General features: G+C 37.9%; 3 protein-coding genes across 4 annotated transcripts; 1 reads left to right on the top strand and 2 right to left on the bottom strand.

Annotated features, from left to right (window-relative positions):
• Nucleotides 1-4,927: 4,927 nt before the first annotated feature.
• LOC136212335 (transcription factor CSA) lies at nucleotides 4,928-7,914 on the top strand. Of its 2 annotated transcripts, none has more exons than XM_066002766.1 (3): nucleotides 4,928-5,251; nucleotides 5,326-5,637; nucleotides 7,552-7,914. In XM_066002766.1, the coding sequence occupies exons 1-3, from the start codon at nucleotides 5,098-5,100 to the stop codon at nucleotides 7,716-7,718; spliced, it is 633 nt and encodes a 210-aa protein (XP_065858838.1). In that variant the 5' UTR covers nucleotides 4,928-5,097; the 3' UTR covers nucleotides 7,719-7,914. The 2 variants fall into 2 exon arrangements, with proteins under 2 accessions (XP_065858838.1, XP_065858837.1); XM_066002765.1 differs by having other exon boundaries at nucleotides 7,543-7,914.
• Nucleotides 7,915-29,323: 21,409 nt separating this feature from the next.
• LOC136208882 (uncharacterized) lies at nucleotides 29,324-34,792 on the bottom strand. Its single transcript, XM_066000169.1, has 6 exons — nucleotides 34,586-34,792; nucleotides 32,479-32,685; nucleotides 31,605-31,833; nucleotides 30,985-31,223; nucleotides 30,333-30,481; nucleotides 29,324-29,827 (listed from the first exon to the last, which is right to left on the bottom strand). The coding sequence occupies exons 3-6, from the start codon at nucleotides 31,805-31,807 to the stop codon at nucleotides 29,615-29,617; spliced, it is 804 nt and encodes a 267-aa protein (XP_065856241.1). The 5' UTR covers nucleotides 31,808-31,833; nucleotides 32,479-32,685; nucleotides 34,586-34,792; the 3' UTR covers nucleotides 29,324-29,614.
• A 4,544-nt stretch (nucleotides 34,793-39,336) lies between these two features.
• Nucleotides 39,337-40,189, bottom strand: LOC136208876 (probable calcium-binding protein CML46). The gene has a single exon (XM_066000158.1). It carries the CDS (start codon nucleotides 40,077-40,079, stop codon nucleotides 39,537-39,539), a length of 543 nt encoding a protein of 180 aa, XP_065856230.1. The 5' UTR covers nucleotides 40,080-40,189; the 3' UTR covers nucleotides 39,337-39,536.
• Between the last annotated feature and the right edge of the window lie 31,900 nt (nucleotides 40,190-72,089).

Here is a 72,089-nt window from a genome sequence, read left to right as displayed (position 1 = left end):
GGACCGAGTAGAGATGGATTATACATCATGCCTACGGCACTGAAATAGGCTTTGGTTGGAGAAAAAGTTTCGTTTATGCAGTGGCATGCTCGATTGGGTCACTGTCAGCCTCACACCGTATCTAACATCATTCATCGTAATCATCTTCCTGCTTCCAAGTCTTCTTCAACGTGTGTATCTTTTCCTTTAGGAAAGTCTTCTCGTTTACATTTAAAATCTGTTGTTCGCAAAATTACTTGTATGTTTGAATCTTTACATTCAGATGTATGGGGTCCTGCACCTATCATATCTAGTTCCGGTCAACGTTATTTTTTGGTGATCGTTGATGAATTTACCAGATTCAGTTGGATTTTTTTGTCTAAAGAACAAGAGTGATGTGCATACTATGTTTCTTAATTTCTATGCAATGATAACACGTCAGTTTAATGCACATGTTAAAAACTTTTACTCTGACTTTGGGGGTGAATTTCAAAACATACGATCTTTTTTAGATAGCCATGGAATTCATCATAAACTTGATTGTCCTCACACCCATGAACAAAATGGAATTGCTGAGAGAAAAATACGACATATAGTTGACACTGCTCTCACTCTATTGGCCCATGCCTCTCTTTCCTTGAAATATTGGAATTATGAAGTCATGCATAGTGTCAAACTTATCAATTTTTTACCCTCAATTTTTTCCTTGTTTCGCAAAAATCCAGACTTTACTAAATTGCGAATCTTTGGTTGTGGTATCTTTCCATTTCTCTGAGCATACAATAAACATAAATTCTCTTTTTGTTCAAAACTGTGTGTTTACTTAGGCGATTCACCGAATCACAATGGTCATTTTTGTCTCGATATTGCTTCTGATCATCTATATATATGTAAACATGTTGAGTTTTTTGAAGACGTTTTCCCCAGTCGAAATTCACCTTCAGTGCCATCTAGTGCCTCTCCCCCGCCAAATGCTGTTTCAGTTGAACTACCCTCTCTATTTGGTCCATACAAAGGTAATTCCCCAAATTCATCTTTTCATATTGACACTAGCAATATAAAATCTGCACATGATGTTCTTCCTCACCCACTGCATTCATGTAAATCACCTTCGCTCCATACAAATAATTCTCATCATCCATCTAAGGTTCCTGGACCAATTCATTTGATAAAAGACAAAGCACCAAATCACAATTATCCCACTTTCTCGGAGCCACTAACTCTCTCTCCTAATGATTCAATCATTCAAAAAGATCATTCATCTGTCACTACATTATCCACTCATGTCCCAACAACTTTTTCACCACAAATTAATACACAGGAACAAGACCAACATTTACATTCAACTCCCACTACTACCACTACATCCCAACGACAATCACTACATGTTCCTCTCACAAATCTACTCTCTCAACCATTGGACATACAACAACTCCACCAAACATCTGCCAAGACACCAGCATTAAATGTTACGCCTCACACAAAATAAATTGACATTGAATTACACACAACACCAATTACTTCCCCAACCTTGGACACTACCATCGAATCAATTGAACCCATAACCTATCCACAGATTCCCAAATTACCTTCTACATCAGAAACACGATTGCACCCTGTGAACCTTCGCCAATCCTCATTAAATTCTCTGGGACGTTTTGAAGGACTCATGACAACAAAAGCACCACCTATAGATTATCCTTCTTGTTTTACTAAGGAAAACAAAATTCTGGAATGGCGTACAGCAATGTCGTGTGAAATCAAGGCGTTACTTGACAATGGCACTTGGCAATTAGTTCCACGTCCCTTGGGACGCCATGTTATTGGTTGTCGATGGTTATTTCGTACAAAACGAAATGCAGATGGCAGTATTGAAAGACACAAAGTTCGTTTAGTGGCTCGAGGATTTACTCAGTAATCAGGCATTGAAAATAAAGAAACCTTTAGTCTAGTAGTCAAAGCCACCACAATTCGTATTGTTCTTGCTCTTGCTGCAGCTTATAATTGGTTTGTCAATCAATTAGATGTATCAAATGCTTTCCTTCATGGTTATCTCAATGAAACCATTTATATGGAACAACCACCGGGCTTCAAAGATCAAAATAAACCAGATCATGTGTGCTTACTACAAAAATCATTATATGGACTGAAGCAGGCACCAAGGGAATGGTTCACTCGCCTCAAACAATACCTAATTACTCTAGGTTTTTCCATGTCTCTTGCCGACAACTCACTCTTTGTCAAGCATACTTTAGTGGATAAATTATTCATTCTATGTTATGTGGATGACATCCTCATCACTGGCACTAACGCTAATCTTATCTCCCAAACAATTAAAGCCATTGAAAATGAATTTCCAATCTGAAATCTTGGTCGAGCATCCTATTTTCTCGGAATAGAAATTCATTACTCTCCACAAGGGATTCATCTTTCACAACATAAGTATGCTGGAGATATCATTGATCGAGTCAACATGTCAGATTGCAAACCATGTCTTACTCCAATGGCTACTACACCAAATCTCTCCAAAGAGACATGAACACAACTTGCTAATGGTGATGAGTATTGAAGCATTCTTGGAGCATTGCAGTATCTTACATTTACAAGACCTGACATTGCATTCTCTGTTAACAAGCTATGTCAATTCTTGCATCAACCGACTGATGCCCATTGGAAGGGGGTTAAACGTATTTTACGTTATGTCCGTGGAACACAGGATATGGGTATTTTACTATCTTCAACACCAATTCGAGACATGCACTGTTACTCGGACATCGATTGGGGTGGCTGTTCGGATGACAGACGTTCAACTGGGGCATATTTCATTTTTCTTGGCAATAGCTTGATCTCGTGGAATACAAAGAAACAACCTACTATTGCTCGATCATCTATTGAAAGTGAATATAAGGCAGTGGCCAATGCAACTGCTGAACTCTTATGGATTCAGTCTCTTCTAACTGAATTTCGGTTTAACATTCCACGACCCATTCAACTATGGTGTGACAATGTAGGGGATATTTATCTCACGGTCAATCCAGTTTTTCATGCTCCTACCAAACACATTGAACTTGATTTCCACTTTGTTCGTGAGCAGGTTGCACGAGGATTTCTTTCGGTCCGCTTTATCCCTACTGAAGATCAGGTTGCTGATATTTTAACCAAGCCGCTATTAAGACTCGTTTTTCAGTACTATATCCTCGACTTCATTTATGCTCTTGGCATCGGCTTGCGGGGGCGTATTGGTGTGATAAATATGGACGCTAGCAAGTGCACTAGGTCGGATGTAGTATTTAGTAAGACCAAGTGTCGTATTCCACAGGGATTGTACTCTAGTAAGAAGAACAAGTTACCTTAAGTGTTAGATATGATCTTTGAATGGATGAATAATGTGTGAGATCTTAACATAAACAAAAACAAGCGAATAGTGAAATAAATGAATCCAATGTGAACAAGCACAGATCTAGCCATACGCCTAACGAACAACTGTGCCTAACTTTTATTGCTAAACAAAGTAGATCTATATTCCTGAGTTGGGTCTCTCCCTCATTGGTCACTAAGGTCCGGTGTCCCATTTCCAAAGATACTAAGTAAGTAACATTAACCAAGTGTCCTTGTGCTAACATACAAACAAGCATTAAGTAACAGAGAGCATTCATAAAGAAACCCCAATATGTGGTAGTTTTCGTGTCCGTCCACTACAACATATGTCGATTAGCTGTTTCCATTACGTCGGAGCACCATCGTGTCATCCTCGGTAACCATAAAATAGACTCGATCTTAATCTATTCTTTAAGTATGCTAATAACACTCAATCATGGATAAAAATACTTCATTCATTGATAAAAGATACTTACAGTCGCCGTCTAAATGGCTGGCTAGGCCTGCAAAAGAACTACTCACTCATTGTCATGGGTGAACAACTTATTCTTCCCAAAAACATTCTTCTAACGGAAAATAAAAACAGAAAATAAAATCTCGTGGTGGCGGTAATGCCGAGGTACCTATTACAATAATATTCCTTCTATTTATACCCCCTTACATCAACCCTAATTACAAGGGTAAAAAGTCACAAAAAGGTAAAAACAAGGACAAGTAAACAATCCTCCTACACTTGGCACAAGATGGAAAGCTGTCTTGCTTTCCACGTTTTTCTCTCTTTCTCTCTCCTGTAGCTTGCTCGACCCGCGTATTTATCCGTTTTCCTTCCAATTGACCCGTTAATGTCGTTGTTTAAGCTGTTCTGTTCTACTGAGAGGCTGTTCGTGAGAATTACTGCTTGAACTGTAATTTCTACATGTTTCTTCCATTTCTGGTTGAAAACTAAAACTTTGAAACTCTTTTCTATGAGTGATCATCCTCATAAATTTGCTCTTTTTACTCGCATCACGTATTAAGTAATAACCACCCACTAATCTATTTACCCTCAAAAGCCCACTACTCATACTTACTCGGTTACAATGAATTCCTTGTATTTAGGATAGTGGTGTGCAGTTATCTAGCACTACATGAGTTGGATCTAATTTGACAGCTTCTTCCTTATATGCATCATTGATTAGTAAAATCATTTCAGTTCTTCAGAGTTATTCTCTTGTATTTCAATAGGAGTATCTCAAAAATGTTAATCATGAATTTGTCACGGGAAGTCCCCGTTAGTAACATTTCAGTGAGAAATTTTAATATACTCTCGCAATATCACACTCGACTAATTAAAATAGTATAACATATCATTATTGATTTTTCCGGATGTACCCAAAGTATTCTACAAAAATAATTCATTTAGTAGGGATGCTGGAATTGCAGAAATTCAGCATCCATGATAAGGTATTAAACTATATAGAACAAGTAGGTGATAGTCAAAATGTTAATAATGAAAGGGTATTAAGGTAACTATATACCAATGACAAGATATAATTTGAAAATAAATGAGAAGAAGGAAGGGTGACAAGGAAAGGGAAAGAGTCAAAATAGAGGTCAGGGAGTAGTCAGAAAAAAAGTACTGAAACTGCTACCAGAAGAGGATGAGTAATCGTGTGGATTTCTGTTACAACTAATATTTGTCTCTGTCTCTCCCTTAATTTCCTTCTTCATCTTCACTTCTCTCAGACTTCACAGAAAGATATGATCATGGAACCCCCTGGAGGAGGAGTAGAGCCAAAGTTCTGCACTAGAGGACATTGGAAACCAGCTGAGGATGCTAAACTCAAAGAACTTGTTGCTCTTTATGGCCCTCAAAACTGGAATCTTATAGCAGAGAAATTACAAGGAAGATCAGGTTCAATTCTTGTTTCTTTTTCTGTTTGTGTTTGTGTTTCTTGAAATTTGATTTGTTTTTGTGGTTTTTTGAAGGTAAGAGTTGCAGATTGAGATGGTTTAATCAGTTAGATCCGAAGATCAACAAGAATGCTTTCAGTGAACAGGAGGAAGAAAGATTGATGGCAGCTCATAGAATATATGGAAACAAATGGGCTTTAATTGCAAGACTTTTTCCAGGGAGGACTGATAATGCAGTTAAAAATCATTGGCATGTGATAATGGCTAGAAAATACAGACAGCAATGCTTTGCTTACAAGAGGAAGAAGATGGTAATGGTAAATCAAACAAGTGGATTTGTTAAAGAATCAATAAGTACTTCAGAGACACCTTTCAATTTCTTTCCTGGTATGTCTTTTTGTCCCTCCATTTTCCTACATTCTTGTTTCTGGTTTTCTGTGCATGCACTGCTCTCTTCTCTTTCTTTATATACATTATTACATTTCTTTGACAGTTCTCATCAACTCTTTTTTATTTCTAAGATCACATCTTCTCCAAAATACTCATGTGAAATGTAAAATATTATTGGGATTGAACTTAAGTCTCATTATTTAGGACTCGTGGCTTTAAAACACATACGTCTACATATATGAAATACACCTTACTTGGGTGCCAAATGTCGGGTTAATATCGTGTTCGTGTTGTTTCAATTATTAGTATCAAACAGGGGCAGAGACAGAGAGGGGCCTAGAGGGAGCCAAGCTCTTTCGGGCGCCGGAACCATCCATACCATGGATGGTTCCACTCCGAACCGTTGGAACTACCCCTACTATGGATAGTTTCGGTCTCATGTTTCCTACAAATTAAAGTTCAAGGTGGTTAATTAATTCATTGAGTTTGTATTTAATTAAAAAATGGAACTTGATTAATATATGATAGACGATAGGTTTCTCTAAGCTTGTTCAAAACGACTCAATACTTTTGTGGTCCAAATCTAGCTTAATTTTCAAAAAATTTATAGTGGTACATAAAAATTGGTTATGAACCACTCAGATTATAACATGCATATATATATACACGCACAAAATATTGAAAGAATGATTTAACAAATTTTTTTTACGCACACACCTATAAAATTGGTCTCAACTTACCAATCATGTATTCGCCACTAGAATCAAATGAGTCAAATCTAACCAAACACACATAACAACAAAAAATATTGTGTTATAATCACCTCAACCTAATCGGGTTAATGTCGATTTTGTGTTGTGTTTTTAGTCACATATAATTTTAATATGTATTTATATTTATAGTGACATTTTAACATATAAAATGATATAATAATATTTCTAAATATTTTATGTAATTTTTTAGATTAATATGCTAATCTTAACCATTCAAACATGTTATGATAATATTTCTAAATACTTTATGTAATTTTTTTTAGATTAATATACTAATCTTAACCATTCAAACATGTTGGATATATGTTTATAACTCACGTGTAATTTTACTATTTTTGTAAATGAGGACAATGTAGACATACTTGAGGCTCGAGTTGCGTTTGTTGATAATAATTATAATTATAATTATAATTATTACTTTTATTTATTAAGGTCATATGTAAAAATATGAAAGAATACCATACAAAAAAATAAAAAATATTTAGTCTTTTTGGAATTAGCAAGTCAATCATAATCTAACCCTAAAATTTAGATATTAGTGTCATGTCATCACGAAAATGATCCATTACCTATTAATTAAGTTAAACCCAACACTACAACTTCATGTTGTATAACCAGTTAGGGTGTAATTTTGCTACCCCTTTACTAATATAGCAGCAGTGCCACTACACTTCAGGTGTTTGGTTGCTCAGTTATATGCTTTTGTTTGTCTTTTAATTTAAAAACAGGAGTTTTAGTTGTTTGGTTAGTTACCTGTTGTTTGCCTTTTACAAAAGCAGTAAATCTTTGCTTTTTGGAAAAGAAAGTTTGCCAAACAAGAACCAGTGGTTAAAACAAACGGACGCTTTGGCGAGTGGTTTAGTTGATTCTTATCCAATATCTTCTTTTATTACCTGAGCTTGCTTAGTGTTTTTACTCCAATGTTACTCTAAAGACTGGATGGTTACATTATAATTTATCCGGTTGTATTTGGTGTTATAATTATGCATGGGTGTGAGGTTTAATGATGTTTGAGAAAGGGGATGATGAGGGTGAGTGAGTCAGAAAAATGAGTGCAATATGCCAAAAGACGGTACAATAGTTACAGTGTTGGTCATAAAATAAGTGAGAATGATATTGATGCATGCAGGATCTTCAGAATCAATTGCATCAGCAGATGCAGCAGGAGGAGCTTCTCAAGTCTCGAGCAGTGAACCATCATCATCATCATCACTTACATATGCATATGCAGATAACGAAGGAAGTAGCCATTTCCATACAACCATTTCACCTCCATTTATAGACTTTTTTGGTATTGGAGCTTAATAACTACCTTAGCTTAGCTTAGCTTAGCTAGCTTTATTAATTACAATTAGAGCTTAATTAATTAGCCCCTTTTGAGCATCATCATCATCATCGTAATCTTTGTTGTTGCAGTGCAGAGAAACAGTTGTAATTTTCATCAAATTAACTTACTTTGTGTTTAATTTGAAAAGGAAAAAAGGTGTTACTTTTGAATGTATGAATGAGAGATGTGGTAGTGGCAGTGGTACTATCATTTTGTGAATAGATAGCATATAATTGAAGAAAGACTGAAGTGTGAAGTTAACCATTAACAAAACGAGGAAAAGGGGGCAAGTGTGGGGCTACCAGATAACATTACAAAACCAAACAACAACCCTTTTCAACCATTAATTAACCATTAATTAGCCAGTGACATCCACAACTAATTTATGCCAACTTATTTTCTTTTTGTTGTTTTATTAACCTTGTTTGGGAAAACCCGATTAGAATGTCTCATTAACTTTCTAAATTCACGTGGAAGAACAAAAAGAGATTTAGAGACCATTTGGTTCATCTCTAAGCTAATAATTATTGTGGTTGCTGTTAGCTGGCCGTTGTTGTTGCTATTAGCTGTTTGTTGTTAACTATTTAATTATTAGTGTTTAGTAAAACTATATTGAATTGTTGTTATTATATTTAAAATGTCTAATATAGACATGAAACAAATAAATAAAAAAATATATTACACAAATTAATAAAAATAATTTAAAAATAAAATAAAAAAATTATTGAACATATATAACAAAACTTGTTCTTTCGGTAATTATATTATAGAAATAGAAATAATGTTAAAGAATAAACATATTTTGTGGTAATAAGAAGGATAATTTTTTCAATAATTAATAACTACAAACAATTGTTCACGAAAAATTTCAAAAGGCTGCAGTTTCCAGAGAAAATATTAAACGATGCGGTTATATAAACCTAACCAAATACTATATTTGCTGCGGTTTGAAGTGAAACTCTAAACTCTCATTCGGAAAACTGAAACAAACACCCCCCCTTATAGAAGTTAAAACATGTGCAATTTTTAAGAAAACTCTACGGGCTAAATATATCATTGTAACCACCGGATAGCCAAAATATAAAACAAGTCTTTGTAAATAAGTTTAGAAGGCTAACGAGACACTTTTAATTTTAAGGGAGAAAATCAATTTTTTTTTATAAAATTTAAAGAACTCATAACACAATCAACCTTGTTTTTATCTTAAACACCTACATTAGGTGTTTGGTTAAATTTTCAAAGTAAATAGTTGTTAGTTTATATATAATAATAATAATAAGCTTATAGTAAAGTAAAACAACAACATCATTACAAACTAAATCTCAAAACAGTAGAAAGGACAATCTTCCATTGATTAAATCTTATAATTATTTCCCTTTCTATGAATAAAATTGAAGCAACATGAAGTAAAAAGAGAAGACATGGTAATAACACCTACATATATGAAGTATAGAGAAGATTGAGGTCTGTGACCTCAATAACCCTTTTTTTTTTTTTTTTTGGCATCAGACTCAATGCTTGTTGAAGTGATAATCTCAAGCTAGGATAACTTTCCCGAATTGCATAGAGTTATGTTGCTTCCACTGACAACAAATGGAGATAGTAGGAAGGCCTATTGAGGCAAAACATTACCATTAGAATCTTGACCAAGTATTCATACCCTACATCCATGGCCATTGTCTCCTAAGGATGACCACAATTAATCTTTATGACGCTACTCGAGAGTGGATACCATATTTTCGTAAGGCCAAAAAAGGAGCTACTCGTAATGGTGTAAATGGAGTCAATAACTTTTTAATTTGAGTATTCTGACGTGAGGAGAGGATTTGGATCTACTTAAGATCGGATTTTAAATATTCATTTATGTTATCAGAAACACTCTTATAAGTTGAATCTAGGATTTTAAGGCTAGATGACCATTTTGAATAATATTCACGTGCAATGGATCTGATATAATCTCCGTAATTGATCTTCCCTTTTGGGTCGTTCTCTTTTTTAGAATTCAAAGCGTCTCAATTAACTCTATGGAGGAAGTTAAGGCAGACATTGATTGGAGATGAGCTTTCGATCTGATTGTGAATAAACATGTGTACTTACTTTTAGGAGAGAGAATATCTGTCAATTGCTATTTACATGATAACTTTGAAACGAGTTTCATTATTTTGTAATTTGTTCTTTAGATGTTTTCTTGGTAAGCTTTTCTTGTCTTCTTCATTTTCCCTGAGTTCATAATTTTTTCCTTCTATGTAATTTTCTCAATTATCTCATAAAGACATCATCAAGGGGCATGAATGAACTGAATGTCACATCAAAAATGGAGAGGAAGTGACTGAGGCTTATTAGTAAGATGAGAATCTAATACATGCATACGCATTTTAAAGCCGTAAGGCCCAAAGTGTTGGAATTGGGTCAAAGCGGACAATATCTATATGGTATTGGGTCAGGGTGTTAGATCAAATATCATCTGTCTTTCCATAAGAAGGAAAATTTCTACATTTTTCAATATCTGTCCACACCCTTGAGGGGTTGGGTAACTAATTTTAGATTTGGGAGGATGACCAAAAAACTTTCCATACCTAATGGATCCCTCAGCGGATCTTTAGCAATTGTAGAAGGAACATCCAAATGAGTTGGAACACAAGTCCTTACAAAATGCTACTAGTTTCCATCTCTCGATAGGTCTAGATTTTGCTATCGAATCGTATCTTTGTCATTTCCCTTAGCAGAATAGTGATGCGAGTAAAATGAGCAAGTTTTAGAGGCTAAACATTCATGGAAAAGAGCTTCAAAGTCTTAGTTTTCAACCAGAATTGGAAGAAACAGGCAGAAATAACAGTTCGAGTAAGAATCCTCACGAATAGGCTCTCAGTGGAATAGAACAGCTTAAACAACAGCATTAACGGGTCATTTGGAAGGAAATGGATAAACGCGCGGGTCGAGCAAGCTACAGGAGAGAGAAAAAGAGAAAAACGTGGAAAGCAAGACAGCTTCCATCTTGCGCCAAGTGTAGGAGGATTGTTCATTTGTCCTTGTGTATTTACTTTTTGTTACTCTTTACCCTTGTAATTAGGGTTTATATTAGAAGGGGTATAAATAGGTCAGTAGTCTCATTGTAAGGGTGCCTCGTTTTCCGCCACCATTAGTTTTATTCTATGTTTTATGTTTATTGTTAGAGGAATGATTTTGGAAAGAACAAGTTATTCGCTCATGTTAATGAGTGAGTAATTCCTTCTACAGGCCCAGCCAGCCATTAAACGGCGACTGTAAGTAACTTTTATTGATTAATTAAGTATTTCTATCCATGAATGAGTGTCATTAGTATGCTTTAAAGAATAGATTAGGATCAAATCTATATTCTAGTTACCGAAGATGGCATGACGGTGCTCCAACGTAGCAGAAATAGCTATTTGGCATATGTCGTAGTGGACTGACACGAAAACTACCACATATTGGGGTTTCATTATGAATGCTTCCTGTTACTTAATGCTTGTTTGTATGTTAACGCAAGGGCACTTGGTTAATCTTACCTACTTAGAATCTTTAGAAATGGGACACCGGACCTTAGTGATAAATGAGGAAGAGACCCAACTCAAGACTATGGATTTACTTCACTAAAAGATAATCATTAAGCACAGTTGTTCGTAGGCGTAAGGCTAGGTCTGTGCCTGTTCATCTTGAGTTCATTACATTTGTTACTGTTTTTAGTTGTTTGTTCATGCTAAATTTGTTATTATCAACCCACTCAATATCTGAACTCTAACACTTAAGGTAACTGTTCTTCCTACTAAGTGCAATCCCTGTGGAATACGACACTTGGTCTTACCAACACTACATCCGACCTAGTACACTTGCTAGCGTCCGTATTTAACACACCAAATAGGATTCAGCCAGGCAGAGATTTAATTTTTATACAAGTTTAAATGTGAGTTAGATATCTCTTTGTCCTTTCGTAGATATCTTACGTTTGATTTCCTTCCTCGTGAATCTAAATTAAGGAGGATATTTGTAGATATGATGAGGAAGGTTATGGATGATGAAACTAAGTTAATTCGATAACCACGGTGATTTTGATTTGATAAAATTATTAAATCTCATTGGTAAAATATTCCAACACATTAAATTTAAATGCTTTGATTTATTTGTTACTGATGTGTTTGTTCAAGTGTTGAGTATTTAATTCACAAGTATTGATAGACATTAATACCAAGGCCCAAAGCCCATGAAGACAAGTCAAAGCCCAAGCAAACAGATCCAAGCTTATGGATCAACTCAGCCCAGCAAGAAGAAGGATCCAGAAGGCTTGCTAATTTCTTCACAATGAAGCTGCTGAGTTGAACGGACAAAAGACAAAGGCAAAAGTTGACTCAAACAATTTGGAGACAAAGCTAATCCAATTAAGGAAAAGTTCAGACGTAACAGAAAGCTGTCGAGGAGACTTTGCCATAAATGGAAAGACAACCTGACACTTACTGACCAAAAGCATCTGAGCACTGATCAACGCAGAAAAGGCAACGTTCTTATTGGCCGAAGACACTAAGCACTGAGGTGCGAAAGGGACAGCAGAGCCGTTTCCCTCCAACGGTTATTTCGAAATTCGAAATCAGTGAAGGCTCAAGTGTCACTATAAATAGGCCCTTCATTTGCTTCATTCCATACAGATCTTCACCAAGTCAATTCCTACTTGAAGTTTTTGTGCAAAAAGCAAAGCAAATCTTACACCAATTCCAATCTTTGTGTAAACGTTTAAACTAGATCTTATTAGTGTTCTTTGTTAATAGAAACAATATTATCAATTCTTAAATTGTGAGGAGACTCTGAGTTGCTTGGTAGTCAGCAATCAGAGTTAGCTAGTGCTGAGTGTAGGTAGATATAGAGGAAGGTACTCTGTAACTACTCTTGGTACTGAGTGTAGATTTGTAGAGGAAGGTACTTTGTAACTTTATTGTAAGGGGTTTGTGCTCTACCCAAAAGAGCTCAGTAGTGGATTAAAGCTCGGAAGGATTCCGGGGACTGGATGTAGACAGGAGGCCGAACCAGGATAAATCTGTTGAGTAACATTCTCTAACCCTTAACTCCTTATATGCTTTCTTTACATTGTGCCTAGCAAAACGCTAAACTGAATTAACGTTGAGTTGTGATTATTGGTGTTGAGCTCATGAATAGACTCCTTAGTGTTATCTCCTGACTCAACGATAGAAGCAGCCTTAGTCTTTGATTTACTAAAGCTGCCTCTGACCTCACTCAATATCAAGGTGCTAAGTATTAAAAGGAAAATCTTAAGTGATATAAAAACTAAGTGAGCCTTTAAAGGATAAATTTTTAAATAGTTCCTTATCCCCCCCCCCCTTTAGGAACTAATCCTTATATCACAAGGGACCAACAATATATGGAATGGATGATCCTTCACCTCACCCTTCTACTCCAAATTCAGTCCCTTATTTTCGTGAGAGGTCTCTTGATTTGGAAGCTGGAACTTTTAAGGCTTAAGGGAGAAGAAGTTTCACAAGGTAACTTTCCATTAGCCTTTGTATGATGCAGATTCAGTCGTCCTTTAACCTTTGCTTAATTTTTTTTGCATAACGCCATACCTACCTGATATCAGATATGGGATATGAAAAGATTTATTGACCCAAATGTCAATCTAAAGGATCCTTGGGTTCTCCGAGCTCTTCAGTTGCTGGCCATTTTCCCTGATGTGGAAAGAAAGTTGGAACAATTTTTTTTTGCTCAAGAGAACTTGATTCGGCTTGTGGGTCACTTGGTCAAAGTAATTTTTATGTTCTTGTGCACTTAGTTTGTAATTCTCTTTCTTTAATTTTTAGATTATTTTAGATACTTCCTCACGCTACTATTATCGGAAAGAAAATGTAATATATGGAGAAATAGTTGAGGCTTGTGCCCGACTCGGATCCCTACCTTTCATTTTCGATTTTAATATTTTCATGCAATGTGAATCGAGTTGGTTCCTTTTGAAACTCTGTATGGAAACTCCATATCCTATGAAATATGGAACTTGGTTGGCTCCTTTGAGCTCTTTCTTGAAACTCCCTATAAAATCTGAATCCTTTTTATGCATACATTTAAAGTGGGTTCTAGATCGACTCATCCATTCCACTTTAGGCCATGTTCTTTTTCTATCAAGTTTTGGAGAAACATCTACCTCTTTAAAAAATTAGAGTACACTTGGTGCCATATCTTAAATAATGGATGCATTGCAAGTATCTGAAAAAATATATGTATTTTGTTTTTATCAATTCAAATTACATCAAAGAAGATTTAGTACGTAGTTATATTATATCTTCTCATAGTATTTGTGAAGGATCAAGGAGTTCCAAGTTCGCGTTCTTCCATGTCTTAGAGTTTGAACCCGAACATACAACCTTAGTAACTCAGTAGGTTTCTTCCTAGTTAGTATCTAGTTTACCCTTACTTTCTTGGGACTGTGAATCTTCAGTGTTTTACAAAACGAGGTCTCCTTCTAGAATGGTAAGAGTAATGGTTGTTCATCTTATGTCCGTCTTTTCCATCTCGCTGTCAATAAGGTTACACGATATATTATTATAATTCAAATAATCAATAGAAGCATCAATAAATATAAATGACATTATATGTACCTCAACATCGTCCCATCCCGAACCTTGTAAGGTGCTCCTATTATCATCTAATATCTCAGCATGAGGCCTATAATGGAATCCTCTAATATCTCAACACATCCTAGATTGTAATACTCTAGTTTATCTGTAACGACCCGGTCCGGAGTGGGTGGCGCCGGGGTAAGAAGGCCTGAGCAAGGAGCGGCCCTAAGGGATGGCGATGGGGGCAGGAATGAACCGAATCCCACATCGGAAATGGAGAGGGAGTGATTGGGGCTTATTAGTGAGATGAGAATCCAATACATGCAGACGCGTTTTAAAGCCGTGAGGCCCAATGTGTTGGAATTGGGCCAGAGCAGACAATATCTACATGGTATTGGATCAGGGTGTTACAATTGGTATCAGAGCCGACTCTCCATGTACGATGTGTGGTTCGGGGACGAACCAGGCGGAAGCTGGTGGGCCTGTAACGACCCGGTCCGGAGTGGGTGGCGTCGGGGTAAGAAGGCCTGAGCAAGGAGCGGCCCTAAGGGATGGCGATGGGGACAGGAATGAACTGAATCCCACATCGGAAATGGAGAGAGAGTGACTGGGGCTTATTAGTGAGATGAGAATCCAATACATGCAGACGCGTTTTAAAGCCGTGAGGCCCAATGTGTTGGATTTGGGCCAGAGCGGACAATATCTACATGGTATTGGACCAGGGTGTTACATTATCCACACGAGAAGACAGATTGGAATCATGTAAGGTACGCACATCTCTCACCAACTCCGACACTTTGTTGTCCAACTTCGACACTTTGGTATCCATCATCACAAATTTCCCTTTGCACCATTTTTGGTGCTCGAGTAACAACTTCTAGATCTCAGAAATTGGATCAGGGGATTCTCAAGGAGTATCGAGTAGATTATCCCTACCAACATGATCCTTTATCTCATCATCTCCTCTCTCTTTCTCCTTAGCACCATCATTCCTATCATCTTGCTCATGTCTCTCATAATCCCTGATATCTTGCTCTTTATCCTCATCTTGGACAACAACAAATCCCTTAAACAACTTGTCATAATCAACCTCACAACCCTCAATGTGGTCAGTAAGAAACTTATACCAAGTTGTATTCTTCTAGGAATCTTCCACAACAAGTTTAAGTCGTGGAGGAGTAGCATCTTACAAATCATAAATCAGTAGATGATAATTAGTATGATTCCAAAAATTGATTATGAAAAATTAAACTTGCTCACTTTAATCATATCATGCACTTGAGTAAATGTCGGGACTTTTACCGATTTCCACCCATGGCAGGAGGCAATTTGGTTTCGTCACATAGTATGACTTTGTCGCCTTCCAAATCTCAAATAGACAAACCTGTAGTATAAATATACTTTATTGTAAAAATATACTTTAGTTACTTGTTTGTATCCTTTGTACAGGTTTGTCTATTTGAGATTTGGAAGGCGACAAAGTCATACTACGTGACGAAACCAAATGGGTGGAAATCGGTAAAAGTCCCGACATTCACTCAAGTGCATGATATGATTAAAGTGAGCAAGTTTAATTTTTCATAATCAATTTTTGGAATCATACTAATTATCATCTACTGATTTATTATTTTTAAGATGCTACTCCTCCACGACTTAAACTTGTTGTGGAAGATTCCTAGAAGAATACAACTTGGTATAAGTTTCTTACTGACCACATCGAGGGTTGTGAGGTTGATTATGACAAGTTGTTTGAGGGATTTGTTGTTGTCCAAGATGAGGATAAAGAGCAAGATATCAGGGATTATGAGAGACATGAGCAAGATGATAGGAATGATGGTGCTAAGGAGAAAGAGAGAGGAGATGATGAGATAAAGGATCATGTTGGTAGGATAATCTACTCGATACTACTTGAGAATCCCCTTATCCAATTTCTGAGATCTAGAAGTTATTACTCGAGCACCAAAAGTGGTGCAAAGGGAAATTTGTGATGATGGATACCAAAGTGTCGAAGTTGGACAACAAAGTGTCGGAGTTGGTGAAGATGTGCGTACCTTACATTATTCCAATCTGTCTTCTCATGTGGATGAATTAGAGTATTACAATCTAGGATGTGTTGAGATATTAGAGGATTCCATTATAGGCCTCATGTTTATATTAGATGATAATAGGAGCACCTTACATAACCAAGATTTCTCGGTGGTGATCAAACAACGATTTATGAAAAATAACATCGCTATACTAACGGCTTCACTGTCATCCTTTTTGCTCCAATCTATTTCTCTAAACACTTCAAATAAGGCATGGTGAGTTATCAATTCTACCCCTTTGAAGTACTTCTTGATTATTTCCCTTATATTTAGCTTTTTTTTATCCTCATTGTCACCTCTTCTAAACCACTAAATCATAAACCAAATACAAGCCCGAACTCCCAATCACCAAATCTCAATTCGACTCCTCTAATAGAAAACCACATCTTTCTAAGGAGAGATACAACATGCTCAATTTTCCTAGTTAACAATGTATGGATAATGGCACCAGAGCATGCTACATTATCCAAATCAATAAGATGTCTAAAACATCTACTTTTGAAACCCTTATCTGTTATGGCGTCAATTTACTTTGCACTTCAATATCGCCTCTCACTATTATTATGCCTTTTGAACCCAGGCTCCAAGGATACTTGAATTTTACACCACTATTCACTTTTACCTTGGAAAATAGACTATATAAAAAGGAAAACAATTTTGCATTTCAGACAATATCATTCCATTTCAGATAATATAAGTGCATTTTAGACAATATAAGTGCATTTCAGAATATATTCGCATTTCACCTTATGGCGTCGCATTTAGCTAAATAAGAAGGAAAACTGTTCGCATTTACCTTAAAATACGATACCGAAAAAAAATGTGAATCGCATTCTATGCTTTGGGTTTCACATTTGGCTATATGTGAAGCCCTTTTTTGTTGAAAAGGGCATCGTATACCATCATAGTTTTTGCATTTGGATATATGCGAATCTCATTTTGCTGAAAAGGGATTCGCATTTCATTATATGGCTTCTCATTTACCAAAATGCAAAGTCCTAGCTTAGGGTTTATGAGTTTGTCGTTTCACATTTTTTGAAATACGACACTAAATCATAATATGCGAACTATCGAAGAACAATGTTGTACCCAAAATGGGAAGTTCTAAACCTCAAATCACACATGTACAATGTAAATGAGTTCGAAAATCACCATTAAACCCATTAACACTAACCCTAACCAAACATAAGACATTCAATCGATGCTAAACCCTATCCAAAATAAATAATGCAAAACCCAAGAGAGATGGAGGAAACTTACCTTTGATTTGGTTTTATTCACCTGTAGATTCTTTCCAGATTTCTCCATCTTCGTTGTTCGTTTTATGTCTTCGCAAATCACTGGAAAGGTAGTCGCTCTTCGCTTTTGGTTTTAGAAATGTGTAATAGGAATGAGAATGAGAAAGATTTGGACAGAAATGAGGGTGTTATGGGTATTCCAAAAGTCGAATAGTTTAGTTTGATAACATATATCTAAATGTTTTATAAACTAAGCCAGATTTGTAAATTTACCAGTTTTATCTATGTTCCATGAATATTATAAAAACTCTTATATATATATATATATATATATATATATATATATATATATATATATATATATATATTATTGTAATAAAAAGTTGGTGGTTATTTTTGAAGTAAAGAGTGGGTTCAATGAACCCACTTCCAATAATGTATATCCATCTATATATATATATAAAATTGAGGACCTTCTCTTCCACATAATGGAAACCCTAACAAAATTTGAAGGTTTGAGAATAAAGACCGGAGGTTTTCCTTCTTCCTCAATAGTCATTCCCACTACTGCTTTTCTCAATATTCTCTGCTCATGCTTTCTATTATTTTTTTTATAAAAATTTTACACAATGCGCTTACATTAAAGAAGAAAAAAAAATCCCCACCAGACCCGGATGTGATTCGAACCCATGACCTCTCAAGGCATAGGTAAGCTCTCAACCACTAGGCTAAGCTCTCAACCACTAGACTAAGCTCTCAATATTCTCTGCTCATGCTTTCTATTATTATTAATTAGTATATCTTATCTTTTAGACTTGGGTAGATTTACATTTTTATTTCTCTATCTTTAACTTTTTAGTTATACTCTTTCAAACTTAAAATCAATGAAAACTGTTTCTTCTAAATATATTGCAATTTTTGTTATGATTCTAAAGGTTACACACCAAAAACCTTTTTTTTTATGATCAATACATAACTGCTGAAAGATTATTTTATGCAAAATATGTAACATCCTGGTCTAAGAGTATGTCCAAATCTAATGTCTTGGGTTTTACCGGCTTTAAAACGGGTCTACATGTATTGGGTTTCTACTTTATTAATAAACCTTCAATCTCTCCCCATTTCCGATGAAGTCACTCCTTGATAAGGTGTTCTACCCGACGTCACTCATTCCGGACCGGATCGTTATAGCTTGACCGGATCGTTATAGCTTTATGCTCTTTAATGAAAAATAATTATTAGAAATATTATAAATTTTGGATTACTGTTGATGGTATTTATGAATCCAAACTTGATGGTCTAGATTCAACGATGATATTTATATATTGTGTGATTTTAGTTGGTGTTGATAACTAATAATATTAGAATATTTAAGTTGATGATGGATGGTTTGAATGGACCCATCGAAAAGAGTAGCTAAATGAATGCATGATGATGCAAACCACAGTTGAGGTAATAACTTGGTACGAATACTTTATTCAATGAAGAACATGTCGGATATATACTTATTCAGCTTCACATTAACTTTTACAAAAATCAACACTTTTTTGGGAAGCAGATCAGATATATGATTGAACATCATGACTGAGTACATCAACAATAGAAAAAGGGAAATAGTCTCCCAATCTTGATGCTACTTCAGTAGATACTAAGTTCATTGATTTTGTTAGGAATTAAGAATTGGATCCGGTATTGATTAGACATGTTTGATTTGCGGAACTGAAATTATAGTCTAACTCAAAACACAATATTTACTTGATTCGGTTAATTTTACCTACTTGCACGAAGGAGTATTAGAGTTAGTTCGGTTTATTCTTTAGATAAAGGTATTTTAGTAATTTAGGTTTGTTAATCAACGTTACCGTTATGCAGTTAGTTGTTGTATATATAAAGGGATTTAGTTCTCTGTTCTGTAACTATTGAATTAGCTATAATAATTCTTCCTTCTTCTTTATAATTGATATAGTATGAGATAATAATATTTCCGAACTTAGTTTTTTCCTTCAATTTCTCGTTATTCTCAATTCTTTTAATCTTTTCTTTTACGAAAAGAAATATATTGACATGCAGTATTATTTTTTCGGGAAGTTGTGAGTGAGAAGAACATTTTGATAAAGGACATCCATATTTTTTAAAATATGACTGACATGTTCACTAAACTTGTACCACCTACAAAATTTGAATTGTATAAAGACTTGGTTGGATTTGGAGCATGATGTCCCAAAGGACACAAGGAAAGGAGGAGTAATTTGGATTAATAGTTAAGGAGAAGCATGTTAATATATTAAGTGGGCGACTATATACCGCCCCTAAATTCCGGTTCACCGCATCCTATTGACCCTTTTGCCCTTCTCATTATTTCAAACAAAACTTTTAAAAATTTCAAATCCTCTCTACTTCTTTTCCGTTCTCAAAAAACCGACCTAAAACGAGATGGCACGAAAAGTAGGCATCGGCAAAGGATACATGGGTATTACGGTAAGTTTTTCCGTTCAAACATTTAACGAATTCGTGATTTTAAGGGCTGAAAATCGGGCCAGATTTTCAGTCAGGCGGGTGCGACGCACATGCTCCACCGTAGGTGGAGCATGTGCGCGACGAGCGATCCACCGTATGGTGGATCGCACGGCGCACGCGCTCCACCGTAAGGTGGATCGCGCGGCGCATAGTGGAACGCGTACGATGAGCGATCCACCGTATGGTGGAGCGCACGTCGCGCCCGTTTGGCCTAAGGGCCAAACGTTTGCGGCGCACTAGTCGGCCCTAAGGCCGACTGGTGCGCCGCACCCGTTTGGGCCTTAGGGCAGGTGGTGTAAGCCACCCGCCCAGGCCAAAAAGGGCCGAATTTTGATTTTTTTTTTAAATTTGTACGGACCGGGCGTAGGCAGACCCGAACATATATAAAAAAAATTATGGTAAATTTAATATACTAAATAAATAATATTACAGGATCAGGAGGGATCTGACCCTAGACACATGTCTTCACGTCCTCTTACTGCATCTGCTCGGCGGGAGCGGGCGGAGCAGCAGCGGTTCATGGCGGACGCCCGGAGGGCACATGCAGCACAGGCGGAGCGTGCTGAGGGACAGGATGAGGCGGTTGATATAGACATGGACGGGGATGCCTCTATGCATCGTCCTAGTTCTGATACTATCCCCATACATCGTGGCGTCATGACGAGGGGTCGAGACGGACGATTTTCTTCTACCGCAACATCTTCTTCTGGTAAGAGAAATTTAAAAATGTGTTTATTTGTATTTGTTTTAATCGTGATTATTGAAAAATATACCAAAAATTTAATGTAAACCGTTTGCTGTAATTTCAGGTAGCAGCAAGCGATCGAGGAGTGTAGAGGATGACTGGGTTGTGAAGGACCCCGTCCCCGGGGGTCCATTTGATGGTGCTGTGATCCCGAGCTTTCTGGGACATATTGCATGTGCTATCTAGGCCGGTCAGGATAAGGGCGTCCTTAGGTGTCATACCAGATCAGGGTATTGCTCGAAGCTGAGATCATGGTACAGTGGTTCTTCCAGGACGATTCAGTCGCGTATCGAGTCATCTGGCATGTTCCATTTACCTGGTATGATGCACAGTCACATAGATGCTGCTCTGATCATGGCATTTGTAGAGCGGTGGTAGCCAGACATGTCATCATTTCACATGCCATTTGGCTAGATGACCATTTTGATGCATGATGTGTGGGAGATATTGCGCATCCCCGTAGATGGTGCCATGGTGACTGCTGATGCGACTATTGATGAGCTTAAGGAGTGCGTGATGGATTTGTTTGGGATGACTCGGGTTCAGTTAGATGCCCGTCATTATTCTTCTGGTGTTATACGAGCCGCTTCCGTCATGGAGCACTATGGAGGTGATCGGATTCCTGAGACCCAGGCTATAGCTTGGACGTGGCTGATGCTCGGTTCCACCTTGTTCGTAGACAAGAGTGGTGACCGCATCTGACCTTCCAGATCACAAGCTCGTTTCAGCTCACATGCACATGGTATCTGATGCGATGTTCTCAATACACAACCGCAACGCACGTACACTTCATGGCTCAACCCTCTCATGCGCTCTAACTCTTGATTCAACAACTGCAGACAGTAATGAGAGACTTTGAATACAAGTTGGCTTAATGGGCGTCCGGCGAAAGTGACTGCTTGACGAAGCCGGGACTGCTCAAGCATGTACCTGATACGAAGACAAAATTATTATTAGTTAGTGAAATGATACAACCATAAATGCAAATTCCAAAATCGCAGTAGAAGAAATTGCAAATACCTTATATTGGTTGCTTGTGATTCAATCTGCTTGTGAACCTTCTGTCATACCGTGTCAAGGGACCCAGTTGCCGTATTGAGCCATTGCTTTAGACTAGCATGTTCGCTCTCCACTCGACAAGTAGTTGTGTTGCCAAAATGTAGGAACTCCTTTGTCCAAGCAACAACAAACTTCTCCTTATGCACCAACCACGTCTCCTCAACATACGAGATAACTCCTTTGAACCTGCTCATCTTTTCCTTTATCATCATAAGATTGGTCTCGTACTCCTCAATGGTTAATGATTCTAATATTGTTCTCCATTTGCCATTCTTGAATTTAGAGGCAAGGCCTTTATCTCCAATGATTCTATACACACGATCTTCCACATCCTTATTTATATACCAAGTGCATAGCAAGTGCGCTGCTTGTGGAAAAACTTCTTGTATCGGCTTTAATAACCCAAGCTCCCTGTCACTAACAACAACGGTCGGGTTAAGATCATCCCCAAGCAAAATCTTCAGCCTTTGCAAAATCCAACGATAGCTCCCTTCGGTCTCGTCTTTAACAATAGCATACGCTATCTTGAAGTTATTATTGCATGGCGTCATCCCAACAATCTCAACAAACGGCATTTTGTACTTGTTTGTTTTGTACGTTGAATCAATGTCGATGTACCAGTGGTAAGTCCTGAACATATCAACTGACTCTGGATGTGCCATGAACACATGCGTTATCACACCTGAATCAGCCTGTGTGTGATTGACATATTTGTTCTCCACAGCAATATGGTAGAATTGACTAGCCAGGTCTCTACCTTCAAACGCGTCCCTCCTCATTTTGTCCCTGTAATTATATATGTGTTTAATTACTGAGTTGTCCTCTAGGTGTTTTTCTTTAACTGCTGCTAAAATAGCACAAGGTTTTGCTTGAGCTGAAGTCATATCACGCACAATTTGTTTAGATGCGATACTGAGTCCGCTCATTTGCCGACTTCCCTCTGGATACATACGCATTGTATGGTTATGCATTCCAGTTAACCCAGCCTTAGCCTTTATCCCCCATCCCGAAAGGTCTGCATGTTGATAGGCTTTAATCTGAAATTTACAGCGGCACGCTTTAGTTTTACTTTTCCTAATTGCAGGATCTTCATCAATTTTCACAACACCTCTATATCGTTCACCCCGTGAATAGCGCAACAACTTCTGTTTTCCCCCATGTTTGTGCGAAGATATTACAATCTCAAACCCATTCTGAATAGCTATCTTTTTTGCCCAATCAATAGCATCCTAACTTGAGGGGAAAACGGTATCCGTTATGAAACGCGAACTATAATCAATGTTATCGGGGTTCCAATCTTCTATCGGTACCTGAATATACGAAAAATTGTCATTAAAATTACAAAAAAAAAATACTTTGGGGCTATTTCTCCCGTTCAAAATTAATTCGGGGCAATTTATGCCCATTTTGGCCTGAACGGGCAGCGCGTACTGCCCGTTCCAAAGGTGGAGCGGGTGGCGCGTACCACCCGTTCCATGGGTGGAGCGGGTGGCGATTACCACCCGTTCCTTAGGCCGAACGGGTAGTTCATCCGTTCGGCCTAAGGAAAAGGTGGTAATCGCCACCCGCCCAGGCAAAAACCGAAATAAAAAAAAAAAAAAAAAAAACCTAAATAACGTTTTTAATAATCGTAATATTACCTCGTGTTCGAACTCATTGTCTTCGGGAATGCTTTGATCCATTTTTGTCAAATCCGGGACTTGTGCTCGGGAGAGAAAAGTAGAGAGAGTTTTGAAGGTTTTGGGCAAAAAAATGACAAGGGTAAAATGTTCAAAATGGTGCGGTGAACCGGAATTTAGGGGCGGTATTTAGCAATATCCTATAGTAACTATTGATTGATGATTAACTAGTCATACGAAACAAAGTTTACTTTTTGAATAGTGTGGAAAAATGTACTATTTTGGTAAAGAATGCTCTTAGTATAGTTGAGAATACAAATGGGTTTTGTGTTTCCATTAATCTTTTAAGACTTATAAAAAAAAAGCATGTAATCTTTGATTTAAATCACAATTGAAAACAAAGAAAATTAAAGAGTTTGAGAAATACTTGGACGCAGAAATCTATAAAAAAAATTCTTGGGTTTATAAGATTCCATAAATTTCTCTTGTAAGACTTAGTTGCTTCAATAATAAAAGTTTCTCATCTCTCATTGAAATAGACACAAATTCATCAATTCAGGTAAATTTCTTGTACTGTCTATTTCTTTTTCTTTTCAATTATTTGATTGATTTACATAAATCAATCCTAATCTCCTAACACATAGAGATTACCCAACATGAGATCAAACTCCAGCAGCTTAATCAATCTTTTTCCGCATGTTCAATAAATATCAGCTATGTTTGTAAAGTTGATTCGTGGACCAATATATATACACTAACATTTCGTATAACATATATACTTCCTATCTCCTCAATTGGCTGGAGTAGCTTTATTGAAAGAATTGAAAGTAAAATGGAAGAGAATGATTTTATTGAACAAAAATAATCTTTTGGAAACATGTTTCAAATTTCAATGGGACAGAAGATAAGAAATGTATTTTAGAAGGATAAAGACCAAATCTTCCTAATGTTTTAACGGGAGAATGAAGTTAGTCTTACCATATGAAATTTTATAAATTTAACTTTAACATTTTTAGTAAAATCAATTTTAATCCTACATTGTTGAAAACTAAAAAAAAAAACTGATTTGACGGATATTTAATCATCACTTCAAAACTTCCAAACATCACTTATATCTAAAATATTTAATATATTATTAACAAAATTACTAATAAAATTTCAGCACGTGGTATTATAATAATATTGCATCACATTTGATGATATTCAACCTTCAAAAAAATTCAACACATGCCACTTACATAGAGATTAAAATCTGTTGGTGTCTTCCTCCCTATCCCCTATTTATTTTATTTTTTTGACATTTGACAATTTAATCCTAATCAGCTTTAACACATTAACCCTTGGTTACGTTTGATTAACTCTGACAATCCCAATCCTGATTAACTTCTTAATATCAAACATCGTTTCTTTTCAAATTAGCATTTCTCTTTTAATTCATTCTCTTCTGTTCAGATTTTCTTCTTCTGATTCATCGTCAACCTTTTTCAATCATCAACCTCCAATCATCGTTTTTCTCTTTCTGACTCTTCTCCAATTATCAAAACAATCTCTCTTCTAAATTTTTTTTCTGTCCATTTCATTTTTTGATCGCTGAGATTTCGTTGTTTCAATCTTTATAGTGTTCCACTTACACCAGTCTTGATGACTCCAACCCCTCCAATACGAATTTTATAGTGTTTTAAATTAGCAGAAATTTGGGTTTTACATCTCTTTGATACGTTAGGCTTGGTTCCACCCAGTCTTGATCACATGCACCTTAATGAGCATGTAGAATTTGTTCATTCACCGTTAGATCTAGGCTTATTAGAATCCTAAGGTGGTGATTCAAAACATCCTGAGGCTTAGATTTAATAAGCTTATATCTAACGGTGAATGAGCAAATTCATTTGCTCATTAAAGTGCATGTGAAAACTAACTCTTCAAAATGACCGTTAACGATCTCAAAATGAAAATATTCAAGAATTAAAACTGTTCAGAACGACACTTACCTTAAAAACACATTTTTTATGTTCGAAAATCACATTTTTTGGAGTTTTCTCTCTCTAAAAATTTACTTTCTCTCTTCTAACCAAACAACACCTAAATGATCTCAAAACGAAAATTTTCAAGAATTAAAGTTCCTTATAATATCATTAACTCTTCGAATTTTTTATTTTGAGACCGTCAACAGTCCTTTTGAGGTGTTGAGTGGGCACTGGTATTAAAAAGTATAAAGTTCGATGGTCATACTGTTAAGAATTGAAATTCAGTGGGCACAATATTAAAATGGTAAAGTTCAGTGGCCATAGGTGTAATTTACCCATCAATAAATATGTTGGAAGCAATCAGTTGGAATCAGCCAAGCTCTTCCGCGCCCAACTTGCTTTTCCTTTTTCAGTTTCAATATTTTGCTTTTTTCAGTTCGTTCATATGAACTGCTCCACAATTATTTTTTATTCTTTTTTTTTCAGCTTTGGCAATTGTTGATGCCATTACCAAATAGTGATGTGATTTAGCTGCTCCCTTACTTTGATGATTAGGTATTAGAGATGTTACAAATTTATCATAATAATGAAAAAAGATATCATTAGTTAGTAAAATGTTAGAAAGCTAAAAATTCTAAAGATGGAGGGATTAGTTTTTGTAGTAATAATTAAAGATGAATGTTAAATCACATACTATAAGTAGCATTCGAAAATGACCTACAAGCTAATAGGAAAAAGAGTTAATTAGAAAAGTTCCAAGAAATGAGTATATGCCTAGTGATCATAATCATAATTCATATGAACATCAAAACTTGCTACATGGAATGAGAATGTAGTGATTAACTCCTACGCTATTGGGTCCAAACAACTTGCATATTATTCATACAGGCTACAACTGCTGCAAATATGAATCTAGAGCTCAATGCACCTAATGTTATCACTATCTGCAATGCCACTTCATCCACTGATAATGCTGGCAGGCAGTATTTTTCACATGGACCCTGATGACCACGGGGAATTTGGTCATTCACCGTTAGATGTAGGTTGATTAAATCTAAACCTTAGGATATTTTGAATCTCTACCTTAGGATTTTAATCAGCCTACATCTAGCAGGTACATAGAATGCTATTGGTGCCGGTACAAGCGCTATTGTTAGCCATGTTCTTGCACATTTTGGTTTTTTTCAAGTATTTTTTTTTATCAATAAACAAATCTGTATATATCAGCAAACTATCAAATATCTATTACAAGTTAAAATCAAATAAAATCAGCCTAACTATTCCATGGAAACAGCCATAAAACGATCAAAAGCTAATCCCATATTCCCCAATCATAACTACAAGGTTTTGAACCATATCAATGTGCACGCAGTGTTCATCACACATTTAACTTTGAAGTTTCTGTTGCTTCAACCTTCCATGAATTCTCAACAATAAAAAAAAAATATTGAAGAGAAATAAACCAGCAATATGAGAAGAAAGAATTCGGTAATAAGAATTGAAAGAGAGACGATGATTGGTAATCAGCTTTGCTGTCGTGATTGAACAAAAACAAAATTAGAAGAAAAATAAATATCAGCAATAACAATCACAAAATTGCATTTGTAAGAAATCCTAAACAGAAGAGGCAGAACTTTGTTAATTGATCGAAAGAGAAAATTGAAAGACAAACTTGAACGCCAGTTCCATTGATGCTAAGAGAAACACAACGCTAATACCTGAAGAGAGGCGATGCTTGGTAACAAGAAGTTAATCAGGGTTGGGATTAGAGTTAATTACATTAACCAACTTAGGTGTTAAAGCTGATTGGGATTACATTGCCAGACTCGGGTGCGGACACAGGTGCGGGTGTGGCAAACGGCATTTTTAGAAAATATGAGACACGGGTGCGGCAGGACACAGTAAATTTTATATAATTAATTATATAAAAATATATAAAAAACTTGATAAATCACAAATAAGCCATTTTATAAAGAGGAGATGAAAGGCAGATGACTTCACAATAAGAAAAACGCAGAGAAGATGAAGATTTCAACATCCAGAAAAACGGACAGACAAGCAGCAAATATATCGCGTAGGAGAAGAGAAAGACTACAGCAAGAAAAACACACAGACAAGCAGCAAATATATCGCACAGGAGAAGGAAAAGTCGCGAATGTTGAGAGAAAGCGACTATATATTAGGTTTTTTATCAAAATTTTATAATTAAACCATCTCTTTTCAAAAAAAAATTAAGAAAAAGCCCTAAACTTTTACAATTTTTTCCCTGCAGCTGTGTCCGCCGCGTCCCAAGTCACAAACAAAAAAAACGCAGGGGACATGTTTTTGCCGTGTCGGACACGTGTCCGGCCGTGTCCCCGGCGAGTCTGACACCGCCACGCCGGCCCCGGGGAAGAGTCTGGGCTTCATATATGATATATGTCAAAAAATAAATGGGGAACAGGGAGAGGGACAACAAAGTTGGGACAAACAGATTTTAATCCCTGACGTAGTATAGTACATTAAAATATTTATTGACTGTAAAAAGGGCGGCCCGGTGCACTACCCGTCACCGCTGAGCGAGGGTCCAGGGAGGGATCCCACCACAAGGGTGTACTGGGAGCAAGCCTTCCCCTACCAATTTATTTGGCAAGAGGCCGCTCCTAAACTCGAACCCCTGACCTCTTGGTCACACGACAACAACGTTTATTGATTGTGTTAATGAAAAAATATATTCAAAATCCTAAAAATTTATTTTCGTATCGGTTTTATTGAGGAATAAGGAGAAATAACTCTCATGTGGTAATATCCTATGAAGCACGGACACAGGTGAGGACGCGGGTGCGGACACGGGTGCGGACACGACAAACGGCATTTTTAGAAAATATGAGACACGGGTGCGGCGGGGACACGGCAAATTTTATATAATTAATCATATATATATTAGATATAAAAATATATAAAAAACATGCTAAATCACAAATCGGAATCGTGATGTTAGGAGAAGAACCCAGGAGAAGAATCGTAGCGCATGAGAAGGAAGAACCCAGGAGAGAAGAAATTGTTTCTGATTATTCCCAAACAAAAACGAAATCGTGATGTTAGGAGAACTGCGATGTACGCAGCACAGGGGTTGAAATCGCGATTTGCGCAGGAAGGAGAGAAGACCTAATTCTAATTCGTGCGATAGAGATTATAATTTAGGATTTTTGACAAATTGCATAATTGATCCTTAAATTTTATAAAAAGTTTTAAAAAAAACCCTAGTTTTTAACTTTTTTTTACCCCCGCCGTGTCCCCATCCGTGTCCTATTTTCCGGCCGTGTCCCCGCCGTGTCCCCGCCGAGTCCCCGAGTCCGGCGAGTCCGACTCGGCCACGGCGACCCCGGGGAAGAGTCTGTGCTTCATAGGTAATATCACATGAGAAGGATATCATGTGGTAATAGGACGGCCCGGTGCACTACGCGTCCCCGCTAAGCGAGGGTCCAGGAAAAGGTACCACAAGGGTGCTCCTAGAAATGACACCTAAATTAAAACATAAAAAATAGTCCTAAATCTATAAAATTTTGTAAGTATGAATCTCAAGTTCCATTTTGCTTAAACTAAACCACAATTCGTCTTCAACATTAAACTATTTTTTGTAATTTCTATGCGTTTTTCTTAGATAATGAGTATTGGAAGAGTCTCAAAGCAAACCATGGTTGCAAGTTGAAACTTTAACGTAACCTTTGTTTTAGATTTAAGTTAACAAACATAAAATCTAGAAGAAGAAGCTAATCGAGCACAAGTACTACCTAAAATATGGAACCTTTTGTGCAGTTTAATTTATAACAAATAAGATTTACTAGTACATAACAGGATTGGACATTATTTCGACAATCTGAGAAATTCTAATCTTATTAGAAAAAATCATACCTTTGTCTAATGCCACTTTGGCTTTGAATAATCATGATCAGAATCAGCTTCAAAATAGGGATACCAACACTCAAATGAAGTAACAGAGCAAAATAAATAATGTGGGGAAAGCATATTTTTTATAAATAAGGGCTTCACTAGCAATAGGCATGTGAAAATGTGAAATAATAACTCTATTATACCGGGGATGCAGAAGCACTCTCGAGCTCCTGCTCCGTGAGAAGTCTGGTGGAGTGAGCAAATCCCTCTTCATGTAATGCACCAAGTCCCTTCAAGTTTTTTGGTTCCACCAAGAATTGGGTTTCAAGAGCCTTCTGGGTTTTTTCTATGAAAACTGATCTTGACAATATTTCCTTCATTCCACAGATAAATTCACTGTGATTTCTTCCCTATACAAAATAGCAACATAATCTTCAAACTATAGCATAGGTTATATGATGGCATACAAAAAATACAGTATCTGCCCTCTCATAATTGCTCTCAGTTACACTATTCATTGCAGTAACGGTATTTTTTATTATCAAGCACTGTTAGGATAAGTCATCAGAGCATCTTTTTTCTAAATTTGAGAATATACATCTAGTTTGAGAGGATCAGCACTCAGAATGAATCAGTTCATCAAGTAAAAGTGAAAAAAAACTATCCCAAAACAGAATGGTTTAGCTGCATAGAGGCTAAGCCTAAGGGAGAGCTTAATGATGTAATCAAACAACTTCAGCTAGCATTATAAAAAATTTGCATATCAATTTTCACCAATTCAATAGAGAACATCTGGCATTCAAAGCAAATGCAAAGCTGATTAAAAATAAAACAACACCATTTACCAAAAGATAAACAGCCAAAACAAGAAGTTTGTAAGAAAGATCAACGAGGAGATAAACTAAAGAAACTTACAGATCTGTACATAGGAGCCCGAGCAGGTTGCTTCAAGTAGGCCATGTTCTTCGCCTCATACTCCCATAAAAAGGAAGTGTGGTGTACCCACCGACTTTTAATAATAGATTGTGCATTTCCACCAAACTTGCGATCACCAAACACATAATCTGAACAAAAATTTGGAAGTTTTATAAAACTAGTAAAATGCATACAAGATCATTATCTACGAACATTAGATGTAAAATTCTAGGTATTTTATGGCCTCGTACACATGAATAATCACATCAGAAAATTAAAATTCTAGTCTATACAGCAACCATCCATGAGAAAACGCAATTCCCAGAGATTAATATACTGGTAAATCAGCTAACATATCATTTTTATGGACTATTGGAGTTATCTAAAAACTTATACATGTCTATTTAAGGCTTTAAGCAAATCAAGTTGGAGAAGAACACAGGATATTGTCTCCTAATATTAATGCTTAAACATCTAAACAAAAATCTGGAGAACGTAATCAAGATCCGTTGCAGGTATCCTTAATGTAAAGAATATTCCTAAATCATGATTTTAGTTCTGAAGAATACAAAGGGTGAATGTATGTAATCCTTACAAATTGATACAATATGACCCAATATCATCTTTTAACTCAAAGTTCAACTTTAAGTACCATTCTCACGAAGTTGAAAATCACCAATCCCTCGAAACACATCATTATATAACAAACCACTCCAAGACATGATGGAACGGGGATATGGTTGAACTCCAGGAACATCATCCTTGTTGCATATGATAGTGACGAATATAGTCCCATCATCAACGATAACAGTGCCACCCCCAGTAAACCTTCTAATGACAGGAACATGATCTCGCAACACGGGTCCAATTTCAAGAAGTTCGGAAGGTTTCCTATGTAAACAGTCACTTCTATAAATACACATGTAAAAGGAAAACAGAGACTTGAAAGCGGGTAAATGATATGTAGATAATATAATTGCTTAACTTGGCAGTCAGTACCTACAACCTAGGAAACATCTCACTCTAATTACCACTGTTGTCATATTCTAGTACCGTCGTACTTTGTGTGACAGTTACCACAACCATATCAATTTAAAAAAATTAGAACATCACAGAGAAACATGCACCACTATTTAAATAAACAACTGAATTGGTAACTAGCATACAACCGATCAAGTTAGCCAAGCAGGACCATAAATTAATCGGATAATTCAAGATAATAAAAGCAAAAAGCAGGACTCAGATGTAAAAGAAACTTAGAAAACAGATTACCCAGACAATCCCATGACAATGGCAGGGACATTAGTTCCATCATTTATTATGCACCAATTTTCTGAAGAGGCACGAAGCAGCTTTTCCTCCAAATGGAGTTGGTCCAAAATGGGCAACCCTTTGAATTGGACAAGATTCATCAATGGAAGCCCCATCTTCTTTACTTGATGCAATATCGACATAGAGTAGAACGATTGAATCATAAACTTCCGCGCTCTTCCCCAAAACCCTAAACAGTAAAAAAATATTATAGTGTTTGATAGAGAACGAGATAAAAGTGTGAGGGGTCAATTAGTAAGTATAGGACGTTAGGTGTCGCTGTAGTTGTCAAGTAGGGTAATTTGTTGTACGTAGAGGGGCAATCCGCAATACAGTATTTCTAGCTGTTAGAGAGCAAGAAGAGAGGGATGGAATTTCGTTTGTATTTCTCAGTGTGGACTGTGGCTCTGCTCAGCTGGGTAAGAAGGGAAGTGTAACTTCGTCATGGAATTTGGATTTAGGCTCAATTCCATTTACCTTTTGTTTTCTATTTTTGTTAATGTAAGCATTCAAAATTATATTTCCAGAAATAGAAAATATATCGATAATTCTTCTCTAAAAAATTACTTGAACACTCAAATTAACGGAAATAGAAAACAAAAATACATGGAATTGGCATAAACTCAAATCCCATCATGAAGTTAAGACATAAAATAAATTCTCTACTCTTCATGCTATCTAACAGCTAGAAATACCCCTCCCTTATTCCTGTTTTTCCCCCATACGTACAACAAAATTTCCCCACTTTCCAACTAACCATAACTAACATCCTTTACTCATAGTGAATGTGAAAAAAAAAAAAAAAAAGGGAATTGCCGGACCATTCTTTACCCACCTATATGATTTCCTTTGGTATTTTGGGTTGAATCACGTATATCTTCCTCTCTGTTTGGAGTGGTGGCTGGCTAATGGGTCTTCCACTTTATCGCCTTAGTTCTGATTTTAACTATTTTTTTATATAAATCATTTTTTCTACTCTTTCTGTCGTTTTTTCCCTTCTTGTATTTCTTTGACAATCTTTATTCGTCTGCCGTTTACTCCTCTACATGTACAAACAACAAGGAAATATTCAAGACATACTATTTCTAAATCATTTCTAAAAGCTGTACAAATGGAAACACCAAAAATCCTTTTGGCCTAATTAAAGAAAATGGAATTCCAGTTGGCATTTACATTGACCAGATTAAAAAAAAAAAAATGTAACAAATGAAGTGGAATAGAGATTCATGTTATATCAGTTTTTGAACAAACCAGCATCTAAAATGATAATTCTGTATTCAGCTTGAAGAGGACACAGAATAAACAGTGTATGATTTTAGCTAGAACGCAGCAAAGTATATCAAATAGATTGAAGATAAAAGAATAACAAGGAAATGCATCTCAGAAGGGAGCAATCCATGACATTATTATCCAAATTCATTATGCACAACACAAGCAGGTCATTGGCATCAACCATTAACATATTGAATAAATAAATAAAATAAGAAAGAAAAGAGAACACTCAGTAGCACATCTAAAGTGCTTCAATCTTGTAAGCCAGTTAAATCAAAATCAAATAAGAAAAAATAAAGAGTAACAGAAGAAACAGAGACTGGAAAAGTCAATGAAATTAGAATTAGGGCAGGAATTGGTTTTCTATAACCTCTATGCCTAGTGAGTTAATGAAGATGTGGTGGTCCGGTGAAGAGAGGAGGGAGACAGCTGTTAAACAGAGACTAGGACACTTGCAGCCATTATCATTGTTGAATCACAAAGCGGCGAACCCTACAGACTATGCTTGCGACAAACAGCCAATAGATTGTGGCGGCTTGGGTGGGGATTGCCGACTGATGGTGGCGCTACAACAACGAGAGCTGGGGGAGGGGGCGTGCGCTGTGTTCTCAACTGCAAACTAACTGCAATTTAGGACTTACAGGAAATAGAATAAGGGGAAAGTGTTAATTAGTTACGCTAACTAGCAAACTATTGGAGCTCGGTTAGGTCAAAATTTGGCTCGAACTTCGATTGTCTCTCAAATTATTAAGGAGCCCAGTCTGAGCTTTTAGATTCAACACTTCGATTTGAAGATCGCAAGCGTATTCAATATTACTTTCATTAATTTTACCATAGAAAAATAAATAAATTTGTATAGTCTTTTGTCGAGGCCTTCCAAACAAAAATTTATTGGCAGCTTTGTACTTTTTCTAGTTTGAAAATTAGAAATATAAAGTTCAATAATACAAATTTCAAAGACTGGTTTTATTCTTTCTTCCAAGTTCTATCTTTTGTCATTCACACCAGTCAGTGGCGGAACCAGAGTCCCACATGACCCGGGCTTTAATATTGAACAACAAAATTTTTAATGAAGTAAAAAAAAAACAAATTCAAAATATTCAAAAGTGTAGCGCTAAATGAGTGACAATTGAGTTCTGCGAGTGTACATTTTCTAATACAATTTACAAATATATATGCTAATAGCAAATGGTTAATCATTATCTAAGATGTTTCTTATGATGATTTAAACTTGAAACAAGTAAACGTCATTTGGAGACTAACAAAACAATGACAATTTTTACTTTCTTTCTCTTTCTCTTATTGCTATAAGATGAAAAATTCAAATGCTTCTTCTGAATTCTGATATGCTATATTTCTATTGATTTTACAAATTACAATAAAGTTGAAAAATCTTAATTTGGTTAACTTTAAGACAAAATACTTGATTTACATACAAAGGTTCTTTAAGCCTTCAATTAAGCAAAAACACCAACATCATTCAATTAAGCAAAAACACCAACAACAAAAATACTTTAAGCCTTCAATTAAGCAAAAACACCAACAGCATTCAAATTCAATCAAGCCTTCAATCAAGCCTTCAATTAAGGCTTCATATTCAATTAAGCTTTTATCATCAGCATTCAAAGAACAATTAAGCCTTGCCTTCATATTCAATTGAGATTACTAACCTGCCTGACCGCCGGAGTTGACTTCCGTTTCCGTCGAAGAAAAGAGAAGGCTGCGGTGGTGGAAGGAGCGGCGCTAGCGGTGGAGGTAACTGGCAGCCAGTGGAGTGGCGGAAGAGAAGAGCTCTCTCTTGCGATTCTCTCTCGCGATATCGCACATAAGACTCGATTGAAAAATTAGGGGTTTGTTTGCAGGGAACAGGTGCTGTACTATGCTGTTTCAATTTCCACATTAAGGAACGACATCGTTTTCTTATAGAGTAAAAACGACATGGTTTTTCCAAGAATAGGAAAGGAAAATTACAAAACAGACCCTCCACTCCTGAATTGATTTCGGTCTTGGAAGCCCTCTTCTAATTTTAATTACGGATAAGTTCTCACGTTTAGAGATGGATAGGGGTGCAAGCGAGCCTTGGTAGTTCGCAAACTATTCGAGCTCGGCTCGGTGAAAGCTCGATCAAAGCTCGGCTCGATATGGCTCGACTCGAGTTCGGGATCGGCTCGAGCACTAACGAGCTGAGTCCGAGCTTCTTTAGGTTCGGCTCGAAAGCTCGCGAGCAGGCTCGATTATTTTTAATTACTATATATATTTCATTATATATATTTAATATATATTTCATTAGCTATTATTAGTTTTCATCACAATTCACAAATCAAATAAGATTTAACCCATACAAAAAAATGACACAAAAAAAGTTTAGACATTTGAGTCTTTAGCGAGACAATTAGGTTTTGATAAGGAATAAAATACATTACAAAGTTTAATATATATGTCATTGCTTGAATTTTTTCTCCGAGCTTGTGTTTTCCGATCAAAAGTACCATATACTGTTTTGGAATCTCGACAATAACGTGCTTGTTTTTCTTTATAAATATTTTAAACTCATATGGAGTGTGTTATAAGGCTTTTCTATTTTTTACGCTACTTATTCTATGCATGTTTGATGGATTTGGGTAAAGCTCGTTAGAAGCTCGATAAAAGCTCGGCTCGATCAAAGCTCGGTCAGATTCGGTCAAAGCTCGGCTCGGTCAAAGCTCGTCAAAGCTCGATTCGAGAGGGCTCGACTCGAGATACTAACGAGCCAATACCGAGCCTACCTAGGGTTCGGCTCGGTTCGGCTCGGTTGCACCCCTAGAGATGGAAGTAAGTTTATACATAACGTCTTAAATGATATAGTTTTACCCCTAACGTTGACACATTAGGTCAGATTTGAAAAATAATTCATTAAACTATCTTTTCGGCCATAAATATTGTCATCTACACTTCACATCTGCGTTATTTTATCACTAATTAGTAACATATCATATTATTAGACGTGAAAAAAATTAAAAAAATATTCATAAAAATATATTGTATTTTGTACGAGTTTAGAAAAAATTCAAATAATTTTATCGGACTTGAAAATATTAATCTGAAATTCTATTATTAAATTGGAAAAAAAAATATGAAATATGATTTTTTTAAAGATACCCATTATGATCTCGTAGGTTGGAGAAGTGTCATTGTGATTACTATGAATGTATTAAGGGGATGCCTAAGATAACTCATAGAACTAGATCCTTGTTTGTAATGAGCTTTGTGGATGGAGCGCCTAAAAATACTCATGTACAAAAAGGACGTGGTTTTTGTGCAGGTATTTGAGTTTCAAGATGTGATCTTTTAGCCGGACAAAGAAACGGAGCAAAAGTTCGAGTATAAACAAAAGTGAATCGAACTGGTGGAAGGTTGTTGAGTCAAACGAGAGTAGTGAATAAACAGGAATGGTGGTTAACAAGTTGGCAAGCAATGGGATTGCAAACTATGGACATGTCCAACCAAATTGGGCATTCTACTAGTGAACCGAAGTTGGCGACAACAAAAAAGAGTTCCTATCAGAACTCGTGAAGGTAAAGATTGGCGAAACAAGAGCATGGTCCAGTTTAAGCGAGGTAGATTTTAGAGCCACCTATGAGAAAACCCTAGGGTTTAAAGTAGGATTTTAATGTGGGGGTTCAACTTCAACTTCAAACTCAATTTAAGGGAGAAAGGGAAGCAACCCAACGTAGAGAGTCGGGGAAGAAGTTAGAGACAAAAGAGACAGGAAATGGAGCAAAGTTTGAACCCTCAGCGGACAAGACCAAGCTTACCTTGTGTTTCCTCCTCAACATTTCCGGCAGAAAAATTAAAGAGATCCAACAGTGCGAACAAAAAATAAAGGATTGCGAGAGGCACAATTGGATGTTGGTCAAACAGCTCGTGTAGCAGGTTCTACCTAGCAGAATTTCATCAAAGTCAGAATTTTGGTAAATCAAAGTTTATAAATATTTGAACACTTGTGTAAGTGCTCTTATCTTGGTCGTGTGAATAACGGTGTTGCTATAATATTTTCTTGATGTTTGGATTTCAATGTGAATGTTGGTACATTTCCATTAAATGTATCCAGGTACCAATATTCACATTTTTATGTGGTATTCCTTTGTTTATTTTACGAGGTGCAAATCCGAAACGAGACAATGTATTTGGGTGGTAAGCTCAAGGTTTGAACAATGGTGTAAAAGCATTGAGAATGTGAGCAATCAAAGACACGAGCAAGTTATTAAGTAGTAGGTGTTTGTGGATAATTTAGTGGCAAGTCGACATATGGGTTCTTCGTCAATCCCAATCACCGGGGACGACGATTCCTCCAGTGAGGGATGAGCGATTTGGGGAATTAGATCTGTATATACCCCTTTAAGGTATATTATGGTAGATATATTGAAGGGTACGTTAGATTATGATGGATTATAGAAGAAGACAGCGATGAAAGACTCCGGATTGAGGAATAAGACTTGTATGAAGATCCTTAATAATAGAATTTTTTTTCAGATTTCAAATACTTCAAAAAATTACTTTTGCTATTCTCTGGGAATGGGCTTACAATTGAAACGTGAGAAAAGTTTTTCGGTCAAAGACATTTAAGTTGCGAATTACGGGAGCAGCGGAGTGATGGATAAATGATAGATTACGTAAATATTAGTTAGAATATTTATATAATCTTGTATTTTAGGATTAGTATATATTTAGCATATACAACAACAACAACAACAACAAAGCCTTAGTCCCGAAATGATTCGGGGTCGGCTAACATGAACCATCATATAAAACCGTGAAAATCAAGTCGTGTCAGCGACACAGATTCGCTCCCTCCACTCCGTCCTATCCACTACCATATTTTCCTCAATTCCCAATAAACTCATATCACTCTCGATCACCCTCCTCCAAGTTTGCTTAGGTCTTCCCCTACCCCTCACCACTACATCCCTTTGCCACTCTTCGGTTCTCCTAACCGGCGCATCAAGCGCTCTACGTCTCACATGGCCAAACCACCTTAGTCGGTAGCATATATTGTGGTAAATTAGCTCCTTAATTCTAGCTAGCATATATTATGGTAATTTATCATATATTGTGGTAAATTAGCTCCTTAATTCTAGCATAACTCTAGCCTAAAATGTAGCAGTATTGTTTGTATACATAATCAATGAAATCAATGAGATGATTTTACGGAAAACAATTCTTTCATGGTATCAGTATTCTAGTGTTTCTTTCTTTGGTTTCTTCTGCTGCCCTAGTCTCTTCTTCTTCCTTCCTTCCGTCATATTCTCTCCATCTCGTCAGCCATGCCTGATGATGCTACTCCTCATGTTAAGCCCTATTGTTTGTATACATAATCAAAGAAATCAATGAGATGATTTTACGGAAAACAATTCTTTCATGGTATCGGTATTCTAGTGTTTCTTTCTTTGGTTTCTTCCGCTGCCCTAGTCTCTTCTTCTTCCTTCCTTCCGTCATATTCTCTCCATCTCGTCAGCCATGCCTGATGATACCACTCCTCATGTTAAGCCCTATTGTTTGTATAAATAATCAAGGAAATCAATGAGATGATTTTACGGAAAACAATTCTTTCAATAAAGTTGAAACAATTTCCATAGATAAGCCAACAACATGTAAACTCAATAAGAGTTCAAGTGCGAGCAGATATCAATTTAGGAAACAAGAGTGCGGGCGACTTGGCAGAACCTCGATAGCATTCAAGTAGAAAGTGAAACTCTCATTATAGGAGGCAAGCCTGATCAATGGAGACGTTGATCCTCTAAGTGGGGGAGAATATAGGTGGGAGTTCGGTCATAGAAAAACTCAACTACAACCATTGACAAAGCTACAATGAGGCTTCAGCATGGAGTGACGAATGGAATATATCAACATACAATGACGGTGGAAGCCGATTTGGTATGAAAAAACACTATAGGGTACAAGGATATCTCGGCGTTGGATCTCCACTACCTTTTGCGTCAGTAGTCGATACTGGCTTAAGCGATCTATCCTAGTGCACTGGAGACTAGGCGAGTCGAGCATTCGACATTTGTGTCTCCATAGAGAGGAACTCTGTAGACACTATGGACTCCGAAATAGTCTATAGAGTCTGCTCCTTATAGGACGAGATTTATATACAGAGGATCCTTTAGAACGGAATACCAATAGACATATTGACAGAACGTTTGAAAAACATAAACCCCTTTAATAAGAGTTGACCGGATGGAATTCGAGGAAACTATCGATGACACACGGGGATTTGGCCTTTCCCATACCCGTCCTCGTGACATCAAGCAGCCCCTCTTCCCAAATTATACATCATTGTCGACAATTAGTCAAAAATGGTTCTTCATTCATATTTTATAATTAGAAAAATATGATTTAGGACAACATTTTGATCATTCAAACAAAACTGCAATCAATCTCGATCTAAATATACCAGATGAAATTAAAGTGAATTTAAATGAGTATACAGAGAAACTTATGTTTTCTTGAAGTTTGACATTTTGGGATTGCCATGAATAATTACGATTGCTATTATCATCTTCAACTATTTCCTTAAAATTGCTTGCTGCTGCAATGGAAGTTCTATATACAGCATGTTCTCTTAAAAAAAAAAAAAAATCAAGAAAGGTTATTCTCCATGAATTTAACAAATTCATTGAAATCTATCCTACCATCTCCATTTTCATCAAAATTCCTGATCATTCTCCTGCAACTTTGGACATCAGATCGTTCCTTCAATCCCAATAAACGAATCACTCTCTGCAACTCCTCTGCATCAATAAAGCCATCTCGATTGACATCAAAAACATCAAATGATTCCTTAAGTTCCTCTAAACTAGGCTCTTTTTCATCAAACAGCTTTGAAAGTTCATCGAAACCCATTGATTCTTTAAGCTTCTCGCTTTCTGTGCTGCAAAAAATCCCTAATCTTTCCATCACCATCTCTACTTCTTCTCTTCCAATCACTCTCTCATTATGGAATTCTGGTGATGATGATGATTGATGCTGCTTGTTGTTCTGTTGTTCTTCTGGTACATTAATTTGACAGCGGAGGGAAAACCATAATCTAGAGAACAATTTCTGAATGTTAACTACTTTGTTGAAGAATGATCCGAATAATAGAACATCAAATAGCATGTACAATATCTCAGTTTTCTGCATCTTTAAGCCTTTTTTTTCAAAATGAAAATATTGTTATAGTCAATTTGGGGGAAGAAGAAGAAGAAGAAAAGAGAATGTTTTGTTGCTTTGAATGAATGGATGGAGGTGTTGATTATATTATATAGTGAAAGAAGGTGAAAGGTGAGGAAGGTGCAGAGAGAGTTGCGTGAAGGAGAAAGGAATGGCTACCCATTATCAATAGGAAATTTCGTTGCTGCTCACAGAATACAATTTCTCTAAGAAAGTAAAAGTTGGGTCATATAGGGACTTCTTCTTTGTCTTATTTGTCTGCTTTTGTTTTCATAACTGTTCAAAAACAAAAAACAGCCGCATCTTATGAAATTTCTTATACAAAAACATGGGAGAAAATCTGATGTTCCCAGTTCCGTGTCTCTTTCCATGTCCCTCTCATGGAAGGGGACACCCAACTGGGAACAGCAGATTTTCTCCCACAAAACATCATTCCATTGACATAAAAATATGAAATTAACCTCTAATTTTTCATATGGATCAAAAAAGTTTAATTTTATATATTAGATTCTGTTTCATAATGACTTTCAGTACTTAAAATTAACATAATTTAAATAAAATATTATCAATTAATATTTTTATTTTTAAATTCAGTATTTATTTTTTATATTTATCAAATAATATATCATATTCGACACTTAATTTCACAAATTTTACAAATTGCAATTGCACACGTTGAGACTAATTAACATGATAATTAGCTGTAATTATTATAGCTGAGCAAAGGTGTAAGGTATTAAATCGAATGATACAAGACTTAAAGGAGTGTTTGGTTGCTTATTTTCATGCTCTTGTTTGCCTTTTCACTTTAAAATGGAGAGTTTTAGGTGTTTGGTTTCTGTTTACCTTTTACATCTGAAAATCAGTCTTTTACAAAAGCAGATAATCTCTATTTTTTAGAAAAACAGCTTCTTCCAACGGCAAACAGCAAACCATAACAGCAACATATAAACAGTAAATAGCAAACAGCAAACAGTAGGTAAAGCAAACGGGCCCTTAATATTTAAAAATTGAAAAATAAAAATAAGAGAAAACTCATATTAAATATATATATTTCTTTTTTGTCCTTTCTGTCAATGAAATGGTAGGTGCTGTAGAACTTGCTAGGAAGAAGGGGGGCCCTTTCTTCTGAGGTTTGTCATATAATTTAGATATCTTAATCAATTCATATTCCATAATATAGTATTATAGTCTACCTTATTATAAGACTGAGATTTGAAAAGGTTTTGAGTTAAAAATTGAAACTTACGGAAAACGTCGGCATATTAAAATATGGCCAAGTAAATTTGTGGAAATGGGTACTTATTTTCCATCTTTCCCCGCTAACAGATTCTACGGGAGAAAGGCAGAACGGCAATGAAATTCTGACTCTTCTTCCTTCCAAAGGAAATGAGTCTTGTCTTCGGTTCGAAAAATAAACACACATTTTTTCCTTTTGGAAGAAATTGATTAGTGAAATAGTCAAGAATTAGAATTTAATGAACCAATTATATCAACTTAATTCACATAAAACCTTAATTTATTCCATTACTGTTAATTTAACAATCAATTTATTTCATATTAACTTTATGTGTATATCAATATTTAATAATTTGGTTTTAATGGTTAAGAAACTCAAATCGCTGAAATATGATATTGAAGTGTTTGGTTAAATATAAAAAATAAATGTTGATAGTTGATTGAGTACTGAACATCTGTTTTTCCAATCAGCCGTATTTTGGTGTTTTTCATTAGGAGTTTCATTTATCTTAATTGACTACAGTTAACAAGTATTGATAAACTACAATACAAGACCAATTTCTATTTTCTCCTAGAAGGTATGATTTCGATTTGGTTTTATTTATTTATTTTGCTTCACATCTATCATTTGTGATAGGTTGTTGCGAAACTTACATTTTCATAAACTCCATTTGTGGTTCTAGTTTATGAATGAGATGGAGGGTATGTTCAACTAATTGATAACTGTTGTTATTACTGTTAGAGCATCTCCAACACCCACTAGTTAAATGACTCTCCAAAATATCATAAAATATTATAAAGTTAAATTTAACTTTCTTGATATGTGTGTGCGCTTCAACATTACTAGCTATCTCACTATCTATTTTATTATTTTATCCATAAAAATTTAATTAGATTATTTTTAAATGTTACATTCCAACGGCTATATTTTAACGATCATATTACAATGGCTATATTTTAACGGCCATATTCCAATTACTATATTTTTCTTTAAATAGATGATACATTTGGTGAAACAATTAAAATCATCATTACTCTAATTTGCATCATTCTATACAAGTTGTCATATCTAACAACATACAAATAATGATTGAAATGCTTGATGCAAAAGAGGAAGAACATGAAACAATAATGAATATTGATATAGCTGTTGTGGAACGCCATCAACGTAGGTGTCAAAATCATGAAACATACCATGGTGGATCACTAATGCATCATCGCATCATTGATCGTAATAGAGCTGAAGGTCATGATAGGCTTTTTTGCGATTATTTCTCCAACAATCCTACATATCCCGAGTCATTTTTTCCGTAAAAGGTTTCGAATGTGTCGATCACTATTTTCACAAATCCAAGTAGCTGTGGAAGCACATGATCGATATTTTATTTAAAAAGTTAATGTCGTAAGAGTTCTTGGCTTATCATCGCTACAAAAAATAACAGTTGCAATGAGGATGCTTGCATATGGAACATCTTTGTATGTATTAGCGAAAGCAAATCATCAATAGAGAGTCTTGAAAGATTTGTGAACGGAGTCGTTGAAGTATTTGGCAAAGAATACTTGAGACGGCATAATGATAACGATACGACATAATGATAACGATATTGTAAGGTTAATGGTATCTACTGAACAACGTGGATTTCCATGTATGCTAGGCAGTATTGACTGCATACACTAGAAGTGGAACAATTGTCCAACTGCCTGACATGGAATGTACACAGGTCATGTTCATGAACGAACCATTATTTTAGAAGCAATAGCTTCATATGATCTTTGTGTTGGTCCCGTGTGATTAGTTCCAAGGGAGGGGGGGTTAGGAACTAATGTAACTTTTTCGCTAATTAATCTTGCTGACTTGATAATTTTAGTGAGTTTATTAACTCAGTTTTGGTCAGCTTGGCCGATCTTAGTGTGAGACAGCTTTAGTCAGATGTTGACTAAGATTGTTTCACTTGTGAGTTGGAAATTGACACTTTTGTGGTCAGCTTCCAACTCAGCACTCTAATTTTACTCAGTGTCAGCTTTAAACAGTTTATATGCAGAGTAAGTATAACAAACAACACATGCACATACATACATATATATATATATATATATATATATATATATATATATATTAAGAGAGTTAGAAATTACTCAGTATGACTTATCCTGGTTCGGCCTCTCCGCCTACGTCCAGTCCCCAGACTCCTCCGGGCTTTTAGAATCCAATAATGAGCTCTTTAAAGGTAGAGCACAAACCGGTTACAAGGCAGTTGAATATGCAAGAGTACCTTGCTCTATTCGACTACTCAACTCCTACTAAGTGCTACAACCCAGCACCTAGATTTCTCTACCACTGAGTACTTAATACCGAGTACTCAGCACAACACTCTCAATATTACAATTGAAAACAAAATTGTTCTTTTTCAGATAAAGAACACTTTAGATGATTATATACAATCAATCTAGCATTTACACAAGGAATAGAAAGTTGGTGTAAGATCTCTTTCTTGTTTTTGAGTGCTTTGAATTTGTATCTTTCTCACTTGTATTTTCTGTATCAATCGGCAATGATCCAAGAGGATTGCTTGTCCTTTTATAGTTGTATTTTGAGGATCAAATGATTTGAATTTGATTTATCCGTTGAATCCAAAACGGCTCTTTTGGGGGACAAACTTCTGGTCAACTTCAGATGTGCAGGCCAATCTTGTTTTCTGATTTCTTCAGATTTCAGGCTTGTCTTCTTACTACAGGCTTTGTCTTCTTGCGGCAGTTTGTCTTATAGCAACGAACAGTTGACCCATGCATCTCGGAATTTGGCTTTTGCGTAATTCCAAGGCTTCAATTATTGGTGCAGACAATTGTCGGATTTGTCTTTTAGCTAACGGATCATTCATGATGTCCTGAAAATCACTCAGCTTCACTTCGATAGTCATTATCTTTGATTGTCACCAAATCTCATACTGAGTTCTTTTTCACTCAGCTTCCATGGTCAGCTTCGTTCTGCAAGATCTAGTTCTGAAGCAGACTTCTTTTATGCTGAGTTCCGTTCCACTCAGCTTCTTTGATCAGCTTCATTCTTAAGCTGTTGTTTTGAAGATGACTTATCTTCTCTTGTGCTGAGTTGCTCTTCACTCAGCTCATACTGACTTTGTCCTGTCTTAATTTTTATTTCCTTTTGCATTTATGTTTATACTCAATATTGAACAAACGGATTAGTACAATTAAATCAAAGCATTTAAATTTAATTGTCTCTTAATCATGCATTAAACTTAAATAATTTTGTCAAATCAAAATCTTGTGGAAAGGTGTTTCAACAAACTCCCCCATTTTGATGTTGGCAAAATATTTAATTTATGGAACTCAGTATTGAAATTCTCCATGACTGAATTACTTTTTATTCTTCTGAAATTACTACCCCGTTAGGGTTGCATATATTTGTTGGTCCCATGTGATTAGTTCCAAAGGGGGGGGGGGGGTTAGGAACTAATATAACTTTTTTCACTAATTAATCTTGCTGACTTAATTATTTCAATAAGTTGATTAACTCAGCTTTGGTCAGCTTGGTCGAACTTAGCGTAAGACAGCTTCTGACTAAGACTGTTTTACTTGAGAGTTGGGAATTGACACTTGTGTGGTCAGTTTCCAACTCAGCACTCCAATTTACTCAGTGCCAGCTTCTCACAGTTTGTATGCTGAGTAAATATAACAATCAACACAGGCATATATATATATATATATTTGAGAGAGTTAGAAATTACTCAGTATCACTTATCCTGGTTCGGCCTCTCCACCTACGTCTAGTCCCTAGAATCCTCCAGGCTTTCAGAATCCAATACTGGGCTCTTTAAGGGTAGAGCACAAACCGATTACAGGCAGTTGAATATGCAAAAGTACCTTCCTCTATTCGTCTACTCAACTCCTACTAAATGCTACAATCCAGCACTTAGATTTCTCTACCACTAAGTACTAAATAACAAGTACTCAGCACGTACACTCTAAATATCACAATTGATCACACACTTGTTCCTTTTAAGATAAAGAACACTTTAGATGATTACAAACAATCAATCTAGCATTTACACAAAGAATAGAAGATTGGTGTAAGCTTTCTCTTTTGTTTTGAGTGCTTTGAATTTGTATCTTTCTCACTTGTGATTTTCTGTCAATCGACAATGTTCCAAATGAAATCTTTGTTCCTTTTATAGATGAATTGTGAGGAACAAATCATTTGAAATTGATTTGTCCGTTGAGTCCAAAACGGCTCTTTTGGGAGACAACTTCTGGTCAGCTTCAGGTGTCAGGCCAATCCTGTCTTCTGATTTCTTCAGACGTCAGATTTGTCTTCTTGCTGCAGATGTTGTCTTCTTATGACAGTTTGTCTTTTAGCCAAATTCAGTTGTCCCATGTTTCTCGAAATTGACTTTTGCATAATTCCGAGATTTCTATTATTGGTGCAGACAATTGTTGGATTTGTCCTTTAGCTAACGGAACACTTGTGAATCACTCAGCTTTACTCCAATGATTTATTGTCGGCCAATTCTCACACTGAGTTCTTCTCACTCAGCTTTGTTCTGAAGCAGACTTTACTTCTTTTATGTTGAGTTCCATTCTACTCAGCTTCTTTGACCAGCTTCATTCTTCAACTGCTTTTCTAAGGATGACTTTATCTATTCTTGCGCCGAGTTGCCCTTTACTCAGCTTGTGATGTTTTTATGCGGACTTTATCCTATCTTATTTTTGCATTTATACTCAACATTGAACAAACATATTAGTATAATTAAATCAAAGCACTTAAATTTAATTGTCTCTTAATTATGGATTAATTTTGCCAAATCAAAATCTTGTGGAAAGGTGTTTCAACAAACTCCCCCATTTTGATGTTGGCAAAATACATAGTTATGGAACTCAGTTTTGAAATTCCCCATGATTGAGTATCCTTTCTTTCTTCTGAAATTTGCTCCCCCGTAAGGGTTGCATATATTGTCTAAACCTTAGAGAAGATAAGTGTATACAGTCTTAGTTTAATCCTAGATTTATTGAGATCTTCTTTTGGTGATCTTAAGTCGATTTTCAGAAGAGTTCAATGTATACTCAGTTTGATACATGATTAGTAAGTACTGAGAATTTGTGTTTGTTCAATTTTTAGACAGGTCAGCATATTTAATAAGTATCTCATGCAGCTAAGTCAATTTGAATGAAAAGATGCTTAATATATATGTTCAGGCACAAATACACAAGCACAAAACGAGATAAGCTAAGTCCTAGGCTGACTAAGCTATTACTTTCTATGGGCAGCTTGATACAATTTTCCCTTGCTTTTCCGCTGCTTACTTCTTGAAGCTTCCCTTGTATCTTGCTGAGTTCCATCTACTTGGCTCTTCTCCCCTGTTTTGCCATCATCATCAGGCTGAGGAGCGATGAAGGTTTCATTGAGAGCAGCACGAGTCAGCTTTACAGAATAGGCTTTGAGGCGCTTTGTGCTTTCAAATAAGCCATCAAGGACAGGAACTCCATCATCAAGAACAGCTCTAGGAGCACGAAGAGTTGCGCTGATCATGCTGAGCATGTATTCGTGTGCCTTAGTTAGCCAGGACATGGCTTCTGTGAACTGGGCATACGATTGATGGTACATTTTAAGCACAGCCTTATCGTAAATCTCACGTTGGTCAGTTGTGTAACGTACATGCCGAAGTATACTTTGAGTGGTCTGAAGGATAGTATTGGTTTTGACCATATCAGTTTCCATCTCCTCTTTGCTCAGATTCAGAAGGCGAACCGCTTCACTGATTTCGTCCATGGTACATTGGGAAGATGAAGAGAGAAGATCACGAGCACTAGTTAGCTCAGAAGACAGCTTGTTAAAACAGTGATCTAACTCAGCAGAGGTGGCATAGCCCGTGGAGATGGTAGGTAAGGCATTGATCTGTCCTTGGAGTGAATTCATGTGGTTCACCATCATCAATATTAGCTCAGTGAGCTTGACAAAGGATTCTTGCTTGGGTTGCTGGAGTTGGACAGAAGTCATGATGCTTACTAAATCTTTGAGATGCTTGATCTCATTGAGAAGCTGAGTGACAGATGACAACTCTTGTGACTCAGCATTTTCAGTCCCAGCAGCAGCGGCATGAGATGTGTTTATATCCTGTAGCAGATGTTGAGCCGAGTCGATGATGCGACGGCCGGACTCAGTTGCATTAAGATAGGCAAATTGTGCCTCAGGATGTACCTCAGGGGCCGGAATTCTAGTTCAATCAGATTTAGGAGGTGTTTGATGATGCCTTTTAGTTGAGGGGCCGGTGTGGTCAGCATCAGAATTTTGATGTGGATGAGTAGCAGGAGCTGACTGCTCAATGTTCTGCAAAACAGGATGTGAAGAAAGTTATGGATCTGCAGAGATAGTTACCTGCTCAATATGAACGTTAGTTGGTGCAGGAGGAGGCACTTCAGCTTGAGCAGGGTTTTCTTTAGCTTACCTATTTTCTGGATCAGCTAGGACCTCGAGTTCTTGCTCGGCTTGGTTTGGATTTTCTGGAGTCTTGGCATGTTGCTCAGTATGAGTAACAGAGGCTTGGTTTTCCTGTATGGAGGGCTCAGCATAGGATGAGAAGAATTTCAAGTGAGTGGTGGTGAGGTCTGTGATTTCATTCATTGGAGGCGAGTCATCCAAGAGATCAATAGTGGGAGTTTTGTTGGCCTTCTTCTTGAGCCTTCTTAGCTTTCTTGCCTTTGGAGGAGGTTGTTGAAACACCTTTCCACAAGATTTTGATTTGACAAAATCACCCATGATTAAGAGACAATTAAATTTATGTGCTTTATTTTAATTGTACTAATCAGTTTGTTCAATGTTGAGTATAAGTATAAATAAAAGATAAATATAAAAAAGTAAGACAGGAAGAGGTCAACATAGAAGCCTAAAGTATCAAGCTGAGTGGAATCAAACTTAGCATCAAAAGACAAAGATATACACGCCCACAGCAACTGTCCCACGAAGCTGAGCTGACTAAACTTACACTCAAATTGGAAATTGAAAATGACAAAGTTTTACGAAGTAGAAGCTGAGTGATTCTTCAGGACAGCATGAAAAAGTCGTTAGCTAAAAGACAATGATTATCGCCCCTCTGTACCAATAATTGAATCCCTGGAAATACGCAGAAGACACATTCCGAGATGTATGGGTCAATGGATTATTGGTAAAGGACAACTGACACAAAAAGACAAGCCAGACGCAAGAGGACAAGCCTGACGTCTGAAGAAATGTAGAGGAAGGGAATGGCCGGAACAGTCTGAAGCTGACCAGAATCTGTCCCCTAAAAGAGCCGTTTTGGTGTTAACAGCTAAAACAATTCAAATGATCCATCTGCAGATTTCCATCTATAAAAGGACAATCAAGAACCTTGGATCATTGCCGGATAACAAAAAGAAAAACACAAGAGAGAAAGAAACAATTTCAAAGCACTCAAATACAAGAAAGATCTTACACCAAACTTTCTATTCCCTGTGTAAATGCTAGAGTGATTCTTTGTAATCTTCTAAAGTGTTCTTTACTGAAAAGAGAACAAGTGTTTATCAATTGTAATATTGAGAGTGTCGTGCTGAGTGCTTGGTTGTAAGCATTCAGTGGTAGAGAAATCTAGGTGCTGGGTTGTAGCACTTAGTAGGAGTTGAGTAGACGAATAGAGGAAGGTACTCTTGCATATTCAACTGCCTTGTAATCGGTTTGTGCTCTACCGTTAAAGAGCTCAGTATTGGATTCAAAAAGCCTAGAGGACTCTAGGGACTAGACGTAGGCAGAGAGGCCGAACCAGGATAAGTGATACTGAGTAATCTCTAAACTCTCTCTTAATATATATATATAAATTGCATTTGTTGTTTGTTTTATTTACTCAGCATATAAATTGCCTAAGCTGACCCTGAGTAAATAAGTGGTGCTGAGTTAGAAGCTGACCTCCAAGAGTGTCAATTCCTAACTTACAAGAAAACAACCTTAGTCAACATCTGACTAAAGCTGTCTTGAAACATATCTCACCAAGCTGACCAAAAGCTGAGTTCACCAACTCATAAAAATTTATAAGTCAGCTTATCAAATTAAACACGAAAAAGTTATATTAGTTCATAACCCCCCCTTGGAACTAATCACACGGGACCAACAACAGGTATCAGAGCCTAAGCTCTCTACTCAAAGATATAACTATCTTGAGCGGATCCCATAAATGGGTGAGAACAGCACTCGTTTCCTTCCAGGGAACCAAACAACACAGATACTCCCTGAGGGATTATCAATCACTAGGCCTCCCCTATTCTTTGGATCTAATTATATGTTCTGGAAGAATATGATGAAAAACTTTATTCAAGCCACAAACATGAGTGCGTGGCTTGCAATTGTTCAAGGTCCACATATGCCATATAAAACTGTTGACAATGAGAAAATTGTTAAGAGCGAAGCTGAGTGGACAGAGGATGACCTCAGAAAATTACAAAATAATGTCTCGGCTATAAATATGCTTCACTGTGCTTTAGATGCTGCAGAATACAATAAGATTTCAGGTTGTGAGTCAGCCTAGGAGATTTGGAAAAAGCTTGAAGTGACCTATGAAGGCACCAGTAAGGTTAAGTAGTCCAAAGTCAATCAGCATATGAGACTCTACGAGCTGTTTGAGATGAACGAAAACGAAGACATCTCAGAAATGAACGCAAGATTCACCAACATCATAAATGAGCTCAAAAGACTTGGAAAGAACTTCACTGAAGAGGAACAGGTGAAGAAAATCCTGAGAAGTCTACCTAAGAGTTGGCAAGCAAAGAAAACAGCTGTAGAAGAAGCTCAAGACCTGACTACCTACAAATATGATGAGCTAATCGGATCCCTGCTGACCCATGAGATCTCTATGAAAAATTTTGAGGCAAAAGAAAATTCTGAAGATAAGAAACAAAAATCTCTAGTGATGAAAGCTGACTCCACAGAAGCTGAGTCAACTGATGATGAGGAAATAGCCATGTTCACTAAAAAGATGAAGAAGCTGTTCAGAAGAAATGACAGGAATAGCAAAAGGCCGTATAAAAAGGGTGACAGATACAAAGCTGAGTCCAGTGACAAATATAGGAAGGACAGCTCCAAGTCCGTCACATGTTTTGAGTGCCACCAAACTGGGCACATTAAGTCAAGCTGCCCAAACCTAAAAAGAGATAAAAAGGGAAACAAGAAGGCAGTGGTAGCAACATGGAGTGACAGTGACGAGTCAACATCATCCGAAACTGAGCAAAATGAAACTGCCAATATATGCTTTATGGCAGATGATGGAGCTGACCAATCTCAATCTGAGCAAGCTGACCTCTCTGATGAAACTGACCAGGAGGAAACAATGAGGAAACATCCCTACTCTTGCTTAGAAATGAAATGGTAAATGCCTTGAGTGATTTATATGCACTGACTAAAAAGTGTAACAAGAAAATCAAATCACTCAGCAGGCGGTGTGACGAGATTGAAGAGGTCAAGCTAAGTGACCTCCGATATCTTCTCCAGGACAACTCAGATTTACATACCAACATGCAAATAATGTATAAGCTTGTCACGGAGGTTCAATCTGAGTCAAAGAAACTTAGAAAGGATGTTACAATCTTACAGAGTCAAATAAAAGGCTCAAACAGGAATAAACCCCATGCTGAGTACACAAGTACTAGCCAGCATAAGCAGTTCACTCAATGTGAATGTTGTGGAAAAAGGGGGCACACGAAAGAAGTGTGTTGGCATAACAAGCGAGTTGTCCAATGTGACTTCTGCGGAAGAAAAGGACATTCCACAAAGATATGCTGGCATGCTCAGCACAACAATGCCGACCGCACTCAGTATAACCCTCAAAGGGTAAAATTTTATGACTTCTGTGGTAAGCCAGGCCACACTATAAAAGTATGTCGTCACAAATTGAAGTATGATTTTGCACCTGTTTACACTAACAAGAAAGGACCCAAAAAGAATTGGGTACCTAAAAATGAATAGTTTCAAATGCAGGTTAGCTTGACATGCGTAGAAAAGTCAAAGTTGTGGTATATAGACATCGCATGCTCAAGGCACATGACAGGTGATGAAACACAATTCATCACACTAGAGCTTAAATGAGGAGGAAGTGTAAGCTTCGGAGACAATAAGAAGGGTAAGATAGTCGGCTCAGGTACTATCGGAGGAAACCCAACTATTGAGTCAGTCTCCCTAGTTAAAGGTCTCAAATACAATCTACTAAGCGTAGTTCAGCTTTGCATGAGCGGCAGAAAGGTTGTATTCGATGATACTAAGTGTCAAATACTCGAGAGGAACACAAATGAATTGATTTTAACCGCCCCTCGTGTAGATAATGTATACATGCTAAATTTAGAAAAACAGTTTTCAAAAAACATATGCTTAGTGTCTAAAGAGGATAACTCCTGGCTATGGCATAGAAGACTTGGGCATGTCAGCATGGACCTTCTTGCCAAACTAGCTAGAAAGCAATTAGTTGAGGGATTACCCAAATTGAAATTTGAGAAAGACCAATTATGTAAAGCTTGTCAGCAAGGGAAACAAACCAAAAAGTCATTTCAAAGTAAAAATATTGTCTCAACCAAGAGACCATTGGAATTACTACACTTGGATCTTTTCGGACCTATCCAGCCACTCAGCTTGGGAGGTAAGAAATTTTCCTTGGTCATTGTAGATGATTTCTCTCGGTACACTTGGATCATCTTGCTGAGTAGCAAGGATGAAACTTTTGAGATGTTCACTGCACTTGTTAGAAAGCTTGAAATTGACAAAGACCTAAAAGTAGCTCATATTAGAAGCGACAATGGTGGAGAATTCAAAAACCAATAGTTTGATGAATTCTGTGAAACCAGTGGTATTGACCACAATTTCTCTGCTCCTAGAACACCTCAACAGAATGGGGTTGTTGAAAGGAAGAACAGAACAATTGTCGAAATTGCTAGAACCATGCTGAGTGAAAATAGGCTTCCAAAGTACTTCTGGGGTGAAGCTGTCCACACAGCATGCTACATACTGAATAGGGCTCTAGTAAGACCTATACTTAAGAAAACCCCATATGAACTTTGGAAAGGACGAAAGCCCAACATTGGTTACTTTCGTGCCTTTGGTTGTAAATGTTTCATACTCAATACAAAGGACAATCTTGCAAAAATTTGATGCTAAAGCTGACGAAGCGATCTTCTTAGGGTACTCAACTAACAGCAAAGCATATAGAGTATATAATAAACGAACTCAGGTTGTAGAAGAGTCTGTCCATGTTGAGTTCAATGAAGCTGACCCTACAGGTAAGTCAACTCAGCTCGAAGAAGATGAACCAAGCTCAGCTTCCGCTGATCAACCAGAAGCCTCTGTGTCATCTATACAAGGGCTGACCCAAGGTAAGCAAGAAACTGAAATATCATTTGCTGACCAATCTATTCCTGTAGAGATTGTAGAAACACCTCTTCCAAACAACTCAACATTGCCCAAGGAAATAAAGATTCCAAGAGGACACACAGAAAAGTCCATTCTTGATGCTGCTAACAACAAGTTGATGACCAGAGATCAGCTTAGGAAATACCTCGGCAATGTTGCCTTCATCTCAATGCATGAACCAAAGAACTTTTCTGATGCTGAGCAAGATGAGTATTGGATCAATGCCATGCAAGAAGAACTTGACCAATTCACCAGAAATGAGGTATGGGATCTAGTACCTAAACCTAGGAATCAAAAGCCCATAGGAACCAAGTGGGTCTTTAGAAATAGACTAGATGAGCATGGAAATGTAATTAGAAACAAAGCTCGACTTGTAACCCAAGGATATAGTCAGCAAGAGGGTATTGACTATGGGGAAACATTTGCACCTGTTGCTAGGTTAGAAGCAATACGCATATTGTGTGCTTATGCCAGTTTCATGAATTTTAAGTTATACCAAATGGATGTCAAAACTGCATTTCTTAATGGTTTCATAAACGAAGAGGTATATGTTAATCAACCTCCTGGGTTTGAAGATCCAAAATTTCCAAACCACATTTATAAACTCAAAAAGGCCATGTACGGTCTGAAACAAGCTCCAAGAGCTTGGTATGAGAGGTTGACCAACTTCCTGCTGACCAGGAACTATGTCAGGGGAAAAGCTGACACAACCTTGTTCATTAAGAAAAAGGGAAAACATACCCTACTTGCACAAATATATGTAGATGATATAATATTTGGTGCTACTGACGAATCTCTGTGCAAAGAATTTAGCAAACAGATGCAAACTGAGTTCGAGATGTCCATGATGGGGGAACTCAACTTCTTCCTTGGACTTCAAATCAAGCAAGGTAAGAATGGCATCTTCATAAGCCAGTCCAAGTACACCAAGGAAATGTTAAAGAAATTCAATATGATGGACTGCAAACCAATATCAACCCCTATGGGTACTGATACTGTCCTATGCAAAGATGAGAAAAGTAAGTCAATAGACACTAAACTCTATCGAGGTATGATAGGTTCGTTACTTTATCTCACAGCTAGTAGACCAGATATACAGTACTCAGTATGGTATTGTGCGAGATATCAAGCTGATCCCAGAGAATCTCATCTAACAGCTGTAAAAAGAATCTTTAGATATTTGCAGAGCTCAATTGATGCAGGTCTATGGTATCCAACTTCAAATGACTTCACACTCATAGGGTATACTGATGCTGACTATGGACGAGATAAGCTGGAACATAAAAGCACTTCGGGAGGATGTCACTTCCTTGGAAGCTGTCTAGTATCTTGGTTCAGCAAGAAGCAATCATCCGTAGCCCCGTCTACAACTGAAGCTGAGTACGTGGCTGCTGGAAGCTGTGTTGCACAAGTACTATGGATAAAGCAACAACTTGAGGATTATGGATTTAAAACAAAGACAATAGAGATCAGATGTGACAACAAGAGTGCCATGGAGCTATCTAAGAATCCAGTCCAACACAGCAGGATGAAACATGTTAGTATAAGACATCACTTCATCAGAGATCACGTACTAAAAGATGAGATCAAGCTGACCTATGTGCCAACAAATGAACAGCTTGCAGATATCTTCACCAGGCCCTTGGCACGTGAACAATTCAACATACTAAGGGAAGCTATCGGTATGTCTAATCCCCTTCAATAAATTCCTAAGTAAATGATGTATGATTGCCATACTGAGTGAGAAGTTGAACCTTATGCAAATGCCATGCTGAGTAAAATAACTCCTACTTACTGAACTTGAAATCACATCATACTGAGTTGACATACATGTTGAGTGGTTATTCTAAGTAGGTACATATACTGAGCAACTATCATGTACTAAGATAGAAAATTCATCTTGATAGAACTAAGTACTCAGTGTCACAAACGGTTCACTTTCTAAGAAAATTGCGCTAGAACCCACTTGCACCATTAAATACCAACACGTGTAATAAAAAGCACCTAGGAGAGGCAAACAATTATGAGACAACCCATGCGCCGGAAACGTCATAAATGACAGAACCTCTGCCGGTTGAACGCCCCAAGGATAAATGGCTAGTTCAATTAATAGGACCGTTTTAGGGATATATACATAATGGATGAATTACTCTTCAAATCTCTTCACGTGTAAATCCTTTGGTATTCAGAATCTCTCTCTCAAATCCTTCACAAAAAAACCTCTAGCACTCAAAGAATCTCTGGTGAAAATTCTGGAAAATTGATCACCGATGAAAGCCTTAAATCTCCTCCTAAGTCTAACCTAACTCCGAGCAAACGCCGTCAAACGGACCCGGCAAGTTCTTCAAAGCAGAAGAAACCCAATGCTAGAACCATGGTGAAGGTTCACACAAAAGTCCAAAATCTGGAAGTCCTCAAATGCCGCTGGTTCTCTCCCAGCTTCGTTACCGACGAAAAGCCTTTTTCTGAATGGATTGAGAAAAACGAGTGGACATACCTCTTCTCTCTCCCCGGAACCACCTATCCACGATTGGTTAAGGAATTCTACTCCGGTCTCCATGTTGACAAGGATGATGCTGATTATTTGGAGACGCACGTTAAGGGTCACAAGATTGTAATCACTCCATCCTACCTGGCAACCCTACTCAACATGCCCAACAAAGGAACCGAGTTCAGAACAACAAAAGAAAAGGTATCAAAGGAAATGCTTGACTAGATGAAGGGGTTTTGCAAACCCAAAAACTACAAAGGAGAAATACCCAGCACGAGTATGGGGCAAAACCAGAAGATGGCGCACTACATCTTAACAAACTTCATCTTCCCTAAACTCAACTCAGCTTCGTCTGCCTCCAATTTCGAGCAGTGCTTCATATGGCACATGCTAACCTATTGTCCACTGAATATGCCTGTATTTTTGGTGGGAGCACTTCAACGAGGAAGTAGGAAACTTCGATTAGGTTCTCTCATCACCAAGATCGTTGAAGATCACAAGATTGAGACCATCACTGAGACTAAAAGCTTGGGAACAGAAATAACCGCAGCTCTGCTAACTGGGTTATTGTTCAACCAACCACTAAAGGGAGGTGAAGATGGTGAGGAAAATGAGGAAGAAAATGATGCTGAGCAAGAAATTGAAACTGAGCTGGCAGCAGATGATGCTGAGCCAGAAGTTGAACTAGAGGAAGTTCCTGCCGATTCCTCTAAGGCAAAGAAGAAGAGAAAGATACTGGCCACCTGTGCCAAGGACATTGAAACTGTGCCCAGAAAGAAGAGGGCTATGACAAGAGGAAAGACTGTTGATGCTGACCTACCTCAGGTTACAACTAAGTCAGCAGAGAAAAGGAAAGGGCAAGCTGAGCCCGAGGAAGAACATGAAGAATCCCCAGAACAGCCGCTAAAGAAGAAAAGTAGAAATTCTGGATCGAAAATAGTTGAGGCCGATCCCATTGATTAGGTTGTGACACCCAAATCTCACTGCACTCAGAACATTGGGATTGATCTTGAAAAAACTCCAGTTGAGCAAGCTGATAAAGAAGAAGAACAAAGAGCAGGATAATATGGAGCAAAATCAGGAGGCATATGATGTTGAACAAGAAGAAGAGGAACATCAAAGAGAGGATCTGAATGTTGAAGCTGAGGTTGAGGATGTAGATGTTCAAATTGACCCATCACCTCCAAAAACTAAGTCACTCAGAAGATTGAAGAAGAAAGCTGTCAAAACTCCTCTCATTGATCTCCTGGCAGAATCTCCCTCTTTGGAGCAAACTATGGATCCATCCAATATCAGGTTTGAATATTTTTCTCACCATGTTGAGTCTCCTCCCAAGGAATTGGAGTAAAATCAAGCCTCTGTTACTCGCAGTGAGGAACATGCCAAGACTCCACAAGATCCAAATCCTGCCGAGCAAGAGCTCGAAGAACCAACCACTCAACATGGGGAGAATACTGTGGATCCACCTGTTCAAACTCCACATCCTGATCAAAACCCAATTGCTCAAGCTAGTAAGCAGCCAACTCCATCGCCATCCAGCTCCACCTCCATTCCTGCTTGTGAGCCAACTTCAACTGAGCAACATGCCTATCTTAGTGCAACTCAGTCTGACCGTCGCATCATCGAAACGGCTCAATCTCTTCTCCAGGAGTTCACCACTTCTGATGCTGCTAGGTCTGCTCATCCTGAGTCCACAAATATACCTGCCATCACTCAGCTTCTCATGAAAATTAAGGGACTCAAGGATCTTGTCAGTATTGTGACCACCATCCAATCACAGCAACCTAAGCAAGATCATATTGCCAAGCTGACTGAGCTATTCCTTCTGATGATAAACCACATGAATTCCATTGAAGGTAAAATCAATAATCTCTCTGCCCCTAATCCAGGATATGCAACTTCAGCTGAGTTAGATCAACAATTTGCCAAACTAAGAGCAGAACTCCCCAACCTTGGGCCAATGGCTAATCCTGAGTATGCCACATCTGCTGAGTTGCAGGGATGCTTTGCCAAGCTAACTGCCGATCTTACATGCACACGAGAGCTTGTTTCCTCCACTTCTCAATGTACCATTGATCAACTCAGTGAAGCCGTGAGTCTTCTCAGTGTCAACAAAGCTCAGATGGATGTTGACCCCACCAATGATAAACTTTCACAAGGTCTTCTACAGGCCGTTCGCTATGACAGTGGTCAACGCATCTTCTATGATTCTTCCCTCTTGAAAATGTATCATCAATCCTTTACTCAGATCACCAGCTCCCTTACTTGGCTTAGCAAGTCCCATGAGTGCATTATCAATATGATCACGGGATCTATCCCCGTTCCTCGAAATGTTCGAGATGATTGCGTACCTGTAATAGACGGCTTGAGTGAGCGATGAAGGTTTCATTGAGAGCAGCATAAGTCAGCTTTACAGAATAGGCTTTGAGGCGCTTTGTGCTTTCAAATAAGCCATCAAGGACAGGAACTCCATCATCAAGAACAGCTCTAGGAGCACAAAGAGTTGCGTTGATCATGCTGAGCATGTATTCGTGTGCCTTAGTTAGCCAGGACATGGCTTCTGTGAACTGGGCATACGATTGATGGTACACTTTAAGCACAGCCTTGTCGTAAATCTCACGCTGGTCAGTTGTGTAACGTACATGCCGAAGTATACTTTGAGTGGTCTGAAGGATAGTATTGGTTTTGACCATATCAGTTTCCATCTCCTCTTTGCTCAGATTCAGAAGGCGGACAGCTTCACTAATTTCATCCATGGTACATTGGGAAGATGAAGAGAGAAGATCACGAGCACTAGTTAGCTCAGAAGACAGCTTGTTAAAATAGTGATCTAACTCAGCAGAGCTGGCATAGCCCGTGGAGATGGTAGGTAAGGCATTGATCTGTCCTTGGAGTGAATTCATGTGGTTCACCATCATCAATATTAGCTCAGTGAGCTTGACAAAGGATTCTTGCTTGGGTTGCTGGAGTTGGACAGAAGTCATGACGCTTACTAAATCTTTGAGATTCTTGATCTCATTGAGAAGCTGAGTGACAGATGACAACTCTTGTGACTCAGCATTTTCAGTCCCAGCAGCAGCGGCATGAGATGTGTTTATATCCTGTAGCAGATGTTGAGCCGAGTCGATGATGCGACGGTCGGACTCAGTTGCATTAAGATAGGAAAATTGTGCCTCAGGATGTACCTCAGGGGCCGGAATTCTAGTTCAATCAGATTTAGGAGGTGTTTGATGCTGCCTATTAGTTGAGGGGCCGGTGTGGTCAGCATCGGAATTTTGATGTGGATGAGCAGCATGAGCTGACTGCTAAATGTTCTGCAAAACAGGATGTGAAGAAAGTTGTGGATCTGCAGAGATAGTTACCTGCTCAATATGAACGTTAGTTGGTGCAGGAGGAGGCACTTCAGGTTGAGCAAGGTTTTCCTTAGCTTGCCTATTTTCTGGATCAGCTAGGACCTCGAGTTCTTGCTCGGCTTGGTTTGGATTTTCTGGAGTCTTGGCATGTTGCTCGGTTTGAGTAACAGAGGCTTGGTTTTCCTGTATGGAGGGCTCAACATAGGATGAGAAGAATTTAAAGTGAGTGGTGGTGAGGTCTGTGATTTCATTCATTGGAGGCGAGTCATCCAAGAGATCAATAGTGGGAGTTTTGTTGGCCTTCTTCTTGAGCCTTCTTAGCTTTCTTGCCTTTGGAGGAGGTTGTTGAAACACCTTTCCACAATATTTTGATTTAACAAAATCATCCATGATTAAGAGACAATTAAATTTATGTGCTTTATTTTAATTGTACTAATCAGTTTGTTCAATGTTGAGTATAAGTATAAATAAAAGATAAATATAAAAAGTAAGACAGGAAGAGGTCAGCATAGAAGCCTAAAGTATCAAGCTGAGTGGAATCAAACTTAGCATCAAAAGACAAAGACATACACGCCCACAGCAACTGTCCCACGACGCTGAGCTGACTAAACTTACACTCAGATTGGAAATTGAAAATGACAAAGTTTTACGAAGTAGAAGCTGAGTGATTCTTCAGGACAGCATGAAAAAGTCGTTAGCTAAAAGACAATGATTACCGCCCCTCTGTACCAATAATTGAATCCCTGGAAATACGCAGAAGACACATTACGAGATGTATGGACCAATGGATTATTGGTAAAGGACAACTGACACAAAAAGATAAGCCTGACGCAAGAGGACAAGCCTGACGTCTGAAGAAATGCAGAGGAAGGGAATGGCCGGAACAGTCTGAAGCTGACCAGAATCTGTCCCCTAAAAGAGCCGTTTTGGTGTTAACGGCTAAAACAATTCAAATGATCCATCTGCAGATTTCCATCTATAAAAGGACAATCAAGAACCTTGGATCATTGCCGGATAACAAAAAGAAAAACACAAGAGAGAAAGAAACAATTTCAAAGCACTCAAATACAAGAAAGATCTTACACCAAACTTTCTATTCCCTGTGTAAATGCTAGAGTGATTCTTTGTAATCTTCTAAAGTGTTCTTTACTGAAAAGAGAACAAGTGTTTATCAATTGTAATATTGAGAGTGTCGTGCTGAGTGCTTGGTTGTAAGCATTCAGTGGTAGAGAAATCTAGGTGCTGGGTTGTAGCACTTAGTAGGAGTTGAGTAGACGAATAGAGGAAAGTACTCTTGCATATTCAACTGCCTTGTAATCGGTTTGTGCTCTACCGTTAAAGAGCTCAGTATTGGATTCAAAAAGCCCGGAGGACTCTGGGGACTGGACGTAGGCAGAGAGGCCGAACCAGGATAAGTGATACTGAGTAATCTCTAAACTCTCTCTTAATATATATATAAACTGCATGTGTTGTTTGTTTTATTTACTCAGTATATAAATTGCCTAAGCTGACCCTGAGTAAATAAGTGGTGCTGAGTTAGAAGCTGACCTCCAAGAGTGTCAATTCCTAACTTACAAGAAAACAACCTTAGTCAACATCTGACTAAAGCTGTCTTGAAACATATCTCACCAAGCTGACCAAAAGCTGAGTTCACCAACTCATAAAAATTTATAAGTCAGCTTATCAAATTAAACACGAAAAAGTTATATTAGTTCCTAACCCCCCTTGGAACTAATCACACGGGACCAACAGAGGTGAGTCAGCAGGAATAGAGTCAAGTGATGATTCAATTCCAAGATCAGCATTGAGACCTTCCCTGACTATTTCTTGCTCTGCGAGCTCAGCATCACTTGTCATATTCGGTTCAGCTGGACTTTCAACTTCGTCAGCATGCTCTGTTTGTGCTTGATCAACATAAGTTTCTTGATGTTGCTTAACATCCTCATTATGTTCATGCTGACCTTCATTGTCACTTTGTTCCTCTTCTTCTTCTTGATCAGCTGGAGTTTGCTCAAGGTCAATCCCTTAACTTGTGATGAAGTGAGCATCATCAGGGACAGCAAATCCAAGAGGAACAGCTTCAACTAGACTCAGTTCAGCATTTTTCCTTTTCTTCTTCAGAGGAGTTTCTTCACTTTCTAGCTCCTCAGGCTCATCTTGCCTTTTCCTTTTCTTTGCTGACTTACCTTGGTCAGCATCAATTTTCTTTCCTTTAGAGACAACCCGAATTTTCTTGGGGACAGTGTCAACATCCTTTGAGCTGGTTTGGATTGCCTTGCGTTTCTTTTCATGTTTGGCTTGGACAGCATCTACAGCAATATCCTCATTCTGAGGTAGCTCAGCATCCTCTTCTTCCTGAGCTACTTCCTCAGCTTCTCCCTCAGCTTCCCCCTGAGCTGCCTTGACGACTCCTTTTCCCTTCTTCGGCTTGATAGGTTGGTTGTATACTAACCCAAACAATAACGCAGCTGTAATTTCTGTTCCCACGGTTTGTATTTCAGTTGTTACGTCGATTTGGTGGTCTTCCAGAATTCGGGTAATTAAGGAACCCAGCCTGAGTTTGATAGTGCTTCGTTGGAGTGCTTCTACTAGAAATACGAGCATGTTGAGGGGGCTGTAGGTCAGCATGTGCCAAATGAAGCATTGCTCGAAGTTTGAAGCAGATGATGTTGCGTTGAATTTTGGGAAGATGAAGTTGGTAAGTATATAGTGCGCCATTTTCTGGTTTTGCCCCATGCACGTGCTGGGTATTTCCCCTTTGTGTCCAGCAGGTTTACAGAAAGTGACAGTATGGTCACGCTTCTCCTTAGTGGTCCTGAATTCCTTTCCAGTGTTTGAGAGTTGGAGCAAGTTTGAGAGATAGGAGGGGGTAATGGTGAGCTTCTTACCCTTAACGTGAGTAAATAAATGGTCAGGATCACTTCCATCAACGCAAAGGTTGGAGTAGAATTCACGTACTAACCTAGGGTAAGTTTTTCCAGGAAGCGAAAAAAGTCCAGCCCATCTGTTTTTCGCAATCCATTCACAAAACGGTTGCTCATGTGTAATGAAGCTTGGGGAGAACCACCTACATCGAAGAACCTCATGATTCTTCACACTTGGGTACACCTTGATGAAGAATTTCTCATCCGGCTGCTTAGCTTTCTTCTTTTTTGTTGACGAGGTTGCTAGGTCGGCTTGGGGTTTTCATCGGCGTGGTCGTTGTTGTTACCAACGCCGGAAGGATTTTGGGTTTTCGCCATTGTTATGAACTTTTTGAAAGGATTTTGAGGTTGAGAGAGATGGATTCGAATGCTAAGGGTTTACGCGTGTAAAGAATGATAAGTGGGAAAGCTTCCACTTTATAGAGGTGCTAATGAATCCTAAACGTTGAACTAGCCATTTTACCCTCGAGATTATCAACCGACAGGGATTCTGTCATTTATGACACGTTCGGCGCATGGGATTTCTCATTATTGCTTACGTTATCCTAGGTGGCCATTAATGCGCGTGCCAGCATTTAATGTTTTAAATGTGATTTACTCAGCATAGAGAATGTCAAACATTTGTGATTTCTGAGTAGTCAGTTTTACGTAGGATAGTTGTGGATTTTAGTAACTCAGCTTAGGGAGAATCACTCAGCATGTGTGTCTACTCAGCTTAGGGTGATTTCATGTCATTCTTAACTCAGCATGCAACAGTTACTAAATTTTCACAAATCACTCAGCATGGCAATCACTCAACATTCAATTTAGCACACAGAGTTTATTGTAGAGGATTAGACATACCGATAGCTTCCCTTAGTATGTTGAATTGCTCCCGAGCCAAGGGCTTCGTAAAGATATCCGCAAGCTGTTCATTTGTTGAAACGTAAGTCAGCTTGATCTCATTTTTGAGTACATGATCTCTGATGAAGTGATGTCTTATGCTGACATGCTTCATCCTGCTGTGTTGGATTGGATTCTTAGATAAGTCAATGGCACTCTTGTTGTCACATTTGACTTCTATTGTTTCTGTTTTGACACCATAATCCTCAAGCTGTTGCTTAATCCATAGGACTTGAGCCACACAGCTTCCAGCAGCAACGTACTCAGCTTTAGTTATAGACAAGGCTACTGATGACTGCTTTTTACTAAACCATGAAACTAGACAGCTTCCAAGGAATTGACATCCTCCTGAAGTGCTTTTTTCGTTCTAGCATGTCTCGTCCATAGTCAGCATCAGTATATCCAAACAGTGTGAAGTCACTTGTATTTGGATACCATAGACCTACATTAACTGAGCTCTGCAAATATCTGCAAATTCTTTTTACAGCTATTAAGTGAGATTCCCTAGGGTCAGCTTGATATCTTGCACAATAACATACTGAGTACTGAATATCAGGTCTACTGGCAGTAAGATAAAGTAGAGAGCCAATCATACCTCGATATAACCTGCAGTCTATAGACTTACCTTTTTCGTCAGCACAAAGGACCGTGTCGGTACCCATTGGGGTTGATATGGGCTTACATTCTTCCATATCAAACTTCTTTAACATTTCTTTGGCGTACTTAGACTGACTTGTGAAGATGCCATTCTTACCCTGCTTGATTTGAAGTCCAAGGAAGAAGTTGAGTTCGCCCATCATAGACATTTCGAACTAAGTTTGCATCTGTTTGCTAAACTCTTTACACATAGAATCGTCAGTAGCACCAAAAATTATGTCATCTACATAAATTTGTGCAAGTAGGGTATGTTTACCCTTTTTCTTAATGAACAAGGTTGTGTCAGCTTTCCCTCTGACATAATTCCTGGTCAGCATGGAAGTTGGTCAACCTTTTATACCAAGCTCGTGGAGCTTGCTTTAGGCCATATAAGGCCTTCTTGAGTTTATAAACATGGTTTGGAAATTTCGGATCTTCAAACCCAGGAGGTTGATTAACATATACCTCTTCGTTTATAAATCCATTAAGAAATGCACTTTTAACATCCATTTGATATAATTTGAAATTCATAAAGATAACATATGCACACAGTATACGTATAGCTTCTAGCCTAGCAACGGGTGCAAAGGTTTCTCCATAGTCAATACCCTCTTGCTGACTATAGCCTTGGGCTACAAGTCGGGCTTTATTTCTGACTATGTTTCCTTGCTCATCTAGCTTATTTCTAAATACCCATTTAGTTCCTATGGTCTTTTGATTCCTGGGTTTAGGCACTAAATCCCATACCTCGTTTCTTGTGAATTGATCGAGTTCTTCTTGCATGGCATTGATCCAATACTCATCGTGCTCAGCATCGTTGAAGTTCTTTGGCTCATGTATTCAAACAAAAGCCACATTGCTTAGATACTTCCGAAGCTGATCTCTTGTCATTACCTTGTTTTCAGTAGCATCAAGAATGGATTTTTCTGAATGTCCTCTTGGAATTCTTATTTCTTTGGGCAATGCAGAGTTATTTGGAACAGGTGTTTCTACAATTTCTGCAGGAGTAGATTGGTTAGCAAAGGTAATCTCAACTTCTTGTTTACCTTTGGTCAGCCCTTGTATTAATGATTCAGAGGCTTCATTTTGATCAACGGAAGCTGAGCTTGGTTCATCTTTAGTGGGCTGAGTTGTCTTTCCTGCAGGGTCAGCTTCATCGAACTCAACATGGACAGACTCTTCTACAATCTGAGTTCGTTTATTATATACCCTATATGCTTTGCTGTTAGTTGAGTACCCTAAAAAGATCGCTTCGTCAGCTTTGACATCAAATTTTGCAAGATTATCTTTTGTGTTGAGTACAAAACACTTACATCCAAAGGCACGAAAGTAGCCAATGTTGGGCTTTCGTCCTTTCCAAAGTTCATATAGGGTTTTCTTAAGAATAGGTCTAACTAAAGCCCTATTCAGAATGTAGCATGGTGTGTGGACAGCTTCACCCTAGAAATACTTTGGAAGCCTATTTTCACTCAGCATAGTCCTAACTATTTCGACAATGGTTCTGTTCTTTCTTTCAACAACCCCATTTTGTTGAGGTGTTCTAGGAGCAGAGAAATTGTGGTCAATACCACTGGTTTCACAGAATTCATCAAACTGTTGGTTTTTGAATTCTCCACCATTGTCGCTTCTAATATGAGCTACTCTTAGGTTTTTGTCATTTTCTAGCTTTTTAATCAATGTGATAAGCATCTCAAATGTTTCATCCTTGTTACTCAGCAAGATGATCCAAGTGTACCGAGAGAAATAATCTACAATGACTAAGAAAAATTTCTTACCACCCAAGCTGATTGACTGGATAGGTCCGAAAAGATCCAAGTGTAGTAATTCCAATGGTCTCTTGGTTGAGACATTATTTTTACTTTGAAATGACTTCTTAGTTTGTTTGCCTTGCTGACAAACTTTACATAATTGATCTTTTTCAAATTTAAGTTTGGGTAATCCCTCAACTAGTTGCTTTCTAGCTAATTTGGCAAGAAGATCCATGCTTACATGACCAAGTCTTCTATGCCATAGCCAGAAGTTATCCTCTTTAGACACTAAGCATATATTTTTAGAAAACTGTTTTTCTAAACTCAGCATGTATACATTGTCTACACGAGGGGCAGTTAAAATTAATTCGTTTGTTTTTCCCTCGAGTATTTGACACTTAGTATCATCAAATACAACCTTTCTGCCGCTTTTGCAAAGCTGAGCTACAATCAGCAGATTGTATTTGAGACCTTTAACTAAGGAGACTGACTCAATAGATGGGTTACCTCCGATAGTACCTGAGCCGACTATCTTACCCTTCTTATTGTCTCCAAAGCTTACACTTCCACCTCGTTTAAGCTCTAGTGTGATGAACTGAGTTTCATCACCAGTCATGTGCCTCGAGAATGCGCTGTCTATATACCACAGTTTTGATTTCTCCACACATCTCAGGCTCACCTGCATTTTAGACTATTCATTTTTAGGTACCCAATTCCTTTTGGGTCCTCGTTTGTTAGCATAAACAGGTGCAAAGTCATATTTTAATTTGTGACGGCATACTTTGATAGTGTGGCCACTTTTGCCACAGAAGTCACAATGAATTACCCTTTGGGGGTGGTCAGCATTGTTGTGCTGAGCATGCCAACATACTTTTGTGGTATATCCTCTCTTTCCGCAGAAGTCACATTGGACATTCCGCTTATTGTACCAGCACACTTCTCTTGTGTGACCCTTTTTCCCGCAACAGTCACACTGAGTGAACTGTTTATGCTGACAAGTACTTGGGTACTCAGCATGGGTTTTATTTTTATTTGAGCCTTTTATTTGACTCTGTAGGGTTGTAATGTCCTTTCTTAGTTTCTTTGACTCAGATTGGACCTCCGTGACAAACTTATGCATTATTTCCATATTACTATGTAAATCTGAGTTGTCTTGGAGGAGATATCGGAGGTCACTCAGCTTGACCTCTTCAATCTCGTCACACCGCCTGCTGAGTGATTTTATTTTCTTGTTACATTTCTTAGTTAGCGTATATAAATCACTCAGGGCATTTACCATCTCATTTCTAAGCAAGAGTAAGGATGTTACCTCATGGTTGTGTTCCTCCTAGTCAGTTTCATCAGAGAGGTCAGCTTGCTCAGATTGAGAGTGGTCAACATCATCGGCCATGAAGCATATGTTTGCCGTTTCATTTGCATCAGCTTCGGATGATGTTGACACATCACTGTCACTCCATGTTGCTACCATTGCTTTCTTGTTTCCCTTCTTATCTCTTTTGAGGTTTGGGCAGCTTGACTTGATGTGCCCAATTTGGTGGCACTCAAAACATGTGACAGACTTGGAGCTGTCCTTCTTGTATTTGTCACTGGAATCAGCTTTGTATCTGTCATTTTTTCTGAATGGCCTTCTGTTGTTCTTTTCATTCTTCCTAAACAGCTTCTTCATTTTTCATGTAAACATGGCCATCTCCTCATCGTCTGATGAGTCAGCTTCAGTCGAGTCAGCTTTCATGACAAGTGATTTTTGTTTCTTGTCTTCTGACTTTTCTTTCTCTTTAGCTTCAAAGTTTTGCATTGAGATCTCATGAGTCATCAAAGATCCGATCAGCTCGTCATACTTGTATGTGGTCAGGTCCTGAGCTTCTTCTACAGCAGTTTTCTTAGATTGCTAGCTCTTGGGTAAGCTTCTCAAGATTTTCTTTACTTGCTCTTCTTCAATGAAGTTCTTGCCGAGTCTTTTCAGCTCATTTATAATATTAGTGAACCTAGCATTCATTCCAGAGATGTCCTCGTTGTCGTTCATTTCAAACAGCTCGTACAATCTCATATGTTGGTTCACTTTTGACTCTTTGACCTCGCTTGTGCCTTCATAGGTCACCTCGAGCTTTTTCCATATCTTCTGTGCTGACTCGCAACTTGATATTTTATTGTATTCTGCAGCATCTAGAGCACAGTGAAGCATATTGATAGCCGAAGCATTGTTTTGAAGTTTTCTGAGGTCATCTTCTGACCACTCAGTTTCACTCTTAACAACTTTCTCATTGTCAACAGTTTTATATGGCACGTATGGGCCTTGAACTATTGCAAGCCATGCACTCATGTTTGTGGCTTGAATAAAGTTCTTCATCCTATTCTTCCAGAATGTATAGTTGGATCCAAAGATTAGGGGAGGCCGACTAATAGATAATCCCTCGGGGAGTATCTATGTTGTTTGGTTCCCTGGAAGGAAATGAGTGCTGTTCTCAGCCATTTATGGGGATCCGCTCAAGATAGTTATATCTTAGAGTAGTGAGCTTAGGCTCTGATACCACTTGTTGGTCCCGTGTGATTAGTTCCAAGGGGGGGGGGGTTAGGAACTAATATAACTTTTTTCGCTAATTAATCTTGCTGACTTAATTATTTCAATAAGTTGATTAAGTCAGCTTTGGTCAGCTTGGTCGAACTTAGCGTAAGACAGCTATAGTCAGATGCTGACTAAGACTGTTTTACTTGAGAGTTGGGAATTGACACTTGTGTGGTCAGTTTCCAACTCAGCACTCCAATTTACTCAGTGTCACCTTCTCACAGTTTGTATGCTGAGTAAATATAACAATCAACACAGGCACATATATATATATATATTTGAGAGAGTTAGAAATTACTCAGTATCACTTATCCTGGTTCGGCCTCTCCGCCTACGTCCAGTCCCCAGAATCCTCCGAGCTTTCAGAATCCAATACTGAGCTCTTTAAGGGTAGAGCACAAACTGATTACAGGCAGTTGAATATGCAAGAGTACCTTCCTCTATTCGTCTACTCAACTCCTACTAAATGCTACAACCTAGCACTTAGATTTCTCTACCACTAAGTACTAAATAACAAGTACTCAACACGTACACTCTCAATAATCACAATTGATCACACACTTGTTCCTTTTAAGATAAAGAACACTTTAGATGATTACAAACAATCAATCTAGCATTTACACAAAGAATAGAAGATTGGTGTAAGCTTTCTCTTTTGTTTTGAGTGCTTTGAATTTGTATCTTTCTCACTTGTGATTTTCTGTCAATCGGCAATGTTCCAAATGAAATCTTTGTTCCTTTTATAGATGAATTGTGAGGAACAAATCATTTGAAATTGATTTGCCCGTTGAGTCCAAAACGGCTCTTTTCGGAGACAACTTCTGGTCAGCTTCAGGTGTCAGGCCAATCCTGTCTTCTGATTTCTTCAGACGTCAGATTTGTCTTCTTGCTGCAGATGTTGTCTTCTTGTGACAGTTTGTCTTTTAGCCAAATTCAGTTGTCCCATGTTTCTCGAAATTGACTTTTGCATAATTCCGAGATTTCTATTATTGGTGCAGACAATTGTTGGATTTGTCCTTTAGCTAACAGAACACTTGTGAATCACTCAGCTTTACTCCAATGATTTATTGTCGGCCAATTCTCACACTGAGTTCTTCTCACTCAGCTTTGTTCTGAAGCAGACTTTACTTCTTTCATGCTGAGTTCCATTCTACTCAGCTTCTTTGACCAGCTTCATTCTTCAGCTGCTTTTCTAAGGATGACTTTATCTATTCTTGTGCCGAGTTGCCCTTTACTCAGCTTGTGCTGTTTTTATGCGGACTTTATCTTGTCTTATTTTTGCATTTATACTCAACATTGAACAAACATATTAGTACAATTAAATCAAAGCACTTAAATTTAATTGTCTCTTAATCATGGATTAATTTTGTCAAATCAAAATCTTGTGGAAAGGTGTTTCAACAATATTGTCTTAACTTAACTCTAAACCTTCTAAGATTTAATTGAGTAGTAAGGGAAGACATGTTTATACTGACTTAGTTCAATTCTAGACTTTCTAAGATCTAATTCAGATGAGCCTAGGTCAACTTTTCAGAAGAGTTCAATATTTACTCAGTTTGATACATAAATAGTTTTGGGATCAGAGTTTATGTGTACTGAGTATATTTGAATTTATTTGTTTGTTCAATTTTAGACAGATCAGCATATAGTATAATAATAAGCATCACTTATGAATAAAACAATGTGACTGAAAATATGCTATAAATGGTCAGCATACAAAATACACAAGTCAATTTCTTAAAGCGAATCTATTTTCTATTGACTTGAGCTATCCCTTTGCCTTTGTCTTTCCTCTGTTGCTGACGGCCTGAAGTTTCTCCTGCCTTTGGCTGAGTTCCATCAGCTTGTTCTTTCTCCCCCGTTTTGCCACCATCAGGCGGAGGAGGGATGAAGGTTTCATTGAGAGCAGCACGAGTTAACTTGACCGAATACGCCTTGAGACGTTTCGTGCTTTCATTTAACCCATCAAACATTGGGACTCCATCATCCAGAACTAGACCGGGGATTCGAACAGATGCGCTGATCATGCTGAGTATGTACTCCTGTGATTTACTTAGCCATGATATTGCGTCAGTTAGCTGGGCATAAGATTGATGGTACATTCTAAGCACAGCCTTGTCGTAAATTTCACGCTGAGCGTTTGTGTGACGCACATGTCTAAATAAGCTTTGAGTAGTTTGTAGGATAGTATTGGTTTTCACCAAGTCAGTTTCCATTTCCTCTTTACTCAGGTTTAGAAGACGGACAGCTTCGCTAATTTCATCCATCGAACATTGGGAAGTTGAGGAGAGAAGTTCACGAGTGCCAGTCAGCTCAGAAGTCAGCTTGGTAAAATAGTGACTTAACTCAGTAGATGTAGCATAGCCCATGTTGACTGCAGGTAGAGCGTTGATTTGTCCCTGAAGTGAATTCATATGATTCACCATCATCAATTGAAGTTCGGCCAGCTTGACAATAGATTCTTGCCTAGGTTGCTGGGCTTGGACCGTGGTCATGACACTTACTAAATCTTTGAGATTTTTGATCTCATTGAGAAGCTGAGTGACAGACGAGAATTCTTGTGATTCAGCATTTGCAGGCCCAGCATGGTTGGCATGAGAAGAGTGTAAGTCATGGAGAAGAGTTTGAGCAGAGTCAATAATGCGACGTCCAGACTCAGTTGCATGAAGATAGGCATATTGTGCCTCAGGATTTAGCTCAGTGGCCGGGATTCTAGTAGCACCAGATGGAGGAGGTGTTTGGTGCTGTCCTTGAGTGGAAGTGCCAGTATGGTCAGCAGCTGGACTTTGATTTTGATTAGCAGCAGAAACTGACTGCTCAATATTCTGCGAAATATGATGGGAAGGAGGTGGATCTGCAGAGATATTTACCTGCTCAACATGGACTTGAGTTGGTGCAGGAAGAGGCACCTCAGGTTGAGCAGGATTTTCCTTAGCTTGCTTGTCTCCTTGAGCAGCTAGGACTTCGGGCTCTTGCTAGGCTTGGTTTGGATTTTCTGGAGTCTTGGCGTGTTGCTCGGCATGAGTAACAGAGGCTTGTTTTTCCTGTGTAGAGGACTCAGTATTCTTTAAGAAGAACTTAAATTGTAGATCCGTGAGGTCAGTGATTTGATCCCTCAGAGGCGAATCATCCAGGAGGTCAATGACTGGAGATTTGTAGGCCTTCTTCTTAAGCTTTTTCAACTTTTTGGTCTTTGGAGGGGAAGGGTCAGCAGGAATGGAATCAAGAGATGACTCTACCCCGAGATCAGTGTTGAGGCCTTCCATGACTATTTCTTGCTCTGTGAGCTTAGCATCAACTATCTTACTCTGTACAGCTGGATTTTCAACTTGCTCAATATTCCATGTTTGTTCTTGCTCAGCATGAGCTTCTTGATGTTGCTCAACATCCTCATCATTATCATGCTGACCTGCATTTAGTTCTTCTGCTTCTTGATCAGCAGGGATTTGCTCAAGGTCAATCTCTTGGCTTCTCACGAAGTGAGAATCATCAGGAACCTCAAAGCCAAGAGGGACAACATCAATTAGACATGGATCGGAAATTTTCTTTTTCTTCTTCAGAGGGGTTTCCTCACTTTCCAGTTCATCAGGCTCATCTTGCCTCTTTCTTTTCTCTGCTGACTTACCCTGCTCAGCATCAACTTTCTTCCCCTTTGAGACAATCCAGATTTTCTTTGGAACAGCATCAACATCTTTTGAGCTGGTTTGGATTGCTTTCTGTTTCTTCTCTCGCTTGGTTTGATCAGCAGGTTCAGCTATGGTGATGTTCTCTTCCTGAGGTTGCTCATCATCAACTTCCTCCTCGATTTCCTCGATGACCCCTTTTCCCATCTTGGACTTGATGGGTTGGTCATATACTAACCCAAACAACAAGGCAGCCGTGATTTCAGTTGCCCAGGTTTCTGTTTCATTAATCAAGTCGATTTGATGATCTTCGAGGATTCTGGTAATAAGAGAACCCAGCCTGAGCTTGATAGTACTCCGTTGAAGTGCTCCTACTAGAAATACGGGCATATTGAGAGGGCTGTAGGTCAGCATGTGCCAAATGAAGCAGCGTTCGAAGTTTGAAGCTGATGATGCTGAGTTGATTTTTGGGAAGATGAAGTTAGTCAAGAGATAGTGAGCCATCTTTTGATTTTGACCCATGCATGTACTGGGTATTTCTCCTTTGTGATTTGCTAGTTTACAGAATGTTGCAATGTGGTCAAGCTTTTCCTTAGTAGTCCTAAATTCCGTTCTGGTGTTTGGCAGATTTAGTAAGGTTGCGAGATAGGATGGGGTAATCGTTATCTTCTTACCTTTAACGTGGGTTACCAGATGGTCAGCATCCTTTCCATCAACACAGAGGTTGGAGTAAAATTCCCGTACTAACCTAGGGTAGGTTCTACCAGGAAGTGAAAAGAGTCCAGCCCATTCATTTTTCTCAATCCATTCATAGAACGGTTGCTCATCCGTTATGAAGCTCGGAGAGAACCATCGACATCGAAGAACCTCATGATTCTTTACGCTCGGGTACACTTTAACAAAGAATTTTTCATTTGGCTGCTTGTCCTTCTTCTTCTTCTTCTTCTTTGAAGAGGTTGCGAGGTCAGTTTTAGGGTTCTTGTTTGGGGTTTGGTCATTCTGACCCTGTTCTTTAGTGGGAGTCTCGCTATACTCCTGCTGAGGAGGAGACTTAGGGTTTTCGTCAGTGTGGTCGTCGTTGTAACCACCACCGGAGGGATTTTGGGAATCC

Source organism: Euphorbia lathyris, chromosome 1 (assembly GCF_963576675.1).
Source record: "Euphorbia lathyris chromosome 1, ddEupLath1.1, whole genome shotgun sequence".
NCBI classification, from domain to species: Eukaryota; Viridiplantae; Streptophyta; class Magnoliopsida; order Malpighiales; family Euphorbiaceae; genus Euphorbia; species Euphorbia lathyris.
This window is presented reverse-complemented; position numbering and strand designations above follow the sequence as displayed.

Coding starts and splice junctions, on each gene's coding strand:
- LOC136212335 (XM_066002765.1), top strand. CDS start 5,098: ATGATCATGGAACCCCCTGGAGGAGGAGTAGAGCCAAAGTTCTGCACT. Junction 5,252..5,325: donor GAAATTACAAGGAAGATCAG/GTTCAATTCTTG, acceptor GGTTTTTTGAAG/GTAAGAGTTGCAGATTGAGA. Junction 5,638..7,542: donor ACCTTTCAATTTCTTTCCTG/GTATGTCTTTTT, acceptor TGATGCATGCAG/GATCTTCAGAATCAATTGCA.
- LOC136208882 (XM_066000169.1), bottom strand. CDS start 31,807: ATGATTCAATCGTTCTACTCTATGTCGATATTGCATCAAGTAAAGAAG. Junction 31,224..31,604: donor ATTGTCATGGGATTGTCTGG/GTAATCTGTTTT, acceptor CTGTTTACATAG/GAAACCTTCCGAACTTCTTG. Junction 29,828..30,332: donor GGGCTCCTATGTACAGATCT/GTAAGTTTCTTT, acceptor TATTTTGTATAG/GGAAGAAATCACAGTGAATT.
- LOC136208876 (XM_066000158.1), bottom strand. CDS start 40,079: ATGCAGAAAACTGAGATATTGTACATGCTATTTGATGTTCTATTATTC.